This window comes from Ranitomeya imitator, chromosome 2, assembly GCF_032444005.1.
Source record: "Ranitomeya imitator isolate aRanImi1 chromosome 2, aRanImi1.pri, whole genome shotgun sequence".
NCBI classification, from domain to species: domain Eukaryota; kingdom Metazoa; phylum Chordata; class Amphibia; order Anura; family Dendrobatidae; genus Ranitomeya; species Ranitomeya imitator.
Genome location: NC_091283.1, coordinates 662,426,740 through 662,496,378, shown reverse-complemented (window position 1 = coordinate 662,496,378; position 69,639 = coordinate 662,426,740).

Genomic DNA, 69,639 nt, shown 5'->3' with positions numbered 1-69,639 from the left:
GCTGCTTCCTGTCCTGGCCGCACCTTGCACTGAATGAGCGGTCACGTGGGGCCGCTCATTTACAGTAATGAATATGCGGCTCCACCTCCCATAGGGGTGGAGCCGCATATTCATTACTGTAAATGAGCAGCCCCACGTGACCGCTCATACAGTACAAGGTGCGGCCAGGACAGGACGCTGCAAGGGAGCCGCGAGCTGGGTGAATATTTTAATCACAGCGAGGGGGGGCGCACAGGGGTGGGGACCTGGATCTGGATTTTACACACTATTATTCATATCTTCTCCACAGCAAACGCTGCTGCAGGGAAGATATGAATGGGGCTTCAGCACGATGCAGGGGACAGCGCTAAACTTTAGCGCTGTCTCCGGCACGGTGCGTGTGGTACCCAGTGGGCACACGGGCGGCACACATGTGCCGCACGTGTGCCACACTGATTGCTACAGAAACGCACCGGCACACGGACACAGATAATTCCGGTACCGATTTTTCCGGTACCGGAATTATCTGGACGTGTGAGACTGGCCTGAGAAAGCTAAATCCCAGTGCACAGAGGGACCTGGTCCTTTAACCTACTAGATCTAGTATTAAAACACTCACAGGCACCTGGACCTTTAGAAGACTGGGATTTAGCTTTCTCACAGAGAGCAGGCTAAATCCAAGTCGGCAGAAGGATTAGGTCCATTTGGCCAATAGTTATAGTATTGACCCCTTCACAACGCATGATGTAGTTACGTCATATATCATAAAAATAGAAGAAAAAAAATATCACTTTTGCTCCATTTAAAAAAAAAAAAATTGGAAATTTGGAATTGACGTGTTCAGAAAGGTCTGGCCAATCAAAATGTAAAATAATCTGATCAGTATACGGCACAAAGAGAAAAAAACTCGAAACGCCATGACTTTTTTTTGGTTGCCACAACATTGCAATAAAGTGAAATAGGAGGTGATCAAAACATGGTATCCGCGCCAAAATGGTATCAATAAGAACGTCCCGACAAAATAAAAAAAAAATACCAAAAGGCGATGTGGATGAAAAAATAAGTTATGGGAAGGAAAAAAAATGTTAAAAAATGGAAAATCGCCTGAGGGTTAAAACACTCCTAGGTGCATGCATGGAAAAAATCTGTGGTTGTGTGATCTACAAATATGATCACCAGTAAATAAAATGGGACGCGGATCAGATTGGCGCAGAATATTGTACACACTGGGATTAAGGGGAAAATTCTTGTGTATAATTGTCACGTATAAATAAATGTGTAATCAGATGTCATATCTAGGCTGCAGCTCAAAAAATGACATGACAGTATTGATATATATCTATATACAATAAGGGGCCTTCTATCTAGTGGGATTTAGCATTCTTATATAGAGCAGGATAAATCCAAGCCGGCTAAAGGACCTGGTCCCTCTGACAACCAGGAAATAGCCGGCTCTGTGTGAGAAAGCTAAATCCCAGCGCACAGAAGGACCAGGGCGTTTAGCCGACTGGGATTCAGCCACAACCGTATTCTCACCAGTACCAATCAGCTTCTCTTGTCTAGACTGGTGCTGAGCCTTAGAGGGATGACGTCACGGGAGGAGCGGAGTCGCTACAGTGCAGAGCTTCCACTCAGTTCCAAGCACGCATGCGCGGGCGTTTGCCCGCTGTCAATGACAAAGTTGACATTGCTCCTGCTCCTTCTACACGCCTCCTACATAACTGCCCCTACGCATGCGCCAGCATCTACCCACGGCCATGACAACTGGTGATCACCCACGTGATACAGTACTGAAGATGACGCACTTCCGGTGCCACGTGTCCACCCGCGCTCTATAAATACCTGCCACGTGCATCGTCATGCTGGCTAAAAGCGCGCCAATCGTACGTCAGAGCAAGGTAAGAGCTGTTGTACGCCGTGATTGGTTTGGGAAGCGTGACATTTCTCTAGGGCCCGTTGCCAGCTTCCATCATGCATTCAACTGTATCAGCGTGATGCTTGCCCCCACAGATGAAATCCATGATGGAGGAGAGCTTCCGGTGACGTCTATGCACGTCAGTCATTGCGCGCCACACTGTTGAGAAGCGGGGAAATGGGGGATAGGAGAGCAATGTGTTTTTTTATTTTTATTACTTCATTGTGTTCTCTACCTGGAAGGCGGTATGTGTAGGTTCTGCAGTGTGCGCTGTGTGTGGCTCTGCATGTGTACTGTGTGTGGCTCTGCATTGTGTACTCCGTGTAGGCTCTGCCTTGTGTACTCCGTGTAGGCTCTGCAGTGTGTACTGTGTGTAGGCTCTGCAGTGTGTACTGTGTGTATGTTCTGCAGTGTGTACTGTGTGTAGGCTCTGCAGTGTGTACTGTGTGTAGGTTCTGCAGTGTACTGTGTGTGGCTCTGCAGTGTGTACTGTGTGTAGGTTCTGCAGTGTACTGTGTGTGGCTCTGCAGTGTGTACTGTGTGTAGGCTCTGCAGTGTGTACTGTGTGTAGGCTCTGCAGTGTGTACTGTGTGTAGGCTCTGCAGTGTGTACTGTGTGTAGGCTCTGCAGTGTGTACTGAGTGTAGGCTCTGCAGTGTGTACTGTGTGTAGGCTCTGCAGTGTGTACTGTGTGTAGGCTCTGCAGTGTGTACTGTGTGTATGTTCTGCAGTGTGTACTGTGTGTATGTTCTGCAGTGTGTACTGTGTGTATGTTCTGCAGTGTGTACTGTGTGTGGCTCTGCAGTGTGTACTGTGTGTATGTTCTGCAGTGTGTACTCCTTGTGGCTCTGCAGTGTGTACTCCCTGTGGCTCTGCAGTGTGTACTCCGTGTAGGTTCTGCAGTGTGTACTCCGTGTGCGTGGGGTCTCTGCATTGTGTTCTTCCTTAAGCCTTAGTATTTTGCTCTGGGGGAGGGCTGTACATTATCTCTGCAGGGAGCCCCGTATTGCTGGCTCTGCATTGTGTACTGTGTGGGTCGGGGACAGCTCTGTGGGGACCCTCTGCATTCATTATGCCCCACGCTGCTGAGGAGCAGGGGGGGAGGGATAGGTGAGAATTGTACTTAATTTATTTTTTAAACTGTGTTGACAACTGTGCCGAGGCTACCTTGTTCATTATGTCTATATGCAGTGGGGAGCTCTGCTAAATATGTCTATGCGCCGTGGGGGCTTCTGCTAAATATGTCTATGTGCCGTGGGGGCTTCTGCTAAATATGTCTATGTGCCGTGGGGGCCTCTGCTAAATATGTCTATGCGCCGTGGGGACCTCTGCTAAATATGTCTATGCCGTGGGGGCCTCTGTTAAAAATGTCTATGCCGTGGGGGCCTCTGTTAAAAATGTCTGTTAAAAATGTCTATGCTGTGGGGGCTCTGTTAAAAATGTCTATGCTGTGGGGGCTCTGTTAAAAATGTCTATGCTGTGGGGGCTCTGCTAAAAATGTCTATGCTGTGGGGGCTCTGTTAAAAATGTCTATGCTGTGGGGGCTCTGTTAAAAATGTCTATGCTGTGGGGGCTCTGTTAAATGTCTAAATGCTGTGGGGACCCTCTGCATTGCCTGCGCTCTGTGGGGGGGACCCTCTGCATTGCCTGCGCTCTGTGGGGGGGACCCTCTGCATTGCCTGCGCTCTGTGGGGGGGACCCTCTGCATTGCCTGCGCTCTGTGGGGGGGACCCTCTGCATTGCCTGCGCTCTGTGGGGGGGACCCTCTGCATTGCCTGCGCTCTGTCGGGGTGGACTCTGCATTGCCTGCACTCTGTGGGGGGGGACCCTCTGCATTGCCTGCGCTCTGTCGGGGTGGACTCTGCATTGCCTGCGCTCTGTGGGGGGACCCTCTGCATTGCCTGCGCTCTGTGGGGGGGACCCTCTGCATTGCCTGCGCTCTGTGGTGGGGACCCTCTGCATTGCCTGCGCTCTGTGGGGGGGGACCCTCTGCATTGCCTGCGCTCTGTGGGGGGGTCCCTCTGCATTGCCTGCGCTCTGTGGGGGGGGACCCTCTGCATTGCCTGCGCTCTATGGGGGGGACCCTCTGCATTGCCTGCGCTCTGTGGGGGGACCCTCTACATTGCCTGCGCTCTGTGGGGGGGATCCTCTGCATTGCCTGCGCTCTGTGGGGGGGGGCCCTCTGCATTGCCTGCGCTCTGTGGGGGGGACTCTGCATTGCCTGCGCTCTGTGGGGGGGACCCTCTGCATTGCCTGCGCTCTGTGGGGGGGGACCCTCTGCATTGCCTGCGCTCTGTGGGGGGGACCCTCTGCATTGCCTGCGCTCTGTGGGGGGGGGACCCTCTGCATTGCCTGTGCTCTGTGGGGGGGGGGACCCTCTGCATTGCCTGCGCTCTGTGGGGGGGGACCCTCTGCATTGCCTGCGCTCTGTGGGGGGGTACCCTCTGCATTGCCTGCGCTCTGTTGGGGGGGACCCTCTGCATTGCCTGCGCTCTGTCGGGGGGGACTCTGCATTGCCTGCGCTCTGTGGGGGGGGACCCTCTGTATTGCCTGCGCTCTGTGGGGGGGACCCTCTGCATTGCCTGCGCTCTGTGAGGGTGGACCCTCTGCATTGCCTGCGCTCTATGGGGGGGACCCTCTGCATTGCATGCGCTCTGTGGGGGGACCCTCTGCATTGCCTGCGCTCTGTCGGGGGGGGACTCTGCATTGCCTGCGCTCTGTCGGGGGGGACTCTACATTGCCTGCGCTCTGTGGGGGGGGACCCTCTGTATTGCCTGCGCTCTGTGGGGGGGACCCTCTGCATTGCCTGCGCTCTGTGAGGGTGGACCCTCTGCATTGCCTGCGCTCTATGGGGGGGACCCTCTGCATTGCATGCGCTCTGTGGGGGGACCCTCTGCATTGCCTGCGCTCTGTCGGGGGGACCCTCTGCATTGCCTGCGCTCTGGTGGGGACCCTCTGCATTGCCTGCGCTCTGTGGGGGGGGACCCTCTGCATTGCCTGCGCTCTGGGGGGGCCCCCTCTGCATTGCCTGCGCTCTGTGGGGGGGACCCTCTGCATTGCCTGCGCTCTGTGGGGGGGGACCCTCTGCATTGCCTGCGCTCTGTCGGGGTGGACTCTGCATTGCCTGCGCTCTGTGGGGGGGACCCTCTGCATTGCCTGCGCTCTGTGGGGGTGGACCCTCTGCATTGCCTGCGCTCTGTGGTGGGGGACCCTCTGCATTGCCTGCGCTCTGTGGGGGGGTGACCCTCTGCATTGCCTGCGCTCTGTGGGGGGGTGATCCTCTGCATTGCCTGCGCTCTGTGGGGGGGACCTTCTGCATTGCCTGCGCTCTGTGGGGGGGGACCCTCTGCATTGCCTGCGCTCTGTGGGGGGGACCCTCTGCATTGCCTGCGCTCTGTGGGGGGGACCCTCTGCATTGCCTGCGCTCTGTGGGGGGGGACTCTGCACTGCCTGCGCTCTGTGGGGGGGGCCCTCTGCATTGCCTGCGCTCTATGGGGGGGACCCTCTGCATTGCCTGCGCTCTGTGGGGGGGGCCCTCTGCATTGCCTGCGCTCTGTGGGGGGGGACCCTCTGCATTGCCTGCGCTCTGTGGGGGTTGACCCTCTGCATTGCCTGCACTCTGTGGGGGGGGACCCTCTGCATTGCCTGCGCTCTGTGGGGGGGACCCTCTACATTGCCTGCGCTCTGTGGGGGGGACTCTACATTGCCTGCGCTATGTGGGGGTTATAAAGCCTTGTCCATGGTTTGGGATTTTACCATCATTTAAATTACCAAATTAATTTGTTTTTAAAATTGTATTAGAACACATTATTGCCTGAATAAAACATTTTAGCCATGAACAGCTTGTCTGTTTTCTATTGCTTATATTTTAATCTGTATGTGAAATGCTGTGTGGACCCTCTGCATTGCCTGCGCTCTGTGGGGGTGGACCCTCTGCATTGCCTACACTCTATGGGGGGCACCCTCTGCATTGCCTGCGCTCTGGGGGTACCTTCTGCATTGCCTGCGCTCTGTGGGGGGGGACCCTCTGCATTGCCTGCGCTCTATGGGGGGGACCCTCTGCATTGCCTGCCCTCTGTGGGGGGACCTTCTGCATTGCCTGCGCTCTGTGGGGGGACCTTCTGCATTGCCCCTGCCTTATGCCTAGCCAGCACTTGTGCCCCTGCCTTATGCCTAGCCTGCACTCGTGCCCCTGCCTTATGCCTAGCCAGCACTCGTGCCCCTTCCTTATGCCTAGCCAGCACTTGTGCCCCTGCCTTATGCCTAGCCAGCACTTGTGCCCCTGCCTTATGCCTAGCCAGCACTTGTGCCCCTGCCTTATGCCTAGCCAGCACTTGTGCCCCTGCCTTATGCCTAGCCAGCACTTGTGCCCCTGCCTTATGCCTAGCCCGCACTTGTGCCCCTGCCTTATGCCTAGCCCGCACTTGTGCCCCTGCCTTATGCCTAGCCAGCACTTGTGCCCCTGCCTTATGCCTAGCCAGCACTTGTGCCCCTGCCTTATGCCTAGCCAGCACTTGTGCCCCTGCCTTATGCCTAGCCAGCACTTGTGCCCCTGCCTTATGCCTAGCCAGCACTTGTGCCCCTGCCTTATGCCTAGCCAGCACTTGTGCCCCTGCCTAATGCCTAGCCAGCACTTGTGCCCCTGCCTTATGCCTAGCCTGCACTTGTGCCCCTGCCTTATGCCTAGCCAGCACTTGTGCCCCTGCCTTATGCCTAGCCAGCACTTGTGCCCCTGTCTTATGCCTAGCCAGCACTTGTGCCCCTGCCTTATGCCTAGCCAGCACTTGTGCCCCTGCCTTATGCCTAGCCAGCACTTGTGCCCCTGCCTTATGCCTAGCCAGCACTTGTGCCCCTGCCTTATGCCTAGCCAGCACTTTTGAGCCCCTTGCATTATTGTTTTTTTGTCTTTAGCTTCATGTTGGTTATGCACACAGGGCAGGCTTTACGCTCTTCGCTCTTGTCCCGTCTGAATGCACATGCACGACTGTAATTGGGGACGAAGGCATTACCCATTTACGGGGGACAGACAAGATATGCCTGGTCGCTTGGAGCATGGGGGTTATGGAGTGGCTCCGCACTGTACAACAAAGTACAGAGTAGAGGGGTGAAAGCTAGCTCTTCACCCCTAAGGGTGCCTATCCCTTTATGCAAAGAGTGCAAAGAGTTAGCCGTATGCCTTATGTGTAGCCATCACTTGTGCCCCTGCCTTATGCCTAGCCTGCACTTGTGCCCCTGCCTTATGCCTAGCCTGCACTTGTGCCTCTGCCTTATGCCTAGCCTGCACTTGTGCCCCCTGCCTTATGCCTAGCCTGCACTTGTGCCCCTGCCTTATGCCTAGCCAGCACTTGTGCCCATGCCTTATGCCTAGCCAGCACTTGTGCCCCTGCCTTATGCCTAGCCAGCACTTGTGCCCCTGCGTTATGCCTAGCCAGCACTTGTGCCCCTGCCTTATGCCTAGCCAGCACTTGTGCCCCTGCCTTATGCCTAGCCAGCACTTGTGCCCCTGCCTTATGCCTAGCCTGCACTTGTTCCTCTGCCTTATGCTTAGTTTGCACTTGTGCCCCTGCCTAAAGCCTAGCCCGCACTTTCGCCCCTGCCTTATGCCTAGCCCGCACTTTTGCCCCTGCCTTATGCCTAGCCCGCACTTGTGCCCCTGCCTTATGCCTAGCCCGCACTTGTGCCCCTGCCTTATGCCTAGCCCGCACTTGTGCCCATGCCTTATGCCTAGCCCGCACTTGTGCCCATGACTTTTGCCTAGCCCGCACTTGTGCCCTGCCTTATGCCTAGCCTGCACTTGTGCCCCTGCCTTATGCCTAGCCCGCACTTGTGCCCCTGCCTTATGCCTAGCCCGCACTTGTGCCCATGCCTTATGCCTAGCCCGCACTTGTGCCCATGACTTTTGCCTAGCCCGCACTTGTGCCCTGCCTTATGCCTAGCCTGCACTTGTGCCCCTGCCTTATGCCTAGCCTGCACTTGTGCCCCTGCCTTATGCCTAGCCTGCACTTGTGCCCCCTGCCTTATGCCTAGCCTGCACTTGTGCCCCTGCCTTATGCCTAGTCTGCACTTGTGCCCCTGCCTTATGCCTAGTCTGCACTTGTGCCCCTGCCTTATGCCTAGCCCGCACTTGTGCCCCTGCCTTATGCCTAGCCAGCACTTGTGCCCCTGCCTTATGCCTAGCCAGCACTTGTGCCCCTGCCTTATGCCTAGCCCGCACTTGTGCCCCTGCCTTATGCCTAGCCAGCACTTGTGCCCCTGCCTTATGCCTAGCCAGCACTTGTGCCCCTGCCTTATGCCTAGCCAGCACTTGTGCCCCTGCCTTATGCCTAGCCAGCACTTGTGCCCCTGCCTTATGCCTAGCCAGCACTTGTGCCCCTGCCTTATGCCTAGCCAGCACTTGTGCCCCTGCCTTATGCCTAGCCAGCACTTGTGCCCATGCCTTATGCCTAGCCTGCACTTGTTCCTCTGCCTTATGCTTAGTTTGCACTTGTGCCCCTGCCTAAAGCCTAGCCCGCACTTTTGCCCCTGCCTTATGCCTAGCCCGCACTTGTGCCCCTGCCTTATGCCTAGCCTGCACTTGTGCCCCTGCCTTATGCCTAGCCAGCACTTGTGCCCCTGCCTTATGCCTAGCCAGCACTTTTGAGCCCCTTGCATTATTGTTTTTTTGTCTTTAGCTTCATGTTGGTTATGCACACAGGGCAGGCTTTATGCTCTTCGCTCTTGTCCCGTCTGAATGCACATGCACGACTGTAATTGGGGACGAAGGCATTACCCATTTACGGAGGACAGACAAGATGTGCCTGGTCGCTTGGAGCATGGGGGTTATGGAGTGGCTCCGCACTGTACAACAAAGTACAGAGTAGAGGGGTGAATGCTAGCTCTTCACCCCTAAGGGTGCCTATCCCTTTATGCAAAGAGTGCAAAGAGTTAGCCATATGCCTTATGTGTAGCCATCACTTGTGCCCCTGCCTTATGCCTAGCCTGCACTTGTGCCCCTGCCTTATGCCTAGCCTGCACTTGTGCCCCTGCCTTATGCCTAGCCTGCACTTGTGCCTCTGCCTTATGCCTTGCCTGCACTTGTGCCCCTGCCTTATGCCTAGCCTGCACTTGTGCCCCTGCCTTATGCCTAGCCTGCACTTGTGCCCCTGCCTTATGCCTAGCCTGCACTTGTGCCCCTGCCTTATGCCTAGCCAGCACTTGTGCCCCTGCCTTATGCCTAACCAACACTTGTGCCCCTGCCTTATGCCTAGCCAGCACTTGTGCCCCTGCCTTATGCCTAGCCAGCACTTGTGCCCCTGCCTTATGCCTAGCCAGCACTTGTGCCCCTGCCTTATGCCTAGCCAGCACTTGTGCCCCTGCCTTATGCCTAGCCAGCACTTGTGCCCCTGCCTTATGCCTAGCCAGCACTTGTGCCCCTGCCTTATGCCTAGCCAGCACTTGTGCCCCTGCCTTATGCCTAGCCAGCACTTGTGCCCCTGCCTTATGCCTAGCCAGCACTTGTGCCCCTGCCTTATGCCTAGCCTGCACTTGTTCCTCTGCCTTATGCTTAGTTTGCACTTGTGCCCCTGCCTAAAGCCTAGCCCGCACTTTTGCCCCTGCCTTATGCCTAGCCCGCACTTGTGCCCCTGCCTTATGCCTAGCCCGCACTTGTGCCCATGCCTTATGCTTAGCCCGCACGTGTGCCCTGCCTTATGCCTAGCCCGCACTTGTGCCCCTGCCTTATGCCTAGCCCGCACTTGTGCCCCTGCCTTATGCCTAGCCCGCACTTGTGCCCCTGCCTTATGCCTAGCCCGCACTTGTGCCCCTGCCTTATGCCTAGCCCGCACTTGTGCCCCTGCCTTATGCCTAGCCCGCACTTGTGCCCCTGCCTTATGCCTAGCCTGCACTTGTGCCCCTGCCTTATGCCTAGCCCGCACTTGTGCCCCTGCCTTATGCCTAGCCCGCACTTGTGCCCCTGCCTTATGCCTAGCCCGCACTTGTGCCCCTGCCTTATGCCTAGCCCGCACTTGTGCCCCTGCCTTATGCCTAGCCCGCACTTGTGCCCCTGCCTTATGCCTAGCCAGCACTTGTGCCCCTGCCTTATGCCTAGCCAGCACTTGTGCCCCTGCCTTATGCCTAGCCAGCACTTGTGCCCCTGCCTTATGCCTAGCCAGCACTTGTGCCCCTGCCTTATGCCTAGCCCGCACTTGTGCCCCTGCCTTATGCCTAGCCCGCACTTGTGCCCCTGCCTTATGCCTAGCCAGCACTTGTGCCCCTGCCTTATGCCTAGCCAGCACTTGTGCCCCTGCCTTATGCCTAGCCAGCACTTGTGCCCCTGCCTTATGCCTAGCCAGCACTTGTGCCCCTGCCTTATGCCTAGCCAGCACTTGTGCCCCTGCCTTATGCCTAGCCAGCACTTGTGCCCCTGCCTTATGCCTAGCCTGCTCTTGTTCCTCTGCCTTATGCTTAGTTTGCACTTGTGCCCCTGCCTAAAGCCTAGCCCGCACTTTTGCCCCTGCCTTATGCCTAGCCCGCACTTGTGCCCCTGCCTTATGCCTAGCCCGCACTTGTGCCCATGCCTTATGCTTAGCCCGCACGTGTGCCCTGCCTTATGCCTAGCCCGCACTTGTGCCCCTGCCTTATGCCTAGCCCGCACTTGTGCCCCTGCCTTATGCCTAGCCCGCACTTGTGCCCATGCCTTATGCTTAGCCCGCACGTGTGCCCTGCCTTATGCCTAGCCCGCACTTGTGCCCCTGCCTTATGCCTAGCCCGCACTTGTGCCCCTGCCTTATGCCTAGCCTGCACTTGTGCCCCTGCCTTATGCCTAGCCTGCACTTGTGCCCCCTGCCTTATGCCTAGCCTGCACTTGTGCCCCTGCCTTATGCCTAGTCTGCACTTGTGCCCCTGCCTTATGCCTAGTCTGCACTTGTGCCCCTGCCTTATGCCTAGCCCGCACTTGTGCCCCTGCCTTATGCCTAGCCAGCACTTGTGCCCCTGCCTTATGCCTAGCCAGCACTTGTGCCCCTGCCTTATGCCTAGCCCGCACTTGTGCCCCTGCCTTATGCCTAGCCAGCACTTGTGCCCCTGCCTTATGCCTAGCCAGCACTTGTGCCCCTGCCTTATGCCTAGCCAGCACTTGTGCCCCTGCCTTATGCCTAGCCAGCACTTGTGCCCCTGCCTTATGCCTAGCTAGCACTTGTGCCCCTGCCTTATGCCTAGCCAGCACTTGTGCCCCTGCCTTATGCCTAGCCAGCACTTGTGCCCATGCCTTATGCTTAGCCTGCACTTGTTCCTCTGCCTTATGCTTAGTTTGCACTTGTGCCCCTGCCTAAAGCCTAGCCCGCACTTTTGCCCCTGCCTTATGCCTAGCCCGCACTTGTGCCCCTGCCTTATGCCTAGCCTGCACTTGTGCCCCTGCCTTATGCCTAGCCAGCACTTGTGCCCCTGCCTTATGCCTAGCCAGCACTTTTGAGCCCCTTGCATTATTGTTTTTTTGTCTTTAGCTTCATATTGGTTATGCACACAGGGCAGGCTTTATGCTCTTCGCTCTTGTCCCGTCTGAATGCACATGCACGACTGTAATTGGGGATGAAGGCATTACCCATTTACGGAGGACAGACAAGATGTGCCTGGTCGCTTGGAGCATGGGGGTTATGGAGTGGCTCCGCACTGTACAACAAAGTACAGAGTAGAGGGGTGAATGCTAGCTCTTCGCCCCTAAGGGTGCCTATCCCTTTATGCAAAGAGTGCAAAGAGTTAGCCATATGCCTTATGTGTAGCCATCACTTGTGCCCCTGCCTTATGCCTAGCCTGCACTTGTGCCCCTGCCTTATGCCTAGCCTGCACTTGTGCCCCTGCCTTATGCCTAGCCTGCACTTGTGCCTCTGCCTTATGCCTTGCCTGCACTTGTGCCCCTGCCTTATGCCTAGCCTGCACTTGTGCCCCTGCCTTATGCCTAGCCTGCACTTGTGCCCCTGCCTTATGCCTAGCCTGCACTTGTGCCCCTGCCTTATGCCTAGCCAGCACTTGTGCCCCTGCCTTATGCCTAACCAACACTTGTGCCCCTGCCTTATGCCTAGCCAGCACTTGTGCCCCTGCCTTATGCCTAGCCAGCACTTGTGCCCCTGCCTTATGCCTAGCCAGCACTTGTGCCCCTGCCTTATGCCTAGCCAGCACTTGTGCCCCTGCCTTATGCCTAGCCAGCACTTGTGCCCCTGCCTTATGCCTAGCCAGCACTTGTGCCCCTGCCTTATGCCTAGCCAGCACTTGTGCCCCTGCCTTATGCCTAGCCAGCACTTGTGCCCCTGCCTTATGCCTAGCCAGCACTTGTGCCCCTGCCTTATGCCTAGCCTGCACTTGTTCCTCTGCCTTATGCTTAGTTTGCACTTGTGCCCCTGCCTAAAGCCTAGCCCGCACTTTTGCCCCTGCCTTATGCCTAGCCCGCACTTGTGCCCCTGCCTTATGCCTAGCCCGCACTTGTGCCCATGCCTTATGCTTAGCCCGCACGTGTGCCCTGCCTTATGCCTAGCCCGCACTTGTGCCCCTGCCTTATGCCTAGCCCGCACTTGTGCCCCTGCCTTATGCCTAGCCCGCACTTGTGCCCCTGCCTTATGCCTAGCCCGCACTTGTGCCCCTGCCTTATGCCTAGCCCGCACTTGTGCCCCTGCCTTATGCCTAGCCCGCACTTGTGCCCCTGCCTTATGCCTAGCCTGCACTTGTGCCCCTGCCTTATGCCTAGCCCGCACTTGTGCCCCTGCCTTATGCCTAGCCCGCACTTGTGCCCCTGCCTTATGCCTAGCCCGCACTTGTGCCCCTGCCTTATGCCTAGCCCGCACTTGTGCCCCTGCCTTATGCCTAGCCCGCACTTGTGCCCCTGCCTTATGCCTAGCCCGCACTTGTGCCCCTGCCTTATGCCTAGCCCGCACTTGTGCCCCTGCCTTATGCCTAGCCAGCACTTGTGCCCCTGCCTTATGCCTAGCCAGCACTTGTGCCCCTGCCTTATGCCTAGCCCGCACTTGTGCCCCTGCCTTATGCCTAGCCCGCACTTGTGCCCCTGCCTTATGCCTAGCCCGCACTTGTGCCCCTGCCTTATGCCTAGCCCGCACTTGTGCCCCTGCCTTATGCCTAGCCCGCACTTGTGCCCCTGCCTTATGCCTAGCCAGCACTTGTGCCCCTGCCTTATGCCTAGCCAGCACTTGTGCCCCTGCCTTATGCCTAGCCAGCACTTGTGCCCCTGCCTTATGCCTAGCCTGCACTTGTGCCCCTGCCTTATGCCTAGCCCGCACTTGTGCCCCTGCCTTATGCCTAGCCCGCACTTGTGCCCCTGCCTTATGCCTAGCCTGCACTTGTTCCTTTGCCTTATGCGTAGTTTGCACTTGTGACCCTGCCTAAAGCCTAGCGCGCACTTGTGCCCCTGCCTTATGCCTAGCCCGCACTTGTGCCCCTGCCTTATGCCTAGCCCGCACTTGTGCCCCTGCCTTATGCCTAGCCCGCACTTGTGCCCCTGCCTTATGCCTAGCCCGCACTTGTGCCCCTGCCTTATGCCTAGCCCGCACTTGTGCCCCTGCCTTATGCCTAGCCCGCACTTGTGCCCCTGCCTTATGCCTAGCCCGCACTTGTGCCCCTGCCTTATGCCTAGCCCGCACTTGTGCCCCTGCCTTATGCCTAGCCTGCAGTTGTGCCCCTGCCTTATGCCTAGCCTGCACTTGTGCCCCTGCCTTATGCCTAGCCTGCACTTGTGCCCCTGCTTTATGCCTAGCCTGCACTTGTGCCTCTGCCTTATGGTTAGTTTGCACTTGTGCCCCTGCCTAAAGACTAGCCCGCACTTGTGACCCTGCCTTATGCCTAGCCTGCACTCGTGCCCCTGCCTTATGCCTAGCCTGCACTCGTGCCCCTGCCTTATGCCTAGCCTGCACTCGTGCCCCTGCCTTATGCCTAGCCTGCACTCGTGCCCCTGCCTTATGCCTAGCCTGCACTCGTGCCCCTGCCTTATGCCTAGCCTGCACTCGTGCCCCTGCCTTATGCCTAGCCCGCACTCGTGCCCCTGCCTTATGCCTAGCCCGCACTTGTGCCCCTGCCTTATGCTTAGCCCGCACTTGTGCCCCAGCCTTATGCCTAGCCCGCACTTGTGCCCCTGCCTTATGCCTAGCCCTCACTTGTGCCCCTGCCTTATGCCTAGCCCGCACTTGTGCCCCTGCCTTATGCCTAGCCAGCACTTGTGCCCCTGCCTTATGCCTAGCCAGCACTTGTGCCCCTGCCTTATGCCTAGCCTGCACTCGTGCCCCTGCCTTATGCCTAGCCTGCACTCGTGCCCATGCCTAGCCTGCACTCGTGCCCCTGCCTTATGCCTAGCCTGCACTCGTGCCCCTGCCTTATGCCTAGCCAGCACTCGTGCCCCTGCCTTATGCCTAGCCAGCACTCGTGCCCCTGCCTTATGCCTAGCCAGCACTTGTGCCCCTGCCTTATGCCTAGCCAGCACTTGTGCCCCTGCCTTATGCCTAGCCAGCACTTGTGACCCTGCCTTATGCCTAGCCAGCACTTGTGCCCCTGCCTTATGCCTAGCCTGCACTTGTGCCTCTGCCTTATGCCTAGCCAGCACTTGTGCCCCTGCTTTATGCCTAGCCAGCACTTGTGCCCCTGCCTTATGCCTAGCCAGCACTTGTGCCCCTGCCTTATGCCTAGCCCGCACTTGTGCCCCAGCCTTATGCCTAGCCCGCACTTGTGCCCCTGCCTTATGCCTAGCCCTCACTTGTGCCCCTGCCTTATGCCTAGCCCGCACTTGTGCCCCTGCCTTATGCCTAGCCAGCACTTGTGCCCCTGCCTTATGCCTAGCCAGCACTTGTGCCCCTGCCTTATGCCTAGCCAGCACTTGTGCCCCTGCCTTATGCCTAGCCAGCACTCGTGCCCCTGCCTTATGCCTAGCCTGCACTCGTGCCCCTGCCTTATGCCTAGCCTGCACTCGTGCCCCTGCCTTATGCCTAGCCTGCACTCGTGCCCCTGCCTTATGCCTAGCCTGCACTCGTGCCCATGCCTTATGCCTAGCCTGCACTCGTGCCCCTGCCTTATGCCTAGCCTGCACTCGTGCCCCTGCCTTATGCCTAGCCAGCACTCGTGCCCCTGCCTTATGCCTAGCCAGCACTTGTGCCCCTGCCTTATGCCTAGCCAGCACTTGTGACCCTGCCTTATGCCTAGCCAGCACTTGTGCCCCTGCCTTATGCCTAGCCTGCACTTGTGCCCCTGCCTTATGCCTAGCCTGCACTTGTTCCCCTGCCTTATGCCTAGCCTGCACTTGTGCCCCTGCCTTATGCCTAGCCTGCACTTGTGCCCCCTGCCTTATGCCTAGTCTGCACTTGTGCCCCTGCCTTATGCCTAGTCTGCACTTGTGCCCCTGCCTTATGCCTAGCCCGCAATTGTGCCCCTGCCTTATGCCTAGCCAGCACTTGTGCCCCTGCCTTATGCCTAGCCAGCACTTGTGCCCCTGCCTTATGCCTAGCCCGCACTTGTGCCCCTGACTTATGCCTAGCCCGCACTTGTGCCCCTGCCTTATGCCTAGCCATCACTTGTGCCCCTGCCTTATGCCTAGCCAGCACTTGTGCCCCTGCCTTATGCCTAGCCAGCACTTGTGCCCCTGCCTTATGCCTAGCCCGCAATTGTGCCCCTGCCTTATGCCTAGCCAGCACTTGTGCCCCTGCCTTATGCCTAGCCAGCACTTGTGCCCCTGCCTTATGCCTAGCCCGCACTTGTGCCCCTGACTTATGCCTAGCCCGCACTTGTGCCCCTGCCTTATGCCTAGCCATCACTTGTGCCCCTGCCTTATGCCTAGCCAGCACTTGTGCCCCTGCCTTATGCCTAGCCAGCACTTGTGCCCCTGCCTTATGCCTAGCCAGCACTTGTGCCCCTGCCTTATGCCTAGCCAGCACTTGTGCCCCTGCCTTATGCCTAGCCAGCACTTGTGCCCCTGCCTTATGCCTAGCCAGCACTTGTGCCGCTGCCTTATGCCTAGCCTGCACTTGTGCCCCTGCCTTATGCGTAGCCAGCACTTGTGCCCCTGCCTTATGCCTAGCCAGCATTTGTGCCCCTGCCTTATGCCTAGCCAGCACTTGTGCCCCTGCCTTATGCCTAGCCAGCACTTGTGCCCCTGCCTTATGCCTAGCCAGCACTTTTGAGCCCCTTGCATTATTGTTTTTTTGTCTTTAGCTTCATGTTGGTTATGCACACAGGGCAGGCTTTACGCTCTTCGCTCTTGTCCCGTCTGAATGCACATGCACGACTGTAATTGGGGACGAAGGCATTACCCATTTACGGAGGACAGACAAGATATGCCTGGTCGCTTGGAGCATGGGTGTTATGGAGTGGCTCCGCACTGTACAACAAAGTACAGAGTAGAGGGGTGAAAGCTAGCTCTTCACCCCTAAGGGTGCCTATCCCTTTATGCAAAGAGTGCAAAGAGTTAGCCGTATGCCTTATGTGTAGCCATCACTTGTGCCCCTGCCTTATGCCTAGCCTGCACTTGTGCCCCTGCCTTATGCCTAGCCTGCACCTGTGCCTCTGCCTTATGCCTAGCATGCACTTGTGCCCCCTGCCTTATGCCTAGCCTGCACTTGTGCCCCTGCCTTATGCCTAGCCTGCACTTGTGCCCCTGCCTTATGCCTAGCCTGCACTTGTGCCCCTGCCTTATGCCTAGCCAGCACTTGTGCCCCTGCCTTATGCCTAACCAGCACTTGTGCCCCTGCCTTATGCCTAGCCAGCACTTGTGCCCCTGCCTTATGCCTAGCCAGCACTTGTGCCCCTGCCTTATGCCTAGCCAGCACTTGTGCCCCTGCCTTATGCCTAGCCAGCACTTGTGCCCCTGCCTTATGCCTAGCCAGCACTTGTGCCCCTGCCTTATGCCTAGCCAGCACTTGTGCCCCTGCCTTATGCCTAGCCAGCACTTGTGCCCCTGCCTTATGCCTAGCCAGCACTTGTGCCCCTGCCTTATGCCTAGCCAGCACTTGTGCCCCTGCCTTATGCCTAGCCTGCACTTGTTCCTCTGCCTTATGCTTAGTTTGCACTTGTGCCCCTGCCTAAAGCCTAGCCCGCACTTTTGCCCCTGCCTTATGCCTAGCCCGCACTTTTGCCCCTGCCTTATGCCTAGCCCGCACTTGTGCCCCTGCCTTATGCCTAGCCCGCACTTGTGCCCCTGCCTTATGCCTAGCCCGCACTTGTGCCCATGCCTTATGCCTAGCCCGCACTTGTGCCCATGCCTTTTGCCTAGCCCGCACTTGTGCCCTGCCTTATGCCTAGCCTGCACTTGTGCCCATGCCTTATGCCTAGCCTGCACTTGTGCCCCTGCATTATGCCTAGCCCGCACTTGTGCCCCTGCCTTATGCCTAGCCCGCACTTGTGCCCATGCCTTATGCCTAGCCCGCACTTGTGCCCTGCCTTATGCCTAGCCCGCACTTGTGCCCTGCCTTATGCCTAGCCTGCACTTGTGCCCCTGCCTTATGCCTAGCCTGCACTTGTGCCCCTGCCTTATGCCTAGCCTGCACTTGTGCCCCCTGCCTTATGCCTAGCCTGCACTTGTGCCCCTGCCTTATGCCTAGTCTGCACTTGTGCCCGTGCCTTATGCCTAGTCTGCACTTGTGCCCCTGCCTTATGCCTAGCCCGCACTTGTGCCCCTGCCTTATGCCTAGCCAGCACTTGTGCCCCTGCCTTATGCCTAGCCAGCACTTGTGCCCCTGCCTTATGCCTAGCCCGCACTTGTGCCCCTGCCTTATGCCTAGCCAGCACTTGTGCCCCTGCCTTATGCCTAGCCAGCACTTGTGCCCCTGCCTTATGCCTAGCCAGCACTTGTGCCCCTGCCTTATGCCTAGCCAGCATTTGTGCCCCTGCCTTATGCCTAGCCAGCACTTGTGCCCCTGCCTTATGCCTAGCCAGCACTTGTGTCCCTGCCTTATGCCTAGCCAGCACTTGTGCCCCTGCCTTATGCCTAGCCAGCACTTGTGCCCCTGCCTTATGCCTAGCCAGCACTTGTGCCCCTGCCTTATGCCTAGCCAGCACTTGTGCCCCTGCCTTATGCCTAGCCAGCACTTGTGCCCCTGCCTTATGCCTAGCCAGCACTTATGCCCCTGCCTTATGCCTAGCCAGCACTTGTGCCCCTGCCGTATGCCTAGCCAGCACTTGTGCCCCTGCCTTATGCCTAGCCAGCACTTTTGAGCCCCTTGCATTATTGTTTTTTTGTCTTTAGCTTCATGTTGGTTATGCACACAGGGCAGGCTTTATGCTCTTCGCTCTTGTCCCGTCTGAATGCACATGCACGACTGTAATTGGGGACGAAGGCATTACGCATTTACGGAGGACAGACAAGATGTGCCTGGTCGCTTGGAGCATGGGGGTTATGGAGTGGCTCCGCACTGTACAACAAAGTACAGAGTAGAGGGGTGAAAGCTAGCTCTTCACCCCTAAGGGTGCCTATCCCTTTATGCAAAGAGTGCAAAGAGTTAGCCGTATGCCTTATGTGTAGCCATCACTTGTGCCCCTGCCTTATGCCTAGCCTGCACTTGTGCCCCTGCCTTATGCCTAGCCTGCACTTGTGCCCCTGCCTTATGCCTAGCCTGCACTTGTGCCCCTGCCTTATGCCTAGCCTGCACTTGTGCCCCTGCCTTATGCCTAGCCAGCAATTGTGCCCCTGCCTTATGCCTAACCAGCACTTGTGCCCCTGCCTTATGCCTAGCCAGCACTTGTGCCCCTGCCTTATGCCTAGCCAGCACTTGTGCCCCTGCCTTATGCCTAGCCAGCACTTGTGCCCCTGCCTTATGCCTAGCCAGCACTTGTGCCCCTGCCTTATGCCTAGCCAGCACTTGTGCACCTGCCTTATGCCTAGCCAGCACTTGTGCCCCTGCCTTATGCCTAGCCAGCACTTGTGCCCCTGCCTTATGCCTAGCCTGCACTTGTTCCTCTGCCTTATGCTTAGTTTGCACTTGTGCCCCTGCCTAAAGCCTAGCCCGCACTTTTGCCCCTGCCTTATGCCTAGCCCGCACTTGTGCCCCTGCCTTATGCCTAGCCCGCACTTGTGCCCATGCCTTATGCCTAGCCCGCACTTGTGCCCTGCCTTATGCCTAGCCTGCACTTGTGCCCTGCCTTATGCCTAGCCTGCACTTGTGCCCCTGCCTTATGCCTAGCCCGCACTTGTGCCCCTGCCTTATGCCTAGCCCGCACTTGTGCCCCTGCCTTATGCCTAGCCCGCACTTGCGCCCCTGCCTTATGCCTAGCCCGCACTTGCGCCCCTGCCTTATGCCTAGCCCGCACTTGCGCCCCTGCCTTATGCCTAGCCAGCACTTGTGCCCCTGCCTTACGCCTAGCCCGCACTTGTGCCCCTGCCTTATGCCTAGCCCGCACTTGCGCCCCTGCCTTATGCCTAGCCCGCACTTGCGCCCCTGCCTTATGCCTAGCCCGCACTTGCGCCCCTGCCTTATGCCTAGCCCGCACTTGCGCCCCTGCCTTATGCCTAGCCCGCACTTGCGCCCCTGCCTTATGCCTAGCCCGCACTTGCGCCCCTGCCTTATGCCTAGCCAGCACTTGTGCCCCTGCCTTATGCCTAGCCAGCACTTGTGCCCCTGCCTTATGCCTAGCCAGCACTCGTGCCCCTGCCTTATGCCTAGCCTGCACTCGTGCCCCTGCCTTATGCCTAGCCTGCACTCGTGCCCCTGCCTTATGCCTAGCCTGCACTCGTGCCCCTGCCTTATGCCTAGCCTGCACTCGTGCCCATGCCTTATGCCTAGCCTGCACTCGTGCCCCTGCCTTATGCCTAGCCTGCACTCGTGCCCCTGCCTTATGCCTAGCCAGCACTCGTGCCCCTGCCTTATGCCTAGCCAGCACTTGTGCCCCTGCCTTATGCCTAGCCAGCACTTGTGACCCTGCCTTATGCCTAGCCAGCACTTGTGCCCCTGCCTTATGCCTAGCCTGCACTTGTGCCCCTGCCTTATGCCTAGCCTGCACTTGTTCCCCTGCCTTATGCCTAGCCTGCACTTGTGCCCCTGCCTTATGCCTAGCCTGCACTTGTGCCCCCTGCCTTATGCCTAGTCTGCACTTGTGCCCCTGCCTTATGCCTAGTCTGCACTTGTGCCCCTGCCTTATGCCTAGCCCGCAATTGTGCCCCTGCCTTATGCCTAGCCAGCACTTGTGCCCCTGCCTTATGCCTAGCCAGCACTTGTGCCCCTGCCTTATGCCTAGCCCGCACTTGTGCCCCTGACTTATGCCTAGCCCGCACTTGTGCCCCTGCCTTATGCCTAGCCATCACTTGTGCCCCTGCCTTATGCCTAGCCAGCACTTGTGCCCCTGCCTTATGCCTAGCCAGCACTTGTGCCCCTGCCTTATGCCTAGCCCGCAATTGTGCCCCTGCCTTATGCCTAGCCAGCACTTGTGCCCCTGCCTTATGCCTAGCCAGCACTTGTGCCCCTGCCTTATGCCTAGCCCGCACTTGTGCCCCTGACTTATGCCTAGCCCGCACTTGTGCCCCTGCCTTATGCCTAGCCATCACTTGTGCCCCTGCCTTATGCCTAGCCAGCACTTGTGCCCCTGCCTTATGCCTAGCCAGCACTTGTGCCCCTGCCTTATGCCTAGCCAGCACTTGTGCCCCTGCCTTATGCCTAGCCAGCACTTGTGCCCCTGCCTTATGCCTAGCCAGCACTTGTGCCCCTGCCTTATGCCTAGCCAGCACTTGTGCCCCTGCCTTATGCCTAGCCTGCACTTGTGCCCCTGCCTTATGCGTAGCCAGCACTTGTGCCCCTGCCTTATGCCTAGCCAGCATTTGTGCCCCTGCCTTATGCCTAGCCAGCACTTGTGCCCCTGCCTTATGCCTAGCCAGCACTTGTGCCCCTGCCTTATGCCTAGCCAGCACTTTTGAGCCCCTTGCATTATTGTTTTTTTGTCTTTAGCTTCATGTTGGTTATGCACACAGGGCAGGCTTTACGCTCTTCGCTCTTGTCCCGTCTGAATGCACATGCACGACTGTAATTGGGGACGAAGGCATTACCCATTTACGGAGGACAGACAAGATATGCCTGGTCGCTTGGAGCATGGGTGTTATGGAGTGGCTCCGCACTGTACAACAAAGTACAGAGTAGAGGGGTGAAAGCTAGCTCTTCACCCCTAAGGGTGCCTATCCCTTTATGCAAAGAGTGCAAAGAGTTAGCCGTATGCCTTATGTGTAGCCATCACTTGTGCCCCTGCCTTATGCCTAGCCTGCACTTGTGCCCCTGCCTTATGCCTAGCCTGCACCTGTGCCTCTGCCTTATGCCTAGCCTGCACTTGTGCCCCCTGCCTTATGCCTAGCCTGCACTTGTGCCCCTGCCTTATGCCTAGCCTGCACTTGTGCCCCTGCCTTATGCCTAGCCTGCACTTGTGCCCCTGCCTTATGCCTAGCCAGCACTTGTGCCCCTGCCTTATGCCTAACCAGCACTTGTGCCCCTGCCTTATGCCTAGCCAGCACTTGTGCCCCTGCCTTATGCCTAGCCAGCACTTGTGCCCCTGCCTTATGCCTAGCCAGCACTTGTGCCCCTGCCTTATGCCTAGCCAGCACTTGTGCCCCTGCCTTATGCCTAGCCAGCACTTGTGCCCCTGCCTTATGCCTAGCCAGCACTTGTGCCCCTGCCTTATGCCTAGCCAGCACTTGTGCCCCTGCCTTATGCCTAGCCAGCACTTGTGCCCCTGCCTTATGCCTAGCCAGTACTTGTGCCCCTGCCTTATGCCTAGCCTGCACTTGTTCCTCTGCCTTATGCTTAGTTTGCACTTGTTCCCCTGCCTAAAGCCTAGCCCGCACTTTTGCCCCTGCCTTATGCCTAGCCCGCACTTTTGCCCCTGCCTTATGCCTAGCCCGCACTTGTGCCCCTGCCTTATGCCTAGCCCGCACTTGTGCCCCTGCCTTATGCCTAGCCCGCACTTGTGCCCATGCCTTATGCCTAGCCCGCACTTGTGCCCATGCCTTTTGCCTAGCCCGCACTTGTGCCCTGCCTTATGCCTAGCCTGCACTTGTGCCCATGCCTTATGCCTAGCCTGCACTTGTGCCCCTGCATTATGCCTAGCCCGCACTTGTGCCCCTGCCTTATGCCTAGCCCGCACTTGTGCCCATGCCTTATGCCTAGCCCGCACTTGTGCCCTGCCTTATGCCTAGCCCGCACTTGTGCCCTGCCTTATGCCTAGCCTGCACTTGTGCCCCTGCCTTATGCCTAGCCTGCACTTGTGCCCCTGCCTTATGCCTAGCCTGCACTTGTGCCCCCTGCCTTATGCCTAGCCTGCACTTGTGCCCCTGCCTTATGCCTAGTCTGCACTTGTGCCCGTGCCTTATGCCTAGTCTGCACTTGTGCCCCTGCCTTATGCCTAGCCCGCACTTGTGCCCCTGCCTTATGCCTAGCCAGCACTTGTGCCCCTGCCTTATGCCTAGCCAGCACTTGTGCCCCTGCCTTATGCCTAGCCCGCACTTGTGCCCCTGCCTTATGCCTAGCCAGCACTTGTGCCCCTGCCTTATGCCTAGCCAGCACTTGTGCCCCTGCCTTATGCCTAGCCAGCACTTGTGCCCCTGCCTTATGCCTAGCCAGCATTTGTGCCCCTGCCTTATGCCTAGCCAGCACTTGTGCCCCTGCCTTATGCCTAGCCAGCACTTGTGCCCCTGCCTTATGCCTAGCCAGCACTTGTGCCCCTGCCTTATGCCTAGCCAGCACTTGTGCCCCTGCCTTATGCCTAGCCAGCACTTGTGCCCCTGCCTTATGCCTAGCCAGCACTTGTGCCCCTGCCTTATGCCTAGCCAGCACTTGTGCCCCTGCCTTATGCCTAGCCAGCACTTATGCCCCTGCCTTATGCCTAGCCAGCACTTGTGCCCCTGCCGTATGCCTAGCCAGCACTTGTGCCCCTGCCTTATGCCTAGCCAGCACTTTTGAGCCCCTTGCATTATTGTTTTTTTGTCTTTAGCTTCATGTTGGTTATGCACACAGGGCAGGCTTTATGCTCTTCGCTCTTGTCCCGTCTGAATGCACATGCACGACTGTAATTGGGGACGAAGGCATTACCCATTTACGGAGGACAGACAAGATGTGCCTGGTCGCTTGGAGCATGGGGGTTATGGAGTGGCTCCGCACTGTACAACAAAGTACAGAGTAGAGGGGTGAAAGCTAGCTCTTCACCCCTAAGGGTGCCTATCCCTTTATGCAAAGAGTGCAAAGAGTTAGCCGTATGCCTTATGTGTAGCCATCACTTGTGCCCCTGCCTTATGCCTAGCCCGCTCTTGTGCCCCTGCCTTATGCCTAGCCTGCACTTGTGCCCATGCCTTATGCCTAGCCTGCACTTGTGCCCCTGCATTATGCCTAGCCCGCACTTGTGCCCCTGCCTTATGCCTAGCCCGCACTTGTGCCCATGCCTTATGCCTAGCCCGCACTTGTGCCCTGCCTTATGCCTAGCCCGCACTTGTGCCCTGCCTTATGCCTAGCCTGCACTTGTGCCCCTGCCTTATGCCTAGCCTGCACTTGTGCCCCTGCCTTATGCCTAGCCTGCACTTGTGCCCCCTGCCTTATGCCTAGCCTGCACTTGTGCCCCTGCCTTATGCCTAGTCTGCACTTGTGCCCGTGCCTTATGCCTAGTCTGCACTTGTGCCCCTGCCTTATGCCTAGCCCGCACTTGTGCCCCTGCCTTATGCCTAGCCAGCACTTGTGCCCCTGCCTTATGCCTAGCCAGCACTTGTGCCCCTGCCTTATGCCTAGCCCGCACTTGTGCCCCTGCCTTATGCCTAGCCAGCACTTGTGCCCCTGCCTTATGCCTAGCCAGCACTTGTGCCCCTGCCTTATGCCTAGCCAGCACTTGTGCCCCTGCCTTATGCCTAGCCAGCATTTGTGCCCCTGCCTTATGCCTAGCCAGCACTTGTGCCCCTGCCTTATGCCTAGCCAGCACTTGTGCCCCTGCCTTATGCCTAGCCAGCACTTGTGCCCCTGCCTTATGCCTAGCCAGCACTTGTGCCCCTGCCTTATGCCTAGCCAGCACTTGTGCCCCTGCCTTATGCCTAGCCAGCACTTGTGCCCCTGCCTTATGCCTAGCCAGCACTTGTGCCCCTGCCTTATGCCTAGCCAGCACTTATGCCCCTGCCTTATGCCTAGCCAGCACTTGTGCCCCTGCCGTATGCCTAGCCAGCACTTGTGCCCCTGCCTTATGCCTAGCCAGCACTTTTGAGCCCCTTGCATTATTGTTTTTTTGTCTTTAGCTTCATGTTGGTTATGCACACAGGGCAGGCTTTATGCTCTTCGCTCTTGTCCCGTCTGAATGCACATGCACGACTGTAATTGGGGACGAAGGCATTACCCATTTACGGAGGACAGACAAGATGTGCCTGGTCGCTTGGAGCATGGGGGTTATGGAGTGGCTCCGCACTGTACAACAAAGTACAGAGTAGAGGGGTGAAAGCTAGCTCTTCACCCCTAAGGGTGCCTATCCCTTTATGCAAAGAGTGCAAAGAGTTAGCCGTATGCCTTATGTGTAGCCATCACTTGTGCCCCTGCCTTATGCCTAGCCTGCACTTGTGCCCCTGCCTTATGCCTAGCCTGCACTTGTGCCCCTGCCTTATGCCTAGCCTGCACTTGTGCCCCTGCCTTATGCCTAGCCTGCACTTGTGCCCCTGCCTTATGCCTAGCCAGCACTTGTGCCCCTGCCTTATGCCTAACCAGCACTTGTGCCCCTGCCTTATGCCTAGCCAGCACTTGTGCCCCTGCCTTATGCCTAGCCAGCACTTGTGCCCCTGCCTTATGCCTAGCCAGCACTTGTGCCCCTGCCTTATGCCTAGCCAGCACTTGTGCCCCTGCCTTATGCCTAGCCAGCACTTGTGCACCTGCCTTATGCCTAGCCAGCACTTGTGCCCCTGCCTTATGCCTAGCCAGCACTTGTGCCCCTGCCTTATGCCTAGCCTGCACTTGTTCCTCTGCCTTATGCTTAGTTTGCACTTGTGCCCCTGCCTAAAGCCTAGCCCGCACTTTTGCCCCTGCCTTATGCCTAGCCCGCACTTGTGCCCCTGCCTTATGCCTAGCCCGCACTTGTGCCCATGCCTTATGCCTAGCCCGCACTTGTGCCCTGCCTTATGCCTAGCCTGCACTTGTGCCCTGCCTTATGCCTAGCCTGCACTTGTGCCCCTGCCTTATGCCTAGCCCGCACTTGCGCCCCTGCCTTATGCCTAGCCCGCACTTGCGCCCCTGCCTTATGCCTAGCCCGCACTTGCGCCCCTGCCTTATGCCTAGCCCGCACTTGCGCCCCTGCCTTATGCCTAGCCAGCACTTGTGCCCCTGCCTTACGCCTAGCCCGCACTTGTGCCCCTGCCTTATGCCTAGCCCGCACTTGCGCCCCTGCCTTATGCCTAGCCCGCACTTGCGCCCCTGCCTTATGCCTAGCCCGCACTTGCGCCCCTGCCTTATGCCTAGCCCGCACTTGCGCCCCTGCCTTATGCCTAGCCCGCACTTGCGCCCCTGCCTTATGCCTAGCCCGCACTTGCGCCCCTGCCTTATGCCTAGCCCGCACTTGCGCCCCTGCCTTATGCCTAGCCCGCACTTGCGCCCCTGCCTTATGCCTAGCCCGCACTTGCGCCCCTGCCTTATGCCTAGCCCGCACTTGCGCCCCTGCCTTATGCCTAGCCCGCACTTGCGCCCCTGCCTTATGCCTAGCCCGCACTTGCGCCCCTGCCTTATGCCTAGCCCGCACTTGCGCCCCTGCCTTATGCCTAGCCCGCACTTGCGCCCCTGCCTTATGCCTAGCCCGCACTTGCGCCCCTGCCTTATGCCTAGCCCGCACTTGCGCCCCTGCCTTATGCCTAGCCCGCACTTGCGCCCCTGCCTTATGCCTAGCCCGCACTTGCGCCCCTGCCTTATGCCTAGCCCGCACTTGTGCCCCTGCCTTATGCCTAGCCCGCACTTGTGCCCCTGCCTTATGCCTAGCCCGCACTTGTGCCCCTGCCTTATGCCTAGCCCGCACTTGTGCCCCTGCCTTATGCCTAGCCCGCACTTGTGCCCCTGCCTTATGCCTAGCCCGAACTTGTGCCCCTGCCTTATGCCTAGCCCGAACTTGTGCCCCTGCCTTATGCCTAGCCCGCACTTGTGCCCCTGCCTTATGCCTAGCTCGCACTTGTGCCCCTGCCTTATGCCTAGCCCGCACTTGTGCCCCTGCCTTATGCCTAGCCCGCACTTGCGCCCCTGCCTTATGCCTAGCCCGCACTTGCGCCCCTGCCTTATGCTTAGCCCGCACTTGCGCCCCTGCCTTATGCTTAGCCCGCACTTGCGCCCCTGCCTAATGCCTAGCCCGCACTTGCGCCCCTGCCTTATGCCTAGCTTGCACTTGTGCCTCTGCCTTATGCTTAGTTTGCACTTGTGCCCCTGCCTAAAGCCTAGCCCGCACTTATGCCCCTGCATTATGCCTAGCCAGCACTTGTGCCCCTGCATTATGCCTAGCCAGCACTTGTGCCCCTTCCTTATGCCTAGCCCGCACTTGTGCCCCTGCCTTATGCCTAGCCCGCACTTGCGCCCCTGCCTTATGCCTAGCCCGCGCTTGCGCCCCTGCCTTATGCTTAGCCCGCACTTGCGCCCCTGCCTTATGCTTAGCCCGCACTTGCGCCCCTGCCTTATGCCTAGCCCGCACTTGTGCCCCTGCCTTATGCCTAGCCCGCACTTGTGCCCCTGCCTTATGCCTAGCCCGCACTTGTGCCCCTGCCTTATGCCTAGCCCGCACTTGTGCCCCTGCCTTATGCCTAGCCCGCACTTGTGCCCCTGCCTTATGCCTAGCCCGCACTTGTGCCCCTGCCTTATGCCTAGCCCGCACTTGTGCCCCTGCCTTATGCCTAGCCAGCACTTGTGCCCCTGCCTTATGCCTAGCCAGCACTTGTGCCCCTGCCTTATGCCTAGCCAGCACTTGTGCCCCTGCCTTATGCCTAGCCAGCACTTTTGAGCCCCTTGCATTATTGTTTTTTTGTCTTTAGCTTCATGTTGGTTATGCACACAGGGCAGGCTTTACGCTCTTCGCTCTTGTCCCATCTGAATGCACATGCACGACTGTAATTGGGGACGAAGGCATTACCCATTTACGGAGGACAGACAAGATGTGCCTGGTTGCTTGGAGCATGGGGGTTATGGAGTGGCTCTGCACTGTACAACAAAGTACAGAGTAGAAGGGTGAAAGCTAGCTCTTCACACCCCTAAGGGTGCCTATCCCTTTATTCAAAGAGTGCAAAGAGTTAGCCGTATGCCTTATGTGTAGCCATCACTTGTTCCCCTGCCTTAAGCCTAGCCTGCATAGGTGCCCCTGCCTTATGCCTAGCTTGCACTTGTGCCTCTGCCTTATGCTTAGTTTGCACTTGTGCCCCTGCCTAAAGCCTAGCCCGCACTTGTGCCCCTGCCTTATGCCTAGCCCGCACTTGTGCCCCTGCCTTATGCCTAGCCCGCACTTGTGCCCCTGCCTTATGCCTAGCCCGCACTTGTGCCCCTGCCTTATGCCTAGCCCGCACTTGTGCCCCTGCCTTATGCCTAGCTTGCACTTGTGCCTCTGCCTTATGCTTAGTTTGCACTTGTGCCCCTGCCTAAAGCCTAGCCCGCACTTATGCCCCTGCATTATGCCTAGCCAGCACTTGTGCCCCTGCCTTATGCCTAGCCCGCACTTGTGCCCCTGCCTTATGCCTAGCCCGCACTTGTGCCCCTGCCTTATGCCTAGCCCGCACTTGTGCCCCTGCCTTATGCCTAGCCCGCACTTGTGCCCCTGTCTTATGCCTAGCCCGCACTTGTGCCCCTGCCTTATGCCTAGCCCGCACTTGTGCCCCTGCCTTATGCCTAGCTCGCACTTGTGCTCCTGCCTTATGCCTAGCCCGCACTTGTGCCCCTGCCTTATGCCTAGCCCACACTTGTGCCCCTGCCTTATGCATAGCCCGCACTTGTGCCCCTGCCTTATGCCTAGCCTGCACTTGTGCTCCTGCCTTATGCCTAGCCCGCACTTGTGCCCCTGCCTTATGCCTAGCCCGCACTTGTGCCCCTGCCTTATGCCTAGCCCGCACTTGTGCCCCTGCCTTATGCCTAGCCCGCACTTGTGCCCCTGCCTTGTGCCCCTGCCTTATGCCTAGCCAGCACTTGTGCCCCGGCCTTAAGCCTAGCCCGCACTTGTGCCCAGGCCTTAACCCTAGCCCGCCCTTGTGCCCAGGCCTTAAGCTTAGCCCGCCCTTGTGCCCAGGCCGTAAGCCTAGCCCGCACTTGTGCCCAGGCCTTAAGCCTAGCCTGCACTTGTGCCCAGGCCTTAAGCCTAGCCCGCACTTGTGCCCCGGCCTTAAGCCTAGCCCGCACTTGTGCCCCGGCCTTAAGCCTAGCCCGCACCTGTGCCCCGGCCTTAAGCCTAGTACGCACTTGTGCCCCGGCCTTAATCCTAGCCCGCACTTGTGCCCCGGCCTTAAACCTAGCCCGCACTTGTGCCTCGGCCTTATGCCTAGCCCGCACTTGTGCCCCGGCCTTAAGCCTAGCCCGCACTTGTGCCCCGGCCTTAAGCCTAGCCCGCACTTGTGCCCCGGCCTTAAGCCTAGCCCGCATTTTTGCCCCGGCCTTAAGCCTAGCCCGCACTTGTGCCCCGGCCTTAAGCCTAGCCCGCACTTGTGCCCCGGCCTTAAGCCTAGCCCGCACTTGTGCCCCGGCCATAAGCCTAGCCCGCACTTGTGCCCCGGCCTTAAGCCTAGCCCGCACTTGTGCCCCGGCCTTAAGCCTAGCCCGCACTTGTGCCCCGGCCTTAAGCCTAGCCCGCACTTGTGCCCCGGCCTTAAGCCTAGCCCGCACTTGTGCCCCGGCCTTAAGCCTAGCCCGCACTTGTGCCCAGGCCTTAAGCCTAGCCCGCACTTGTGCCCAGGCCTTAAGCCTAGCCCGCACTTGTGCCCAGGCCTTAGGCCTAGCCCGCACTTGTGCCCAGGCCTTAAGCCTAGCCCGCACTTGTGCCCTGGCCTTAAGCCAAGCCCGCCCTTGTGCCCCTGACTTAAGCCAAGCCCGACCTTGTGCCCCTGCCTTAAGCCAAGCCCGACCTTGTGCCCCTGCTTTAAGCCAAGCCCTCCCCTGTGCCCCTGCCTTAAGCCTAGCCCGCCCTTGTGCCCAGGCCTTAAACCTAGCCCGCACCTGTGCCCAGGCCTTAAACCTAGCCCGCACTTGTGCCCCGGCCTTAAGCCTAGCCCGCACTTGTGCCCAGGCCTTAAGCCTAGCCCGCACTTGTGCCCAGGCCTTAAGCCTAGCCCGCACTTGTGCCCCGGCCTTAAGCCTAGCCGCACTTGTGCCCCTGCCTTAAGCGAAGCCCGCACTTGTGACCCTGCCTTAGGCCAAGCCTGCCCTTGTGCCCCTGCCTTAAGCCTAGCCCACCCTTGTGCCCAGGCCTTAAGCCTAGCCCGCCCTTGTGCCCAGGCCTTAAGCCTAGCCCGCCCTTGTGCCCAGGCCATAAGCCTAGCCCGCACTTGTGCCCCGGCCTAAAAGCCTAGCCCGCACTTGTGTTCAGGCCTTAAGCCTAGCCCGCACTTGTGCCCAGGCCTTAAGCCTATCCCGCACTTGTGCCCAGGCCTTAAGCCTGGCCCGCACTTGTGCCCAGGCCTTAAGCCTAGCCCGCACTTGTGCCCAGGCCTTAAGCCTAGCCCGCACTTTTGAGCCCCTTGAATGCTTGTTTGTTTGTTTTTGTCTTCAGCTTCATGTTGGTTATGCACATATGGCCAGCTTTACGCTCTTCGCTCTTGTCCCGTCTGAATGCGCATGCACGACTGTAATTGGGGAAGAAGGCATTACCCATTTACGGAGGACAGACAAGAATTGCCTGGTCGCTTGGAGCATGGGGTTATGGAGAGGCTCCGCACTGTACAACAAAGGATCTAGTCCTAAATGTCCAAGTACAGAGTAGAGGGGTGAAAGCTAGCTCTTCACCCCTATGGGTGCCTAACCCTTTATGCAAAGAGTGCAAAGAGTTAGCTGTGTGCCTTAAGCCTAGCCAGCACTTGTGCCCGTGCCTTAAGCCTAGCCAGCACTTGTGCCCCCTGCCTTGATCCTAGCCAGCACTGCACTTGTGCCCATGCCTTAAGCCTAGCCCGCACTTGTGCCCAGGCTTTAAGCCTAGCCTGCACTTTTGCTCAGGCCTTAAGCCTAGCCTGCACTTGTGCCCATGCCTTAAGCCTAGCTGGCACTTGTGCCCATGCCTTAAGCCTAGCCAGCATTTGTGCCCCCTGCCTTGATCCTAGCCAGCACTGCACTTGTGCCCCGGCCTTAAGCCTAGCCCGCACTTGTGCCCCGGCCTTAAGCCTAGCCCGCACTTGTGCCCCGGCCTTAAGCCTAGCCCGCACTTGTGCCCCGGCCTTAAGCCTAGCCCGCACTTGTGCCTCGGCCTTATGCCTAGCCCGCAGTTGTGCCCAGGCCTTAAGCCTAGCCTGCACTTTTGCTCAGGCCTTAAGCCTAGCCTGCACTTGTGCCCAGGCCTTAAGCCTAGCTGGCACTTGTTCCCATGCCTTAAGCCTAGCCGGCATTTGTGCCCCGGCCGTAAGCCTAGCCCGCACCTGTGCCCCGGCCTTAAGCCTAGCCCGCACCTGTGCCCCGGCCTTAAGCCTAGCCCGCACCTGTGCCCCGGCCTTAAGCCTAGTCCGCACCTGTGCCCCGGCCTTAAGCCTAACCCGCACCTGTGCCCCGGCCTTAAGCCTAGCCCGCACCTGTGTCCCGGCCTTAAGCCTAGCCCGCACCTGTGCCCCGGCCTTAAGCCTAGCCCGCACCTGTGCCCTGGCCTTAAACCTAGCCCGCACCTGTGCCCCGGCCTTAAGACTAGCCCGCACCTGTGCCCTGGCCTTAAGCCTAGCCCGCACCTGTGCCCGGGCCTTAAGCCTAGCCCGCACTTGTGCCCCGGCCTTAAGCCTAGCCCGCACTTGTGTCCCGGCCTTAAGCCTAGCCCGCACTTGTGCCCCGGCCTTAAGCCTAGCCCGCACTTGTGCCCCGGCCTTAAGCCTAGCCCGCACTTGTGCCCCGGCCTTAAGCCTAGCCCGCACTTGTGCCCCGGCCTTAAGCCTAGCCCGCACTTGTGCCCCGGCCTTAAGCCTAGCCCGCACTTGTGCCCCGGCCTTAAGCCTAGCCCGCACTTGTGCCCCGGCCTTAAGCCTAGCCCGCACTTGTGCCCCGGCCTTAAGCCTAGCCCGCACTTGTGCCCCGGCCTTAAGCCTAGCCCGCACTTGTGCCCCGGCCTTAAGCCTAGCCCGCACTTGTGCCCCGGCCTTAAGCCTAGCCCGCACTTGTGCCCCGGCCTTAAGCCTAGCCCGCACTTGTGCCCCGGCCTTAAGCCTAGCCCGCACTTGTGCCCCGGCCTTAAGCCTAGCCCGCACTTGTGCCCCGGCCTTAAGCCTAGCCTGCACTTGTGCCCCGGCCTTAAGCCTATCCCGCACTTGTGCCCCGGCCTTAAGCCTAGCCCGCACTTGTGCCCAGGCCTTAAGCCTAGCCCGCACTTGTGCCCCTGCCTTATGCCTAGCCAGCACTTGTGCCCCTGCCTAATGCCTAGCCAGCACTTGTGCCCCTGCCTTATGCCTAGCCTGCACTTGTGCCCCTGCCTTATGCCTAGCCAGCACTTGTGCCCCTGCCTTATGCCTAGCCAGCACTTGTGCCCCTGCCTTATGCCTAGCCAGCACTTGTGCCCCTGCCTTATGCCTAGCCAGCACTTGTGCCCCTGCCTTATGCCTAGCCAGCACTTGTGCCCCTGCCTTATGCCTAGCCAGCACTTGTGCCCCTGCCTTATGCCTAGCCAGCACTTTTGAGCCCCTTGCATTATTGTTTTTTTGTCTTTAGCTTCATGTTGGTTATGCACACAGGGCAGGCTTTACGCTCTTCGCTCTTGTCCCGTCTGAATGCACATGCACGACTGTAATTGGGGACGAAGGCATTACCCATTTACGGGGGACAGACAAGATATGCCTGGTCGCTTGGAGCATGGGGGTTATGGAGTGGCTCCGCACTGTACAACAAAGTACAGAGTAGAGGGGTGAAAGCTAGCTCTTCACCCCTAAGGGTGCCTATCCCTTTATGCAAAGAGTGCAAAGAGTTAGCCGTATGCCTTATGTGTAGCCATCACTTGTGCCCCTGCCTTATGCCTAGCCTGCACTTGTGCCCCTGCCTTATGCCTAGCCTGCACTTGTGCCTCTGCCTTATGCCTAGCCTGCACTTGTGCCCCCTGCCTTATGCCTAGCCTGCACTTGTGCCCCTGCCTTATGCCTAGCCAGCACTTGTGCCCATGCCTTATGCCTAGCCAGCACTTGTGCCCCTGCCTTATGCCTAGCCAGCACTTGTGCCCCTGCCTTATGCCTAGCCAGCACTTGTGCCCCTGCCTTATGCCTAGCCAGCACTTGTGCCCCTGCCTTATGCCTAGCCAGCACTTGTGCCCCTGCCTTATGCCTAGCCTGCACTTGTTCCTCTGCCTTATGCTTAGTTTGCACTTGTGCCCCTGCCTAAAGCCTAGCCCGCACTTTCGCCCCTGCCTTATGCCTAGCCCGCACTTTTGCCCCTGCCTTATGCCTAGCCCGCACTTGTGCCCCTGCCTTATGCCTAGCCCGCACTTGTGCCCCTGCCTTATGCCTAGCCCGCACTTGTGCCCATGCCTTATGCCTAGCCCGCACTTGTGCCCATGACTTTTGCCTAGCCCGCACTTGTGCCCTGCCTTATGCCTAGCCTGCACTTGTGCCCCTGCCTTATGCCTAGCCCGCACTTGTGCCCCTGCCTTATGCCTAGCCCGCACTTGTGCCCATGCCTTATGCCTAGCCCGCACTTGTGCCCATGACTTTTGCCTAGCCCGCACTTGTGCCCTGCCTTATGCCTAGCCTGCACTTGTGCCCCTGCCTTATGCCTAGCCTGCACTTGTGCCCCTGCCTTATGCCTAGCCTGCACTTGTGCCCCCTGCCTTATGCCTAGCCTGCACTTGTGCCCCTGCCTTATGCCTAGTCTGCACTTGTGCCCCTGCCTTATGCCTAGTCTGCACTTGTGCCCCTGCCTTATGCCTAGCCCGCACTTGTGCCCCTTCCTTATGCCTAGCCAGCACTTGTGCCCCTGCCTTATGCCTAGCCAGCATTTGTGCCCCTGCCTTATGCCTAGCCCGCACTTGTGCCCCTGCCTTATGCCTAGCCAGCACTTGTGCCCCTGCCTTATGCCTAGCCAGCACTTGTGCCCCTGCCTTATGCCTAGCCAGCACTTGTGCCCCTGCCTTATGCCTAGCCAGCACTTGTGCCCCTGCCTTATGCCTAGCTAGCACTTGTGCCCCTGCCTTATGCCTAGCCAGCACTTGTGCCCCTGCCTTATGCCTAGCCAGCACTTGTGCCCATGCCTTATGCCTAGCCTGCACTTGTTCCTCTGCCTTATGCTTAGTTTGCACTTGTGCCCCTGCCTAAAGCCTAGCCCGCACTTTTGCCCCTGCCTTATGCCTAGCCCGCACTTGTGCCCCTGCCTTATGCCTAGCCTGCACTTGTGCCCCTGCCTTATGCCTAGCCAGCACTTGTGCCCCTGCCTTATGCCTAGCCAGCACTTTTGAGCCCCTTGCATTATTGTTTTTTTGTCTTTAGCTTCATGTTGGTTATGCACACAGGGCAGGCTTTATGCTCTTCGCTCTTGTCCCGTCTGAATGCACATGCACGACTGTAATTGGGGACGAAGGCATTACCCATTTACGGAGGACAGACAAGATGTGCCTGGTCGCTTGGAGCATGGGGGTTATGGAGTGGCTCCGCACTGTACAACAAAGTACAGAGTAGAGGGGTGAATGCTAGCTCTTCACCCCTAAGGGTGCCTATCCCTTTATGCAAAGAGTGCAAAGAGTTAGCCATATGCCTTATGTGTAGCCATCACTTGTGCCCCTGCCTTATGCCTAGCCTGCACTTGTGCCCCTGCCTTATGCCTAGCCTGCACTTGTGCCCCTGCCTTATGCCTAGCCTGCACTTGTGCCTCTGCCTTATGCCTTGCCTACACTTGTGCCCCTGCCTTATGCCTAGCCTGCACTTGTGCCCCTGCCTTATGCCTAGCCTGCACTTGTGCCCCTGCCTTATGCCTAGCCTGCACTTGTGCCCCTGCCTTATGCCTAGCCAGCACTTGTGCCCCTGCCTTATGCCTAACCAACACTTGTGCCCCTGCCTTATGCCTAGCCAGCACTTGTGCCCCTGCCTTATGCCTAGCCAGCACTTGTGCCCCTGCCTTATGCCTAGCCAGCACTTGTGCCCCTGCCTTATGCCTAGCCAGCACTTGTGCCCCTGCCTTATGCCTAGCCAGCACTTGTGCCCCTGCCTTATGCCTAGCCAGCACTTGTGCCCCTGCCTTATGCCTAGCCAGCACTTGTGCCCCTGCCTTATGCCTAGCCAGCACTTGTGCCCCTGCCTTATGCCTAGCCAGCACTTGTGCCCCTGCCTTATGCCTAGCCTGCACTTGTTCCTCTGCCTTATGCTTAGTTTGCACTTGTGCCCCTGCCTAAAGCCTAGCCCGCACTTTTGCCCCTGCCTTATGCCTAGCCCGCACTTGTGCCCCTGCCTTATGCCTAGCCCGCACTTGTGCCCATGCCTTATGCTTAGCCCGCACGTGTGCCCTGCCTTATGCCTAGCCCGCACTTGTGCCCCTGCCTTATGCCTAGCCCGCACTTGTGCCCCTGCCTTATGCCTAGCCCGCACTTGTGCCCCTGCCTTATGCCTAGCCCGCACTTGTGCCCCTGCCTTATGCCTAGCCCGCACTTGTGCCCCTGCCTTATGCCTAGCCCGCACTTGTGCCCCTGCCTTATGCCTAGCCAGCACTTGTGCCCCTGCCTTATGCCTAGCCCGCACTTGTGCCCCTGCCTTATGCCTAGCCCGCACTTGTGCCCCTGCCTTATGCCTAGCCCGCACTTGTGCCCCTGCCTTATGCCTAGCCCGCACTTGTGCCCCTGCCTTATGCCTAGCCCGCACTTGTGCCCCTGCCTTATGCCTAGCCAGCACTTGTGCCCCTGCCTTATGCCTAGCCAGCACTTGTGCCCCTGCCTTATGCCTAGCCAGCACTTGTGCCCCTGCCTTATGCCTAGCCAGCACTTGTGCCCCTGCCTTATGCCTAGCCCGCACTTGTGCCCCTGCCTTATGCCTAGCCCGCACTTGTGCCCCTGCCTTATGCCTAGCCAGCACTTGTGCCCCTGCCTTATGCCTAGCCAGCACTTGTGCCCCTGCCTTATGCCTAGCCAGCACTTGTGCCCCTGCCTTATGCCTAGCCAGCACTTGTGCCCCTGCCTTATGCCTAGCCAGCACTTGTGCCCCTGCCTTATGCCTAGCCAGCACTTGTGCCCCTGCCTTATGCCTAGCCTGCTCTTGTTCCTCTGCCTTATGCTTAGTTTGCACTTGTGCCCCTGCCTAAAGCCTAGCCCGCACTTTTGCCCCTGCCTTATGCCTAGCCCGCACTTGTGCCCCTGCCTTATGCCTAGCCCGCACTTGTGCCCATGCCTTATGCTTAGCCCGCACGTGTGCCCTGCCTTATGCCTAGCCCGCACTTGTGCCCCTGCCTTATGCCTAGTCTGCACTTGTGCCCCTGCCTTATGCCTAGCCCGCACTTGTGCCCATGCCTTATGCTTAGCCCGCACGTGTGCCCTGCCTTATGCCTAGCCCGCACTTGTGCCCCTGCCTTATGCCTAGCCCGCACTTGTGCCCCTGCCTTATGCCTAGCCTGCACTTGTGTCCCTGCCTTATGCCTAGCCTGCACTTGTGCCCCCTGCCTTATGCCTAGCCTGCACTTGTGCCCCTGCCTTATGCCTAGTCTGCACTTGTGCCCCTGCTTTATGCCTAGTCTGCACTTGTGCCCCTGCCTTATGCCTAGCCCGCACTTGTGCCCCTGCCTTATGCCTAGCCAGCACTTGTGCCCCTGCCTTATGCCTAGCCAGTACTTGTGCCCCTGCCTTATGCCTAGCCCGCACTTGTGCCCCTGCCTTATGCCTAGCCAGCACTTGTGCCCCTGCCTTATGCCTAGCCAGCACTTGTGCCCCTGCCTTATGCCTAGCCAGCACTTGTGCCCCTGCCTTATGCCTAGCCAGCACTTGTGCCCCTGCCTTATGCCTAGCTAGCACTTGTGCCCCTGCCTTATGCCTAGCCAGCACTTGTGCCCCTGCCTTATGCCTAGCCAGCACTTGTGCCCATGCCTTATGCCTAGCCTGCACTTGTTCCTCTGCCTTATGCTTAGTTTGCACTTGTGCCCCTGCCTAAAGCCTAGCCCGCACTTTTGCCCCTGCCTTATGCCTAGCCCGCACTTGTGCCCCTGCCTTATGCCTAGCCTGCACTTGTGCCCCTGCCTTATGCCTAGCCAGCACTTGTGCCCCTGCCTTATGCCTAGCCAGCACTTTTGAGCCCCTTGCATTATTGTTTTTTTGTCTTTAGCTTCATGTTGGTTATGCACACAGGGCAGGCTTTATGCTCTTCGCTCTTGTCCCGTCTGAATGCACATGCACGACTGTAATTGGGGACGAAGGCATTACCCATTTACGGAGGACAGACAAGATGTGCCTGGTCGCTTGGAGCATGGGGGTTATGGAGTGGCTCCGCACTGTACAACAAAGTACAGAGTAGAGGGGTGAATGCTAGCTCTTCACCCCTAAGGGTGCCTATCCCTTTATGCAAAGAGTGCAAAGAGTTAGCCATATGCCTTATGTGTAGCCATCACTTGTGCCCCTGCCTTATGCCTAGCCTGCACTTGTGCCCCTGCCTTATGCCTAGCCTGCACTTGTGCCCCTGCCTTATGCCTAGCCTGCACTTGTGCCTCTGCCTTATGCCTTGCCTGCACTTGTGCCCCTGCCTTATGCCTAGCCTGCACTTGTGCCCCTGCCTTATGCCTAGCCTGCACTTGTGCCCCTGCCTTATGCCTAGCCTGCACTTGTGCCCCTGCCTTATGCCTAGCCAGCACTTGTGCCCCTGCCTTATGCCTAACCAACACTTGTGCCCCTGCCTTATGCCTAGCCAGCACTTGTGCCCCTGCCTTATGCCTAGCCAGCACTTGTGCCCCTGCCTTATGCCTAGCCAGCACTTGTGCCCCTGCCTTATGCCTAGCCAGCACTTGTGCCCCTGCCTTATGCCTAGCCAGCACTTGTGCCCCTGCCTTATGCCTAGCCAGCACTTGTGCCCCTGCCTTATGCCTAGCCAGCACTTGTGCCCCTGCCTTATGCCTAGCCAGCACTTGTGCCCCTGCCTTATGCCTAGCCAGCACTTGTGCCCCTGCCTTATGCCTAGCCTGCACTTGTTCCTCTGCCTTATGCTTAGTTTGCACTTGTGCCCCTGCCTAAAGCCTAGCCCGCACTTTTGCCCCTGCCTTATGCCTAGCCCGCACTTGTGCCCCTGCCTTATGCCTAGCCCGCACTTGTGCCCATGCCTTATGCTTAGCCCGCACGTGTGCCCTGCCTTATGCCTAGCCCGCACTTGTGCCCCTGCCTTATGCCTAGCCCGCACTTGTGCCCCTGCCTTATGCCTAGCCCGCACTTGTGCCCCTGCCTTATGCCTAGCCCGCACTTGTGCCCCTGCCTTATGCCTAGCCCGCACTTGTGCCCCTGCCTTATGCCTAGCCCGCACTTGTGCCCCTGCCTTATGCCTAGCCCGCACTTGTGCCCCTGCCTTATGCCTAGCCCGCACTTGTGCCCCTGCCTTATGCCTAGCCCGCACTTGTGCCCCTGCCTTATGCCTAGCCCGCACTTGTGCCCCTGCCTTATGCCTAGCCCGCACTTGTGCCCCTGCCTTATGCCTAGCCCGCACTTGTGCCCCTGCCTTATGCCTAGCCCGCACTTGTGCCCCTGCCTTATGCCTAGCCCGCACTTGTGCCCCTGCCTTATGCCTAGCCAGCACTTGTGCCCCTGCCTTATGCCTAGCCAGCACTTGTGCCCCTGCCTTATGCCTAGCCCGCACTTGTGCCCCTGCCTTATGCCTAGCCCGCACTTGTGCCCCTGCCTTATGCCTAGCCCGCACTTGTGCCCCTGCCTTATGCCTAGCCCGCACTTGTGCCCCTGCCTTATGCCTAGCCCGCACTTGTGCCCCTGCCTTATGCCTAGCCAGCACTTGTGCCCCTGCCTTATGCCTAGCCAGCACTTGTGCCCCTGCCTTATGCCTAGCCAGCACTTGTGCCCCTGCCTTATGCCTAGCCTGCACTTGTGCCCCTGCCTTATGCCTAGCCCGCACTTGTGCCCCTGCCTTATGCCTAGCCCGCACTTGTGCCCCTGCCTTATGCCTAGCCTGCACTTGTTCCTCTGCCTTATGCGTAGTTTGCACTTGTGACCCTGCCTAAAGCCTAGCCCGCACTTGTGCCCCTGCCTTATGCCTAGCCCGCACTTGTGCCCCTGCCTTATGCCTAGCCCGCACTTGTGCCCCTGCCTTATGCCTAGCCCGCACTTGTGCCCCTGCCTTATGCCTAGCCCGCACTTGTGCCCCTGCCTTATGCCTAGCCCGCACTTGTGCCCCTGCCTTATGCCTAGCCCGCACTTGTGCCCCTGCCTTATGCCTAGCCCGCACTTGTGCCCCTGCCTTATGCCTAGCCCGCACTTGTGCCCCTGCCTTATGCCTAGCCTGCAGTTGTGCCCCTGCCTTATGCCTAGCCTGCACTTGTGCCCCTGCCTTATGCCTAGCCTGCACTTGTGCCCCTGCTTTATGCCTAGCCTGCACTTGTGCCTCTGCCTTATGGTTAGTTTGCACTTGTGCCCCTGCCTAAAGAATAGCCCGCACTTGTGACCCTGCCTTATGCCTAGCCTGCACTCGTGCCCCTGCCTTATGCCTAGCCTGCACTCGTGCCCCTGCCTTATGCCTAGCCTGCACTCGTGCCCCTGCCTTATGCCTAGCCTGCACTCGTGCCCCTGCCTTATGCCTAGCCCGCACTCGTGCCCCTGCCTTATGCCTAGCCCGCACTTGTGCCCCTGCCTTATGCTTAGCCCGCACTTGTGCCCCAGCCTTATGCCTAGCCCGCACTTGTGCCCCTGCCTTATGCCTAGCCCTCACTTGTGCCCCTGCCTTATGCCTAGCCCGCACTTGTGCCCCTGCCTTATGCCTAGCCAGCACTTGTGCCCCTGCCTTATGCCTAGCCAGCACTTGTGCCCCTGCCTTATGCCTAGCCTGCACTCGTGCCCCTGCCTTATGCCTAGCCTGCACTCGTGCCCATGCCTAGCCTGCACTCGTGCCCCTGCCTTATGCCTAGCCTGCACTCGTGCCCCTGCCTTATGCCTAGCCAGCACTCGTGCCCCTGCCTTATGCCTAGCCAGCACTCGTGCCCCTGCCTTATGCCTAGCCAGCACTTGTGCCCCTGCCTTATGCCTAGCCAGCACTTGTGCCCCTGCCTTATGCCTAGCCAGCACTTGTGACCCTGCCTTATGCCTAGCCAGCACTTGTGCCCCTGCCTTATGCCTAGCCTGCACTTGTGCCTCTGCCTTATGCCTAGCCAGCACTTGTGCCCCTGCTTTATGCCTAGCCAGCACTTGTGCCCCTGCCTTATGCCTAGCCAGCACTTGTGCCCCTGCCTTATGCCTAGCCCGCACTTGTGCCCCAGCCTTATGCCTAGCCCGCACTTGTGCCCCTGCCTTATGCCTAGCCCTCACTTGTGCCCCTGCCTTATGCCTAGCCCGCACTTGTGCCCCTGCCTTATGCCTAGCCAGCACTTGTGCCCCTGCCTTATGCCTAGCCAGCACTTGTGCCCCTGCCTTATGCCTAGCCAGCACTTGTGCCCCTGCCTTATGCCTAGCCAGCACTCGTGCCCCTGCCTTATGCCTAGCCGGCACTCGTGCCCCTGCCTTATGCCTAGCCTGCACTCGTGCCCCTGCCTTATGCCTAGCCTGCACTCGTGCCCCTGCCTTATGCCTAGCCTGCACTCGTGCCCATGCCTTATGCCTAGCCTGCACTCGTGCCCCTGCCTTATGCCTAGCCTGCACTCGTGCCCCTGCCTTATGCCTAGCCAGCACTCGTGCCCCTGCCTTATGCCTAGCCAGCACTTGTGCCCCTGCCTTATGCCTAGCCAGCACTTGTGACCCTGCCTTATGCCTAGCCTGCACTTGTTCCCCTGCCTTATGCCTAGCCTGCACTTGTGCCCCTGCCTTATGCCTAGCCTGCACTTGTTCCCCTGCCTTATGCCTAGCCTGCACTTGTGCCCCTGCCTTATGCCTAGCCTGCACTTGTGCCCCCTGCCTTATGCCTAGTCTGCACTTGTGCCCCTGCCTTATGCCTAGTCTGCACTTGTGCCCCTGCCTTATGCCTAGCCCGCAATTGTGCCCCTGCCTTATGCCTAGCCCGCACTTGTGCCCCTGACTTATGCCTAGCCCGCACTTGTGCCCCTGCCTTATGCCTAGCCATCACTTGTGCCCCTGCCTTATGCCTAGCCAGCACTTGTGCCCCTGCCTTATGCCTAGCCAGCACTTGTGCCCCTGCCTTATGCCTAGCCCGCAATTGTGCCCCTGCCTTATGCCTAGCCAGCACTTGTGCCCCTGCCTTATGCCTAGCCAGCACTTGTGCCCCTGCCTTATGCCTAGCCCGCACTTGTGCCCCTGACTTATGCCTAGCCCGCACTTGTGCCCCTGCCTTATGCCTAGCCATCACTTGTGCCCCTGCCTTATGCCTAGCCAGCACTTGTGCCCCTGCCTTATGCCTAGCCAGCACTTGTGCCCCTGCCTTATGCCTAGCCAGCACTTGTGCCCCTGCCTTATGCCTAGCCAGCACTTGTGCCCCTGCCTTATGCCTAGCCAGCACTTGTGCCCCTGCCTTATGCCTAGCCAGCACTTGTGCCCCTGCCTTGTGCCTAGCCTGCACTTGTGCCCCTGCCTTATGCGTAGCCAGCACTTGTGCCCCTGCCTTATGCCTAGCCAGCATTTGTGCCCCTGCCTTATGCCTAGCCAGCACTTGTGCCCCTGCCTTATGCCTAGCCAGCACTTGTGCCCCTGCCTTATGCCTAGCCAGCACTTTTGAGCCCCTTGCATTATTGTTTTTTTGTCTTTAGCTTCATGTTGGTTATGCACACAGGGCAGGCTTTACGCTCTTCGCTCTTGTCCCGTCTGAATGCACATGCACGACTGTAATTGGGGACGAAGGCATTACCCATTTACGGAGGACAGACAAGATATGCCTGGTCGCTTGGAGCATGGGTGTTATGGAGTGGCTCCGCACTGTACAACAAAGTACAGAGTAGAGGGGTGAAAGCTAGCTCTTCACCCCTAAGGGTGCCTATCCCTTTATGCAAAGAGTGCAAAGAGTTAGCCGTATGCCTTATGTGTAGCCATCACTTGTGCCCCTGCCTTATGCCTAGCCTGCACTTGTGCCCCTGCCTTATGCCTAGCCTGCACCTGTGCCTCTGCCTTATGCCTAGCCTGCACTTGTGCCCCCTGCCTTATGCCTAGCCTGCACTTGTGCCCCTGCCTTATGCCTAGCCTGCACTTGTGCCCCTGCCTTATGCCTAGCCTGCACTTGTGCCCCTGCCTTATGCCTAGCCAGCACTTGTGCCCCTGCCTTATGCCTAACCAGCACTTGTGCCCCTGCCTTATGCCTAGCCAGCACTTGTGCCCCTGCCTTATGCCTAGCCAGCACTTGTGCCCCTGCCTTATGCCTAGCCAGCACTTGTGCCCCTGCCTTATGCCTAGCCAGCACTTGTGCCCCTGCCTTATGCCTAGCCAGCACTTGTGCCTCTGCCTTATGCCTAGCCAGCACTTGTGCCCCTGCCTTATGCCTAGCCAGCACTTGTGCCCCTGCCTTATGCCTAGCCAGCACTTGTGCCCCTGCCTTATGCCTAGCCAGCACTTGTGCCCCTGCCTTATGCCTAGCCTGCACTTGTTCCTCTGCCTTATGCTTAGTTTGCACTTGTGCCCCTGCCTAAAGCCTAGCCCGCACTTTTGCCCCTGCCTTATGCCTAGCCCGCACTTTTGCCCCTGCCTTATGCCTAGCCCGCACTTGTGCCCCTGCCTTATGCCTAGCCCGCACTTGTGCCCCTGCCTTATGCCTAGCCCGCACTTGTGCCCATGCCTTATGCCTAGCCCGCACTTGTGCCCATGCCTTTTGCCTAGCCCGCACTTGTGCCCTGCCTTATGCCTAGCCTGCACTTGTGCCCATGCCTTATGCCTAGCCTGCACTTGTGCCCCTGCATTATGCCTAGCCCGCACTTGTGCCCCTGCCTTATGCCTAGCCCGCACTTGTGCCCATGCCTTATGCCTAGCCCGCACTTGTGCCCTGCCTTATGCCTAGCCCGCACTTGTGCCCTGCCTTATGCCTAGCCTGCACTTGTGCCCCTGCCTTATGCCTAGCCTGCACTTGTGCCCCTGCCTTATGCCTAGCCTGCACTTGTGCCCCCTGCCTTATGCCTAGCCTGCACTTGTGCCCCTGCCTTATGCCTAGTCTGCACTTGTGCCCGTGCCTTATGCCTAGTCTGCACTTGTGCCCCTGCCTTATGCCTAGCCCGCACTTGTGCCCCTGCCTTATGCCTAGCCAGCACTTGTGCCCCTGCCTTATGCCTAGCCAGCACTTGTGCCCCTGCCTTATGCCTAGCCCGCACTTGTGCCCCTGCCTTATGCCTAGCCAGCACTTGTGCCCCTGCCTTATGCCTAGCCAGCACTTGTGCCCCTGCCTTATGCCTAGCCAGCACTTGTGCCCCTGCCTTATGCCTAGCCAGCATTTGTGCCCCTGCCTTATGCCTAGCCAGCACTTGTGCCCCTGCCTTATGCCTAGCCAGCACTTGTGCCCCTGCCTTATGCCTAGCCAGCACTTGTGCCCCTGCCTTATGCCTAGCCAGCACTTGTGCCCCTGCCTTATGCCTAGCCAGCACTTGTGCCCCTGCCTTATGCCTAGCCAGCACTTGTGCCCCTGCCTTATGCCTAGCCAGCACTTGTGCCCCTGCCTTATGCCTAGCCAGCACTTATGCCCCTGCCTTATGCCTAGCCAGCACTTGTGCCCCTGCCGTATGCCTAGCCAGCACTTGTGCCCCTGCCTTATGCCTAGCCAGCACTTTTGAGCCCCTTGCATTATTGTTTTTTTGTCTTTAGCTTCATGTTGGTTATGCACACAGGGCAGGCTTTATGCTCTTCGCTCTTGTCCCGTCTGAATGCACATGCACGACTGTAATTGGGGACGAAGGCATTACCCATTTACGGAGGACAGACAAGATGTGCCTGGTCGCTTGGAGCATGGGGGTTATGGAGTGGCTCCGCACTGTACAACAAAGTACAGAGTAGAGGGGTGAAAGCTAGCTCTTCACCCCTAAGGGTGCCTATCCCTTTATGCAAAGAGTGCAAAGAGTTAGCCGTATGCCTTATGTGTAGCCATCACTTGTGCCCCTGCCTTATGCCTAGCCTGCACTTGTGCCCCTGCCTTATGCCAAGCCTGCACTTGTGCCCCTGCCTTATGCCTAGCCTGCACTTGTGCCCCTGCCTTATGCCTAGCCTGCACTTGTGCCCCTGCCTTATGCCTAGCCAGCACTTGTGCCCCTGCCTTATGCCTAACCAGCACTTGTGCCCCTGCCTTATGCCTAGCCAGCACTTGTGCCCCTGCCTTATGCCTAGCCAGCACTTGTGCCCCTGCCTTATGCCTAGCCAGCACTTGTGCCCCTGCCTTATGCCTAGCCAGCACTTGTGCCCCTGCCTTATGCCTAGCCAGCACTTGTGCACCTGCCTTATGCCTAGCCAGCACTTGTGCCCCTGCCTTATGCCTAGCCAGCACTTGTGCCCCTGCCTTATGCCTAGCCTGCACTTGTTCCTCTGCCTTATGCTTAGTTTGCACTTGTGCCCCTGCCTAAAGCCTAGCCCGCACTTTTGCCCCTGCCTTATGCCTAGCCCGCACTTGTGCCCCTGCCTTATGCCTAGCCCGCACTTGTGCCCATGCCTTATGCCTAGCCCGCACTTGTGCCCTGCCTTATGCCTAGCCTGCACTTGTGCCCTGCCTTATGCCTAGCCTGCACTTGTGCCCCTGCCTTATGCCTAGCCCGCACTTGTGCCCCTGCCTTATGCCTAGCCCGCACTTGTGCCCCTGCCTTATGCCTAGCCCGCACTTGTGCCCCTGCCTTATGCCTAGCCCGCACTTGTGCCCCTGCCTTATGCCTAGCCCGCACTTGTGCCCCTGCCTTATGCCTAGCCCGCACTTGTGCCCCTGCCTTATGCCTAGCCCGCACTTGTGCCCCTGCCTTATGCCTAGCCCGCACTTGTGCCCTGCCTTATGCCTAGCCCGCACTTGTGCCCCTGCCTTATGCCTAGCCCGCACTTGTGCCCCTGCCTTATGCCTAGCCCGCACTTGTGCCCCTGCCTTATGCCTAGCCAGCACTTGTGCCCCTGCCTTATGCCTAGCCAGCACTTGTGCCCCTGCCTTATGCCTAGCCCGCACTTGTGCCCCTGCCTTATGCCTAGCCCGCACTTGTGCCCCTGCCTTATGCCTAGCCCGCACTTGTGCCCCTGCCTTATGCCTAGCCCGCACTTGTGCCCCTGCCTTATGCCTAGCCCGCACTTGTGCCCCTGCCTTATGCCTAGCCCGCACTTGGGCCCCTGCCTTATGCCTAGCCCGCACTTGGGCCCCTGCCTTATGCCTAGCCCGCACTTGCGCCCCTGCCTTATGCCTAGCCCGCACTTGCGCCCCTGCCTTATGCCTAGCCAGCACTTGCGCCCCTGCCTTATGCCTAGCCAGCACTTGCGCCCCTGCCTTATGCCTATCCCGCACTTGCGCCCCTGCCTTATGCCTAGCCCGCACTTGCGCCCCTGCCTTATGCCTAGCCCACACTTGCGCCCCTGCCTTATGCCTAGCCCGCAGTTGCGCCCCTGCCTTATGCCTAGCCCGCACTTGCGCCCCTGCCTTATGCCTAGCCCGCACTTGCGCCCCTGCCTTATGCCTAGCCCGCACTTGCGCCCCTGCCTTATGCTTAGCCCGCACTTGCGCCCCTGCCTTATGCCTAGCCCGCACTTGCGCCCCTGCCTTATGCCTAGCCCGCACTTGCGCCCCTGCCTTATGCCTAGCTTGCACTTGTGCCTCTGCCTTATGCTTAGTTTGCACTTGTGCCCCTGCCTAAAGCCTAGCCCGCACTTATGCCCCTGCATTATGCCTAGCCAGCACTTGTTCCCCTGCATTATGCCTAGCCAGCACTTGTGCCCCTTCCTTATGCCTAGCCCGCACTTGTGCCCCTGCCTTATGCCTAGCCGGCACTTGTGCCCCTGCCTTATGCCTAGCCCGCACTTGTGCCCCTGCCTTACGCCTAGCCCGCACTTGTGCCCCTGCCTTATGCCTAGCCGGCACTTGTGCCCCTGCCTTATGCCTAGCCCGCACTTGTGCCCCTGCCTTACGCCTAGCCCGCACTTGTGCCCCTGCCTTATGCCTAGCCCGCACTTGTGCCCCTGCCTTACGCCTAGCCCGCACTTGTGCCCCTGCCTTACGCCTAGCCCGCACTTGTGCCCCTGCCTTATGCCTAGCCCGCACTTGTGCCCCTGCCTTATGCCTAGCCCGCACTTGTGCCCCTGCCTTATGCCTAGCCCGCACTTGTGCCCCTGCCTTATGCCTAGCCCGCACTTGTGCCCCTGCCTTATGCCTAGCCCGCACTTGTGCCCCTGCCTTATGCCTAGCCCGCACTTGTGCCCCTGCCTTATGCCTAGCCCGCACTTGTGCCCCTGCCTTATGCCTAGCCCGCACTTGCGCCCCTGCCTTATGCCTAGCCTGCACTTGCGCCCCTGCCTTATGCCTAGCCCGCACTTGCGCCCCTGCCTTATGCCTAGCCCGCACTTGCGCCCCTGCCTTATGCCTAGCCCGCACTTGCGCCCCTGCCTTATGCCTAGCCCGCACTTGCGCCCCTGCCTTATGCCTAGCCTGCACTTGCGCCCCTGCCTTATGCCTAGCCCGCACTTGCGCCCCTGCCTTATGCCTAGCCCGCACTTGCGCCCCTGCCTTATGCCTAGCCCGCACTTGCGCCCCTGCCTTATGCCTAGCCCGCACTTGCGCCCCTGCCTTATGCCTAGCCCGCACTTGCGCCCCTGCCTTATGCCTAGCCCGCACTTGCGCCCCTGCCTTATGCCTAGCCCGCACTTGCGCCCCTGCCTTATGCCTAGCCCGCACTTGCGCCCCTGCCTTATGCCTAGCCCGCACTTGCGCCCCTGCCTTATGCCTAGCCCGCACTTGCGCCCCTGCCTTATGCCTAGCCCGCACTTGCGCCCCTGCCTTATGCCTAGCCCGCACTTGCGCCCCTGCCTTATGCCTAGCCCGCACTTGCGCCCCTGCCTTATGCCTAGCCCGCACTTGTGCCCCTGCCTTATGCCTAGCCCGCACTTGTGCCCCTGCCTTATGCCTAGCCCGCACTTGTGCCCCTGCCTTATGCCTAGCCCGCACTTGTGCCCCTGCCTTATGCCTAGCCCGCACTTGTGCCCCTGCCTTATGCCTAGCCCGAACTTGTGCCCCTGCCTTATGCCTAGCCCGCACTTGTGCCCCTGCCTTATGCCTAGCTCGCACTTGTGCCCCTGCCTTATGCCTAGCCCGCACTTGTGCCCCTGCCTTATGCCTAGCCCGCACTTGTGCCCCTGCCTTATGCCTAGCCCACACTTGCGCCCCTGCCTTATGCCTAGCCCGCACTTGCGCCCCTGCCTTATGCCTAGCCCGCACTTGCGCCCCTGCCTTATGCCTAGCCCGCACTTGCGCCCCTGCCTTATGCCTAGCCCGCACTTGCGCCCCTGCCTTATGCCTAGCCCGCACTTGCGCCCCTGCCTTATGCCTAGCCCGCACTTGCGCCCCTGCCTTATGCCTAGCCCGCACTTGCGCCCCTGCCTTATGCCTAGCCCGCACTTGTGCCCCTGCCTTATGCCTAGCCCGCACTTGTGCCCCTGCCTTATGCCTAACTCGCACTTGTGCCCCTGCCTTATGCCTAGCTCGCACTTGTGCCCCTGCCTTATGCCTAGCTCGCACTTGTGCCCCTGCCTTATGCCTAGCCCGCACTTGTGCCCCTGCCTTATGCCTAGCCCGCACTTGTGCCCCTGCCTTATGCCTAGCCCGCACTTGTGCCCCTGCCTTATGCCTAGCCAGCACTTGTGCCCCTGCCTTATGCCTAGCCAGCACTTGTGCCCCTGCCTTATGCCTAGCCAGCACTTGTGCCCCTGCCTTATGCCTAGCCCGCACTTGCGCCCATGCCTTATGCCTAGCCCGCACTTGCGCCCCTGCCTTATGCCTAGCCAGCACTTGCGCCCCAGCATTATGCCTAGCCAGCACTTGCGCCCCTGCCTTATGCCTAGCCAGCACTTGCGCCCCTGCCTTATGCCTAGCCAGCACTTGCGCCCCTGCCTTATGCCTATCCCGCACTTGCGCCCCTGCCTTATGCCTAGCCCGCACTTGCGCCCCTGCCTTATGCCTAGCCCGCACTTGCGCCCCTGCCTTATGCTTAGCCCGCACTTGTGCCCCTGCCTTATGCTTAGCCCGCACTTGCGCCCCTGCCTTATGCCTAGCCCGCACTTGCGCCCCTGCCTTATGCCTAGCTTGCACTTGTGCCTCTGCCTTATGCTTAGTTTGCACTTGTGCCCCTGCCTAAAGCCTAGCCCGCACTTATGCCCCTGCATTATGCCTAGCCAGCACTTGTGCCCCTGCATTATGCCTAGCCAGCACTTGTGCCCCTTCCTTATGCCTAGCCCGCACTTGTGCCCCTGCCTTATGCCTAGCCCGCACTTGCGCCCCTGCCTTATGCCTAGCCCGCACTTGCGCCCCTGCCTTATGCTTAGCCCGCACTTGCGCCCCTGCCTTATGCTTAGCCCGCACTTGCGCCCCTGCCATATGCCTAGCCCGCACTTGTGCCCCTGCCTTATGCCTATCCCGCACTTGTGCACCTGCCTTATGCCTAGCCCGCACTTGTGCCCCTGCCTTATGCCTAGCCCGCACTTGTGCCCCTGCCTTATGCCTAGCCCGCACTTGTGCCCCTGCCTTATGCCTAGCCCGCACTTGTGCCCCTGCCTTATGCCTAGCCAGCACTTGTGCCCCTGCCTTATGCCTAGCCAGCACTTGTGCCCCTGCCTTATGCCTAGCCAGCACTTGTGCCCCTGCCTTATGCCTAGCCAGCACTTTTGAGCCCCTTGCATTATTGTTTTTTTGTCTTTAGCTTCATGTTGGTTATGCACACAGGGCAGGCTTTACGCTCTTCGCTCTTGTCCCATCTGAATGCACATGCACGACTGTAATTGGGGACGAAGGCATTACCCATTTACGGAGGACAGACAAGATGTGCCTGGTTGCTTGGAGCATGGGGGTTATGGAGTGGCTCCGCACTGTACAACAAAGTACAGAGTAGAAGGGTGAAAGCTAGCTCTTCACACCCCTAAGGGTGCCTATCCCTTTATTCAAAGAGTGCAAAGAGTTAGCCGTATGCCTTATGCGTAGCCATCACTTGTTCCCCTGCCTTAAGCCTAGCCTGCATAGGTGCCCCTGCCTTATGCCTAGCTTGCACTTGTGCCTCTGCCTTATGCTTAGTTTGCACTTGTGCCCCTGCCTAAAGCCTAGCCCGCACTTGTGCCCCTGCCTTATGCCTAGCCCGCACTTGTGCCCCTGCCTTATGCCTAGCCCGCACTTGTGCCCCTGCCTTATGCCTAGCCCGCACTTGTGCCCCTGCCTTATGCCTAGCCCGCACTTGTGCCCCTGCCTTATGCCTAGCCCGCACTTGTGCCCCTGCCTTATGCCTAGCCCGCACTTGTGCCCCTGCCTTATGCCTAGCCCGCACTTGTGCCCCTGCCTTATGCCTAGCTTGCACTTGTGCCTCTGCCTTATGCTTAGTTTGCACTTGTGCCCCTGCCTTATGCCTAGCCCGCACTTGTGCCCCTGCCTTATGCCTAGCCCGCACTTGTGCCCCTGCCTTATGCCTAGCCCGCACTTGTGCCCCTGTCTTATGCCTAGCCCGCACTTGTGCCCCTGCCTTATGCCTAGCCCGCACTTGTGCCCCTGCCTTATGCCTAGCTCGCACTTGTGCTCCTGCCTTATGCCTAGCCCGCACTTGTGCCCCTGCCTTATGCCTAGCCCACACTTGTGCCCCTGCCTTATGCATAGCCCGCACTTGTGCCCCTGCCTTATGCCTAGCCCGCACTTGTGCTCCTGCCTTATGCCTAGCCCGCACTTGTGCCCCTGCCTTATGCCTAGCCCGCACTTGTGCCCCTGTCTTATGCCTAGCCCGCACTTGTGCCCCTGCCTTATGCCTAGCCCGCACTTGTGCCCCTGCCTTATGCCTAGCTCACACTTGTGCTCCTGCCTTATGCCTAGCCCGCACTTGTGCCCCTGCCTTATGCCTAGCCCACACTTGTGCCCCTGCCTTATGCATAGCCCGCACTTGTGCCCCTGCCTTATGCCTAGCCCGCACTTGTGCTCCTGCCTTATGCCTAGCCCGCACTTGTGCCCCTGCCTTATGCCTAGCCCGCACTTGTGCCCCTGCCTTATGCCTAGCCCGCACTTGTGCCCCTGCCTTATGCCTAGCCCGCACTTGTGCCCCTGCCTTGTGCCCCTGCCTTATGCCTAGCCAGCACTTGTGCCCCGGCCTTAAGCCTAGCCCGCACTTGTGCCCAGGCCTTAACCCTAGCCCGCCCTTGTGCCCAGGCCTTAAGCTTAGCCCGCCCTTGTGCCCAGGCCTTAAGCCTAGCCCGCACTTGTGCCCAGGCCTTAAGCCTAGCCCGCACTTGTGCCCAGGCCTTAAGCCTAGCCCGCACTTGTGCCCCGGCCTTAAGCCTAGCCCGCACTTGTGCCCCGGCCTTAAGCCTAGCCCGCACCTGTGCCCCGGCCTTAAGCCTAGTACGCACTTGTGCCCCGGCCTTAATCCTAGCCCGCACTTGTGCCCCGGCCTTAAACCTAGCCCGCACTTGTGCCTCGGCCTTATGCCTAGCCCGCACTTGTGCCCCGGCCTTAAGCCTAGCCCGCACTTGTGCCCCGGCCTTAAGCCTAGCCCCTCACTTGTGCCCCGGCCTTAAGCCTAGCCCGCATTTTTGCCCCGGCCTTAAGCCTAGCCCGCACTTGTGCCCCGGCCTTAAGCCTAGCCCGCACTTGTGCCCCGGCCTTAAGCCTAGCCCGCACTTGTGCCCCGGCCATAAGCCTAGCCCGCACTTGTGCCCCGGCCTTAAGCCTAGCCCGCACTTGTGCCCCGGCCTTAAGCCTAGCCCGCACTTGTGCCCCGGCCTTAAGCCTAGCCCGCACTTGTGCCCCGGCCTTAAGCCTAGCCCGCACTTGTGCCCAGGCCTTAAGCCTAGCCCGCACTTGTGCCCAGGCCTTAAGCCTAGCCCGCACTTGTGCCCAGGCCTTAGGCCTAGCCCGCACTTGTGCCCAGGCCTTAAGCCTAGCCCGCACTTGTGCCCTGGCCTTAAGCCAAGCCCGCCCTTGTGCCCCTGACTTAAGCCAAGCCCGACCTTGTGCCCCTGCCTTAAGCCAAGCCCGACCTTGTGCCCCTGCTTTAAGCCAAGCCCTCCCCTGTGCCCCTGCCTTAAGCCTAGCCCGCCCTTGTGCCCAGGCCTTAAACCTAGCCCGCACCTGTGCCCAGGCCTTAAACCTAGCCCGCACTTGTGCCCCGGCCTTAAGCCTAGCCCGCACTTGTGCCCAGGCCTTAAGCCTAGCCCGCACTTGTGCCCAGGCCTTAAGCCTAGCCCGCACTTGTGCCCCGGCCTTAAGCCTAGCCGCACTTGTGCCCCTGCCTTAAGCGAAGCCCGCACTTGTGACCCTGCCTTAGGCCAAGCCCGCCCTTGTGCCCCTGCCTTAAGCCTAGCCCACCCTTGTGCCCAGGCCTTAAGCCTAGCCCGCCCTTGTGCCCAGGCCTTAAGCCTAGCCCGCCCTTGTGCCCAGGCCATAAGCCTAGCCCGCACTTGTGCCCCGGCCTAAAAGCCTAGCCCGCACTTGTGTTCAGGCCTTAAGCCTAGCCCGCACTTGTGCCCAGGCCTTAAGCCTATCCCGCACTTGTGCCCAGGCCTTAAGCCTGGCCCGCACTTGTGCCCAGGCCTTAAGCCTAGCCCGCACTTGTGCCCAGGCCTTAAGCCTAGCCCGCACTTTTGAGCCCCTTGAATGCTTGTTTGTTTGTTTTTGTCTTCAGCTTCATGTTGGTTATGCACATATGGCCAGCTTTACGCTCTTCGCTCTTGTCCCGTCTGAATGCGCATGCACGACTGTAATTGGGGAAGAAGGCATTACCCATTTACGGAGGACAGACAAGAATTGCCTGGTCGCTTGGAGCATGGGGTTATGGAGAGGCTCCGCACTGTACAACAAAGGATCTAGTCCTAAATGTCCAAGTACAGAGTAGAGGGGTGAAAGCTAGCTCTTCACCCCTATGGGTGCCTAACCCTTTATGCAAAGAGTGCAAAGAGTTAGCTGTGTGCCTTAAGCCTAGCCAGCACTTGTGCCCGTGCCTTAAGCCTAGCCAGCACTTGTGCCCCCTGCCTTGATCCTAGCCAGCACTGCACTTGTGCCCATGCCTTAAGCCTAGCCCGCACTTGTGCCCAGGCTTTAAGCCTAGCCTGCACTTTTGCTCAGGCCTTAAGCCTAGCCTGCACTTGTGCCCATGCCTTAAGCCTAGCTGGCACTTGTGCCCATGCCTTAAGCCTAGCCAGCATTTGTGCCCCCTGCCTTGATCCTAGCCAGCACTGCACTTGTGCCCCGGCCTTAAGCCTAGCCCGCACTTGTGCCCCGGCCTTAAGCCTAGCCCGCACTTGTGCCCCGGCCTTAAGCCTAGCCCGCACTTGTGCCCCGGCCTTAAGCCTAGCCCGCACTTGTGCCTCGGCCTTATGCCTAGCCCACACTTGTGCCCCTGCCTTAAGCCTAGCCCGCCCTTGTGCCCAGGCCTTAAACCTAGCCCGCACCTGTGCCCAGGCCTTAAACCTAGCCCGCACTTGTGCCCCGGCCTTAAGCCTAGCCCGCACTTGTGCCCAGGCCTTAAGCCTAGCCCGCACTTGTGCCCAGGCCTTAAGCCTAGCCCGCACTTGTGCCCCGGCCTTAAGCCTAGCCGCACTTGTGCCCCTGCCTTAAGCGAAGCCCGCACTTGTGACCCTGCCTTAGGCCAAGCCCGCCCTTGTGCCCCTGCCTTAAGCCTAGCCCACCCTTGTGCCCAGGCCTTAAGCCTAGCCCGCCCTTGTGCCCAGGCCTTAAGCCTAGCCCGCCCTTGTGCCCAGGCCATAAGCCTAGCCCGCACTTGTGCCCCGGCCTAAAAGCCTAGCCCGCACTTGTGTTCAGGCCTTAAGCCTGGCCCGCACTTGTGCCCAGGCCTTAAGCCTATCCCGCACTTGTGCCCAGGCCTTAAGCCTGGCCCGCACTTGTGCCCAGGCCTTAAGCCTAGCCCGCACTTGTGCCCAGGCCTTAAGCCTAGCCCGCACTTTTGAGCCCCTTGAATGCTTGTTTGTTTGTTTTTGTCTTCAGCTTCATGTTGGTTATGCACATATGGCCAGCTTTACGCTCTTCGCTCTTGTCCCGTCTGAATGCGCATGCACGACTGTAATTGGGGAAGAAGGCATTACCCATTTACGGAGGACAGACAAGAATTGCCTGGTCGCTTGGAGCATGGGGTTATGGAGAGGCTCCGCACTGTACAACAAAGGATCTAGTCCTAAATGTCCAAGTACAGAGTAGAGGGGTGAAAGCTAGCTCTTCACCCCTATGGGTGCCTAACCCTTTATGCAAAGAGTGCAAAGAGTTAGCTGTGTGCCTTAAGCCTAGCCAGCACTTGTGCCCGTGCCTTAAGCCTAGCCAGCACTTGTGCCCCCTGCCTTGATCCTAGCCAGCACTGCACTTGTGCCCATGCCTTAAGCCTAGCCCGCACTTGTGCCCAGGCTTTAAGCCTAGCCTGCACTTTTGCTCAGGCCTTAAGCCTAGCCTGCACTTGTGCCCATGCCTTAAGCCTAGCTGGCACTTGTGCCCATGCCTTAAGCCTAGCCAGCATTTGTGCCCCCTGCCTTGATCCTAGCCAGCACTGCACTTGTGCCCCGGCCTTAAGCCTAGCCCGCACTTGTGCCCCGGCCTTAAGCCTAGCCCGCACTTGTGCCCCGGCCTTAAGCCTAGCCCGCACTTGTGCCCCGGCCTTAAGCCTAGCCCGCACTTGTGCCCCGGCCTTAAGCCTAGCCCGCACTTGTGCCCCGGCCTTAAGCCTAGCCCGCACTTGTGCCTCGGCCTTATGCCTAGCCCGCACTTGTGCCCAGGCCTTAAGCCTAGCCTGCACTTTTGCTCAGGCCTTAAGCCTAGCCTGCACTTGTGCCCAGGCCTTAAGCCTAGCTGGCACTTGTTCCCATGCCTTAAGCCTAGCCGGCATTTGTGCCCCGGCCGTAAGCCTAGCCCGCACCTGTGCCCCGGCCTTAAGCCTAGCCCGCACCTGTGCCCCGGCCTTAAGCCTAGCCCGCACCTGTGCCCCGGCCTTAAGCCTAGTCCGCACCTGTGCCCCGGCCTTAAGCCTAACCCGCACCTGTGCCCCGGCCTTAAGCCTAGCCCGCACCTGTGTCCCGGCCTTAAGCCTAGCCCGCGCCTGTGCCCCGGCCTTAAGCCTAGCCCGCACCTGTGCCCCGGCCTTAAACCTAGCCCGCACCTGTGCCCTGGCCTTAAACCTAGCCCGCACCTGTGCCCCGGCCTTAAACCTAGCCCGCACCTGTGCCCCGGCCTTAAGACTAGCCCGCACCTGTGCCCTGGCCTTAAGCCTAGCCCGCACCTGTGCCCGGGCCTTAAGCCTAGCCCGCACTTGTGCCCCGGCCTTAAGCCTAGCCCGCACTTGTGTCCCGGCCTTAAGCCTAGCCCGCACTTGTGCCCCGGCCTTAAGCCTAGCCCGCACTTGTGCCCCGGCCTTAAGCCTAGCCCGCACTTGTGCCCCGGCCTTAAGCCTAGCCCGCACTTGTGCCCCGGCCTTAAGCCTAGCCCGCACTTGTGCCCCGGCCTTAAGCCTAGCCCGCACTTGTGCCCCGGCCTTAAGCCTAGCCCGCACTTGTGCCCCGGCCTTAAGCCTAGCCCGCACTAGTGCCCCGGCCTTAAGCCTAGCCCGCACTTGTGCCCCGGCCTTAAGCCTAGCCCGCACTTGTGCCCCGGCCTTAAGCCTAGCCCGCACTTGTGCCCCGGCCTTAAGCCTAGCCTGCACTTGTGCCCCGGCCTTAAGCCTATCCCGCACTTGTGCCCCGGCCTTAAGCCTAGCCCGCACTTGTGCCCAGGCCTTAAGCCTAGCCCGCACTTGTGCCCAGGCCTTAAGCCTAGCCCGCACTTTTGAGCCCCTTGAATGCTTGTTTGTTTGTTTTTGTCTTCAGCTTCATGTTGGTTATGCACATAGGGCCAGCTTTACGCTCTTTGCTCTTGTCCCGTCTGAATGCACATGCACGACTGTAATTGGGGAAGAAGGCATTACCCATTTACGGAGGACAGACAAGAATTGCCTGGTCGCTTGGAGCATGGGGTTATGGAGAGCCTCCGCACTGTACAACAAAGGATCTAGACCTAAATGTCCAAGTACAGAGGAGAGGGGTGAAAGCTAGCTTTTCACCCCTATGGGTGCCTAACCCATTATGCAAAGAGTGCAAAGAGTTAGCTGTATGCCTTAAGCCTAGCCAGCACTTGTGCCCATGCCTTAAGCCTAGCCAGCACTTGTGCCCCCTGCCTTGATCCTAGCCAGCACCTGTGCCCCCTGCCTTGATCCTAGCCAGCACTGCACTTGTGCCCCGGCCTTAAGCCTAGCCCACACTTGTGCCCAGGCTAGGCTTAAGGCCGGGGCACAAGTGCGGGCTAGGCTTAAGGCCGGGGTGCCGGCTGATTCTCTCTATGAGCTTCCGTTGGTGGAGGAAAGTGGTACTGCGGCTTCTGAGTTTCCTTCCTCAGGTGATGTGGTGAAGTCGTTAGGTGCTGCTCTATTTAACTCCACCTAGTGCTTTGATCCTGGCCTCCAGTCAATGTTCTAGTATTGGACTTGCTTCCTCCTGGATCGTTCCTGTGGCCTGCTGCTCTGCATAGCTAAGTTGCTCTTGTGTTTTTTTGTTTGCTGTTTTTTCTGTCCAGCTTGTTTGGTTTTTCTTGCTTGCTGGAAGCTCTGGGACGCAGAGGGTGTACCTCCGTGCCGTTAGTCGGTACGGAGGGTCTTTTTGCCCCCTTTGCGTGGTTGTTTGTAGGGTTTTGTGTTGACCACAAAGTTACCTTTCCTATCCTCGCTCTGTTCAGAAAGTCGGGCCTCACTTTGCTAAATCTATTTCATCTCTACGTTTGTCTTTTCATCTTAACTCACAGTCATTATATGTGGGGGCTGCCTTTTCCTTTGGGGTATTTCTCTGAGGCAAGGTAGGCTTATTTTCTATCTTCAGGCTAGCTAGTTTCTCAGGCTGTGCCGAGTTGCATAGGGAGCGTTAGGCGCAATCCACGGCTGCCTCTAGTGTGGTTGGAGAGGATTAGGGATTGCGGTCAGCAGAGTTCCCACGACTCAGAGCTCGTTCTTTGTTTTTGGGTTATTGTCAGGTCACTGTATATGCTCTGACTTCTATGTCCATTGTGGTACTGAATTACCTTATCATAACAGTACTGGAGGCCGGAAATACTAATGATTCTCAATAGAGGGAAAAATGAAGTTCTGATACCATTTTTTTTTCTCTGCACTGTTTTGCCTTTTTTTTCCCATAGACATTTGGGTGGTTCAGGACACAGGTGTAGCGATGGATATTAAAGGTCTGTCTTCATGTGTGGATCAGCTCACGGCAAGAGTACAAAATATTCAAGACTTTGTGGTTCAGAATTCTATGTTAGAACCAAGAATTCCTATTCCTGATTTGTTTTTTGGAGATAGAACTAAATTTCTGAGTTTCAAAAATAATTGTAAACTATTTCTGGCTTTGAAACCTCGCTCCTCTGGTGACCCAGTTCAACAAGTTAGGATCATTATTTCTTTTTTACGTGGCGACCCTCAGGACTGGGCATTTTCTCTTGCGCCAGGAGATCCTGCATTAAGTAATATTGATGCATTTTTCCTGGCGCTCGGATTGCTGTACGATGAACCTAATTCAGTGGATCAGGCAGAGAAAAATTTGCTGGCTCTGTGTCAGGGTCAGGATGAGATAGAGGTATATTGTCAGAAATTTAGAAAGTGGTCCGTACTCACTCAATGGAATGAAGGTGCGCTCGCAGCTATTTTCAGAAAGGGCATCTCTGAAGCCCTTAAGGATGTCATGGTGGGATTTCCTATGCCTGCTGGTCTGAATGAGTCTATGTCTTTGGCCATTCAGATCGGTCGACGCTTGCGTGAGCGTAAATCTGTGCACCATTTGGTGGTATTATCTGAGCATAAACCTGAGCCTATGCAGTGCGATAGGACTTTGACCAGAGTTGAACGGCAAGAACACAGACGTCAGAATGGGCTGTGTTTCTACTGTGGTGATTCCACTCATGCTATCTCTGATTGTCCTAAGCGCATTAAGCGGTTCGCTAGGTCTGCCACCATTGGTACGGTACAGTCAAAATTTCTTTTGTCCGTTACCTTGATCTGCTCTTTGTCATCTTATTCTGTCATGGCATTTGTGGATTCAGGCGCTGCCCTGAATTTGATGGACTTGGAGTATGCTAGGCGTTGTGGGTTTTTCTTGGAGCCCTTGCAGTGTCCTATTCCATTGAGAGGAATTGATGCTACGCCTTTGGCCAAGAATAAGCCTCAGTACTGGACCCAGCTGACCATGTGCATGGCTCCTGCACATCAGGAGGTTATTCGCTTTCTGGTGTTGCATAATCTGCATGATGTGGTCGTGTTGGGGTTGCCATGGCTACAAGTCCATAATCCAGTGTTAGATTGGAAATCCATGTCTGTGTCCAGCTGGGGTTGTCAGGGGGTACATGGTGATGTCCCATTTCTGTCTATTTCGTCATCCACCCCTTCTGAGGTTCCAGAGTTCTTGTCTGATTACCGGGATGTATTTGATGAGCCCAAGTCCGATACCCTACCTCCGCATAGGGATTGTGATTGTGCTATCGATTTGATTCCTGGTAGTAAATTCCCAAAAGGTCGACTGTTTAATTTATCTGTGCCTGAGCACGCCGCTATGCGGAGTTACGTGAAGGAGTCCTTGGAGAAGGGGCATATTCGCCCGTCATCGTCGCCATTAGGAGCGGGGTTCTTTTTTGTGGCCAAGAAGGATGGTTCGCTGAGACCTTGTATAGATTACCGCCTTCTAAATAAGATCATGGTTAAATTTCAGTACCCCTTGCCGCTGTTATCTGATTTGTTTGCTCGGATTAAGGGGGCTAGTTGGTTCACCAAGATAGATCTTCGTGGTGCGTATAATCTTGTGCGTATTAAGCGAGGCGATGAATGGAAAACTGCATTAAATACGCCCGAGGGCCATTTTGAGTACCTAGTGATGCCATTCGGACTTGCCAATGCTCCATCAGTGTTTCAGTCCTTTATGCATGACATCTTCCGAGAGTACCTGGATAAATTCCTGATTGTATACTTGGATGATATTTTGATCTTCTCGGATGATTGGGAGTCACATGTGAAGCAGGTCAGAACGGTGTTTCAGGTCCTGCGTGCTAATTCTTTGTTTGTGAAGGGATCAAAGTGTCTCTTTGGTGTTCAGAAGGTTTCATTTTTGGGGTTCATTTTTTCCCCTTCTACTATCGAGATGGATCCTGTTAAGGTCCAAGCCATCCATGATTGGACTCAGCCGACATCTCTGAAAAGTCTGCAAAAGTTCCTGGGCTTTGCTAATTTTTATTGTCGCTTCATCTGCAATTTTTCTAGTATTGCTAAACCATTGACCGATTCGACCAAGAAAGGTGCTGATGTGGTCAATTGGTCTTCTGCTGCTGTGGAAGCTTTTCAAGAGTTGAAGCGTTGTTTTTCTTCTGCCCCTGTGTTGTGTCAACCAGATGTTTCGCTTCCATTCCAGGTCGAGGTTGATGCTTCTGAGATTGGAGCAGGGGCTGTTTTGTCGCAGAGAAGTTCTGATTGCTCGGTGATGAAACCATGCGCCTTCTTTTCCAGGAAGTTTTCACCTGCTGAGTGAAATTATGATGTTGGCAATCGAGAGTTGCTGGCCATGAAGTGGGCATTCGAGGAGTGGCGTCATTGGCTTGAAGGAGCTAAGCATCGCGTGGTGGTCTTGACTGATCATAAGAACTTGACTTATCTCAAGTCTGCCAAGCGGTTGAATCCTAGACAGGCTCGTTAGTCGCTGTTTTTTGCCCGTTTAAATTTTGTGGTTTCGTACCTTCCGGGCTCTAAAAATGTGAAGGCGGATGCCCTGTCTAGGAGTTTTGTGCCCGACTCTCCGGGTTTATCTGAGCCGGCGGGTATTCTCAAAGAGGGAGTAATTGTGTCTGCCATCTCCCCTGATTTGCGGCGGGTGCTGCAAAAATTTCAGGCTAATAAACCTGATCGTTGCCCAGCGGAGAAACTGTTTGTCCCTGATAGATGGTCAAATAAAGTTATCTCTGAGGTTCATTGTTCGGTGTTGGCTGGTCATCCTGGAATCTTTGGTACCAGAGAGTTGGTGGCTAGATCCTTTTGGTGGCCATCTCTGTCGTGGGATGTGCGTTCTTTTGTGCAGTCCTATGGGATTTGTGCTCGGGCTAAGCCCTGCTGTTCTCGTGCCAGTGGGTTGCTTTTGCCCTTGCCGGTCCCGAAGAGGCCTTGGACACATATCTCTATGGATTTTATTTCAGATCTTCCCGTCTCTCAAAAAATGTCAGTCATTTGGGTGGTTTGTGATCGCATCTCTAAGATGGTCCATTTGGTGCCCTTGTCTAAATTACCTTCCTCCTCTGGTTTGGTGCCATTGTTCTTCCAGCATGTGGTTCGTTTACATGGCATTCCAGAGAATATCGTTTCTGACAGAGGTTCCCAGTTTGTTTCGAGGTTTTGGCGAGCCTTTTGTGCTAGGATGGGCATTGACTTGTCTTTTTCCTCGGCTTTCCATCCTCAGACTAATGGCCAGACTGAACGAACCAATCAGACCTTGGAAACATATCTGAGGTGCTTTGTTTCTGCTGATCAGGATGGCTGGGCGTCCTTTTTGCCTTTGGCTGAGTTCGCCCTTAACAATCAGGCCAGCTCGGCTACCTTGGTTTCGCCGTTTTTCTGCAACTCTGGGTTCCATCCTCGTTTCTCTTCAGGGCAGGTTGAGTCTTCGGACTGTCCTGGTGTGGATACTGTGGTGGACAGGTTGCAGCAGATTTGGACTCATGTGGTGGACAATTTGACCTTGTCCCAGGAGAAGGCTCAACGTTTCGCTAATCGCAGACGCTGTGTGGGTCCCCGACTTCGTGTTGGGGATTTGGTTTGGTTGTCTTCTCGTGATATTCCTATGAAGGTTTCCTCTCCTAAGTTTAAACCTCATTTCATTGGTCCGTATAGGATTTCTGAGGTTCTTAATCCTGTGTCTTTTTGTTTGACTCTTCCAGATTCTGTTTCCATCCATAACGTATTCCATAGGCCATTGTTGCGGAGATACATGGCACCTATGGTTCCATCTGTTGATCCTCCTGCCCTGGTTTTGGTGGAGGGGGAGTTGGAGTATATTGTGGGGAAGATTTTGGATTCTCGTGTTTCAAGACGGAAACTCCAGTATCTGGTTAAGTGGAAGGGTTATGCTAAGGAAGAGCCCGCACCTGTGCCCCGGCCTTAAGCCTAGCCCGCACTTGTGCCCCGGCCTTAAGCCTAGCCCGCACTTGTGCCCCGGCCTTAAGCCTAGCCCGCACCTGTGCCCCGGCCTTAAGCCTAGCCCGCACCTGTGCCCCGGCCTTAAGCCTAGTCCGCACCTGTGCCCCGGCCTTAAGCCTAGCCCGCACCTGTGCCCCGGCCTTAAGCCTAGCCCGCACCTGTGCCCCGGCCTTAAGCCTAGCCCGCACTTGTGCCCCGGCCTTAAGCCTAGCCCGCACTTGTGCCCCAGCCTTAAGCCTAGCCCGCACTTGTGCCCCGGCCTTAAGCCTAGCCCGCACTTGTGCCCCGGCCTTAAGCCTAGCCTGCACTTGTGCCCCGGCCTTAAGCCTAGCCCGCACTTATGCCCCGGCCTTAAGCCTAGCCCGCACTTGTGCCCCGGCCTTAAGCCTAGCCCGCACTTGTGCCCCGGACTTAATCCTAGCCCGCACTTGTGCCCCGGCCATAAACCTAGCCCGCACTTGTGCCTCGGCCTTATGCCTAGCCCGCACTTGTGCCCCGGCCTTAAGCCTAGCCCGCACTTGTGCCCCGGCCTTAAGCCTAGCCCGCACTTGTGCCCCGGCCTTAAGCCTAGCCCGCATTTTTGCCCCGGCCTTAAGCCTAGCCCGCACTTGTGCCCCGGCCTTAAGCCTAGCCCGCACTTGTGCCCCTGCCTTAAGCCTAGCCCGCACTTGTGCCCCGGCCTTAAGCCTAGCCCGCACTTGTGCCCCGGCCTTCCCGTCTGAATGCGCATGCACGACTGTAATTGGGGAAGAAGGCATTACCCATTTACGGAGGACAGACAAGAAGTGCATGGTCGCTTGGAGCATGGGGTTATGGAGAGGCTCCGCACTGTACAACAAAGGATCTAGTCCTAAATGTCCAAGTACAGAGTAGAGGGGTGAAAGCTAGCTCTTCACCCCTATGGGTGCCTAACCCTTTATGCAAAGAGTGCAAAGAGTTAGCTGTGTGCCTTAAGCCTAGCCAGCACTTGTGCCCGTGCCTTAAGCCTAGCCAGCACTTGTGCCCCCTGCCTTGATCCTAGCCAGCACTTGTGCCCCTGCCTTATGCCTAGCCAGCACTTGTGCCCCTGCCTTATGCCTAGCCAGCATTTGTGCCCCTGCCTTATGCCTAGCCAGCACTTGTGCCCCTGCCTTATGCCTAGCCAGCACTTGTGCCCCTGCCTTATGCCTAGCCAGCACTTGTGCCCCTGCCTTATGCCTAGCCAGCACTTGTGCCCCTGCCTTATGCCTAGCCAGCACTTGTGCCCCTGCCTTATGCCTAGCCAGCACTTGTGCCCCTGCCTTATGCCTAGCCAGCACTTGTGCCCCTGCCTTATGCCTAGCCAGCACTTATGCCCCTGCCTTATGCCTAGCCAGCACTTGTGCCCCTGCCGTATGCCTAGCCAGCACTTGTGCCCCTGCCTTATGCCTAGCCAGCACTTTTGAGCCCCTTGCATTATTGTTTTTTTGTCTTTAGCTTCATGTTGGTTATGCACACAGGGCAGGCTTTATGCTCTTCGCTCTTGTCCCGTCTGAATGCACATGCACGACTGTAATTGGGGACGAAGGCATTACCCATTTACGGAGGACAGACAAGATGTGCCTGGTCGCTTGGAGCATGGGGGTTATGGAGTGGCTCCGCACTGTACAACAAAGTACAGAGTAGAGGGGTGAAAGCTAGCTCTTCACCCCTAAGGGTGCCTATCCCTTTATGCAAAGAGTGCAAAGAGTTAGCCGTATGCCTTATGTGTAGCCATCACTTGTGCCCCTGCCTTATGCCTAGCCTGCACTTGTGCCCCTGCCTTATGCCTAGCCTGCACTTGTGCCCCTGCCTTATGCCTAGCCTGCACTTGTGCCCCTGCCTTATGCCTAGCCTGCACTTGTGCCCCTGCCTTATGCCTAGCCAGCACTTGTGCCCCTGCCTTATGCCTAACCAGCACTTGTGCCCCTGCCTTATGCCTAGCCAGCACTTGTGCCCCTGCCTTATGCCTAGCCAGCACTTGTGCCCCTGCCTTATGCCTAGCCAGCACTTGTGCCCCTGCCTTATGCCTAGCCAGCACTTGTGCCCCTGCCTTATGCCTAGCCAGCACTTGTGCACCTGCCTTATGCCTAGCCAGCACTTGTGCCCCTGCCTTATGCCTAGCCAGCACTTGTGCCCCTGCCTTATGCCTAGCCTGCACTTGTTCCTCTGCCTTATGCTTAGTTTGCACTTGTGCCCCTGCCTAAAGCCTAGCCCGCACTTTTGCCCCTGCCTTATGCCTAGCCCGCACTTGTGCCCCTGCCTTATGCCTAGCCCGCACTTGTGCCCATGCCTTATGCCTAGCCCGCACTTGTGCCCTGCCTTATGCCTAGCCTGCACTTGTGCCCTGCCTTATGCCTAGCCTGCACTTGTGCCCCTGCCTTATGCCTAGCCCGCACTTGTGCCCCTGCCTTATGCCTAGCCCGCACTTGTGCCCCTGCCTTATGCCTAGCCCGCACTTGTGCCCCTGCCTTATGCCTAGCCCGCACTTGTGCCCCTGCCTTATGCCTAGCCCGCACTTGTGCCCCTGCCTTATGCCTAGCCCGCACTTGTGCCCCTGCCTTATGCCTAGCCCGCACTTGTGCCCCTGCCTTATGCCTAGCCCGCACTTGTGCCCTGCCTTATGCCTAGCCCGCACTTGTGCCCCTGCCTTATGCCTAGCCCGCACTTGTGCCCCTGCCTTATGCCTAGCCCGCACTTGTGCCCCTGCCTTATGCCTAGCCAGCACTTGTGCCCCTGCCTTATGCCTAGCCAGCACTTGTGCCCCTGCCTTATGCCTAGCCCGCACTTGTGCCCCTGCCTTATGCCTAGCCCGCACTTGTGCCCCTGCCTTATGCCTAGCCCGCACTTGTGCCCCTGCCTTATGCCTAGCCCGCACTTGTGCCCCTGCCTTATGCCTAGCCCGCACTTGTGCCCCTGCCTTATGCCTAGCCCGCACTTGGGCCCCTGCCTTATGCCTAGCCCGCACTTGGGCCCCTGCCTTATGCCTAGCCCGCACTTGCGCCCCTGCCTTATGCCTAGCCCGCACTTGCGCCCCTGCCTTATGCCTAGCCAGCACTTGCGCCCCTGCCTTATGCCTAGCCAGCACTTGCGCCCCTGCCTTATGCCTATCCCGCACTTGCGCCCCTGCCTTATGCCTAGCCCGCACTTGCGCCCCTGCCTTATGCCTAGCCCACACTTGCGCCCCTGCCTTATGCCTAGCCCGCAGTTGCGCCCCTGCCTTATGCCTAGCCCGCACTTGCGCCCCTGCCTTATGCCTAGCCCGCACTTGCGCCCCTGCCTTATGCCTAGCCCGCACTTGCGCCCCTGCCTTATGCTTAGCCCGCACTTGCGCCCCTGCCTTATGCCTAGCCCGCACTTGCGCCCCTGCCTTATGCCTAGCCCGCACTTGCGCCCCTGCCTTATGCCTAGCTTGCACTTGTGCCTCTGCCTTATGCTTAGTTTGCACTTGTGCCCCTGCCTAAAGCCTAGCCCGCACTTATGCCCCTGCATTATGCCTAGCCAGCACTTGTTCCCCTGCATTATGCCTAGCCAGCACTTGTGCCCCTTCCTTATGCCTAGCCCGCACTTGTGCCCCTGCCTTATGCCTAGCCGGCACTTGTGCCCCTGCCTTATGCCTAGCCCGCACTTGTGCCCCTGCCTTACGCCTAGCCCGCACTTGTGCCCCTGCCTTATGCCTAGCCGGCACTTGTGCCCCTGCCTTATGCCTAGCCCGCACTTGTGCCCCTGCCTTACGCCTAGCCCGCACTTGTGCCCCTGCCTTATGCCTAGCCCGCACTTGTGCCCCTGCCTTACGCCTAGCCCGCACTTGTGCCCCTGCCTTACGCCTAGCCCGCACTTGTGCCCCTGCCTTATGCCTAGCCCGCACTTGTGCCCCTGCCTTATGCCTAGCCCGCACTTGTGCCCCTGCCTTATGCCTAGCCCGCACTTGTGCCCCTGCCTTATGCCTAGCCCGCACTTGTGCCCCTGCCTTATGCCTAGCCCGCACTTGTGCCCCTGCCTTATGCCTAGCCCGCACTTGTGCCCCTGCCTTATGCCTAGCCCGCACTTGTGCCCCTGCCTTATGCCTAGCCCGCACTTGCGCCCCTGCCTTATGCCTAGCCTGCACTTGCGCCCCTGCCTTATGCCTAGCCCGCACTTGCGCCCCTGCCTTATGCCTAGCCCGCACTTGCGCCCCTGCCTTATGCCTAGCCCGCACTTGCGCCCCTGCCTTATGCCTAGCCCGCACTTGCGCCCCTGCCTTATGCCTAGCCCGCACTTGCGCCCCTGCCTTATGCCTAGCCCGCACTTGCGCCCCTGCCTTATGCCTAGCCCGCACTTGCGCCCCTGCCTTATGCCTAGCCCGCACTTGCGCCCCTGCCTTATGCCTAGCCCGCACTTGCGCCCCTGCCTTATGCCTAGCCCGCACTTGCGCCCCTGCCTTATGCCTAGCCCGCACTTGCGCCCCTGCCTTATGCCTAGCCCGCACTTGCGCCCCTGCCTTATGCCTAGCCCGCACTTGCGCCCCTGCCTTATGCCTAGCCCGCACTTGCGCCCCTGCCTTATGCCTAGCCCGCACTTGCGCCCCTGCCTTATGCCTAGCCCGCACTTGCGCCCCTGCCTTATGCCTAGCCCGCACTTGCGCCCCTGCCTTATGCCTAGCCCGCACTTGCGCCCCTGCCTTATGCCTAGCCCGCACTTGAGCCCCTGCCTTATGCCTAGCCCGCACTTGTGCCCCTGCCTTATGCCTAGCCCGCACTTGTGCCCCTGCCTTATGCCTAGCCCGCACTTGTGCCCCTGCCTTATGCCTAGCCCGCACTTGTGCCCCTGCCTTATGCCTAGCCCGAACTTGTGCCCCTGCCTTATGCCTAGCCCGAACTTGTGCCCCTGCCTTATGCCTAGCCCGCACTTGTGCCCCTGCCTTATGCCTAGCTCGCACTTGTGCCCCTGCCTTATGCCTAGCCCGCACTTGTGCCCCTGCCTTATGCCTAGCCCGCACTTGCGCCCCTGCCTTATGCCTAGCCCACACTTGCGCCCCTGCCTTATGCCTAGCCCGCACTTGCGCCCCTGCCTTATGCCTAGCCCGCACTTGCGCCCCTGCCTTATGCCTAGCCCGCACTTGCGCCCCTGCCTTATGCCTAGCCCGCACTTGCGCCCCTGCCTTATGCCTAGCCCGCACTTGCGCCCCTGCCTTATGCCTAGCCCGCACTTGCGCCCTTGCCTTATGCCTAGCCCGCACTTGCGCCCCTGCCTTATGCCTAGCCCGCACTTGTGCCCCTGCCTTATGCCTAGCCCGCACTTGTGCCCCTGCCTTATGCCTAACTCGCACTTGTGCCCCTGCCTTATGCCTAGCTCGCACTTGTGCCCCTGCCTTATGCCTAGCTCGCACTTGTGCCCCTGCCTTATGCCTAGCCCGCACTTGTGCCCCTGCCTTATGCCTAGCCCGCACTTGTGCCCCTGCCTTATGCCTAGCCCGCACTTGTGCCCCTGCCTTATGCCTAGCCAGCACTTGTGCCCCTGCCTTATGCCTAGCCAGCACTTGTGCCCCTGCCTTATGCCTAGCCAGCACTTGTGCCCCTGCCTTATGCCTAGCCCGCACTTGCGCCCCTGCCTTATGCCTAGCCCGCACTTGCGCCCCTGCCTTATGCCTAGCCAGCACTTGCGCCCCAGCATTATGCCTAGCCAGCACTTGCGCCCCTGCCTTATGCCTAGCCAGCACTTGCGCCCCTGCCTTATGCCTAGCCAGCACTTGCGCCCCTGCCTTATGCCTATCCCGCACTTGCGCCCCTGCCTTATGCCTAGCCCGCACTTGCGCCCCTGCCTTATGCCTAGCCCGCACTTGCGCCCCTGCCTTATGCTTAGCCCGCACTTGTGCCCCTGCCTTATGCTTAGCCCGCACTTGCGCCCCTGCCTTATGCCTAGCCCGCACTTGCGCCCCTGCCTTATGCCTAGCTTGCACTTGTGCCTCTGCCTTATGCTTAGTTTGCACTTGTGCCCCTGCCTAAAGCCTAGCCCGCACTTATGCCCCTGCATTATGCCTAGCCAGCACTTGTGCCCCTGCATTATGCCTAGCCAGCACTTGTGCCCCTTCCTTATGCCTAGCCCGCACTTGTGCCCCTGCCTTATGCCTAGCCCGCACTTGCGCCCCTGCCTTATGCCTAGCCCGCACTTGCGCCCCTGCCTTATGCTTAGCCCGCACTTGCGCCCCTGCCTTATGCTTAGCCCGCACTTGCGCCCCTGCCTTATGCCTAGCCCGCACTTGTGCCCCTGCCTTATGCCTATCCCGCACTTGTGCACCTGCCTTATGCCTAGCCCGCACTTGTGCCCCTGCCTTATGCCTAGCCCGCACTTGTGCCCCTGCCTTATGCCTAGCCCGCACTTGTGCCCCTGCCTTATGCCTAGCCCGCACTTGTGCCCCTGCCTTATGCCTAGCCAGCACTTGTGCCCCTGCCTTATGCCTAGCCAGCACTTGTGCCCCTGCCTTATGCCTAGCCAGCACTTGTGCCCCTGCCTTATGCCTAGCCAGCACTTTTGAGCCCCTTGCATTATTGTTTTTTTGTCTTTAGCTTCATGTTGGTTATGCACACAGGGCAGGCTTTACGCTCTTCGCTCTTGTCCCATCTGAATGCACATGCACGACTGTAATTGGGGACGAAGGCATTACCCATTTACGGAGGACAGACAAGATGTGCCTGGTTGCTTGGAGCATGGGGGTTATGGAGTGGCTCCGCACTGTACAACAAAGTACAGAGTAGAAGGGTGAAAGCTAGCTCTTCACACCCCTAAGGGTGCCTATCCCTTTATTCAAAGAGTGCAAAGAGTTAGCCGTATGCCTTATGCGTAGCCATCACTTGTTCCCCTGCCTTAAGCCTAGCCTGCATAGGTGCCCCTGCCTTATGCCTAGCTTGCACTTGTGCCTCTGCCTTATGCTTAGTTTGCACTTGTGCCCCTGCCTAAAGCCTAGCCCGCACTTGTGCCCCTGCCTTATGCCTAGCCCGCACTTGTGCCCCTGCCTTATGCCTAGCCCGCACTTGTGCCCCTGCCTTATGCCTAGCCCGCACTTGTGCCCCTGCCTTATGCCTAGCCCGCACTTGTGCCCCTGCCTTATGCCTAGCTTGCACTTGTGCCTCTGCCTTATGCTTAGTTTGCACTTGTGCCCCTGCCTAAAGCCTAGCCCGCACTTATGCCCCTGCATTATGCCTAGCCAGCACTTGTGCCCCTGCCTTATGCCTAGCCCGCACTTGTGCCCCTGCCTTATGCCTAGCCCGCACTTGTGCCCCTGCCTTATGCCTAGCCCGCACTTGTGCCCCTGCCTTATGCCTAGCCCGCACTTGTGCCCCTGTCTTATGCCTAGCCCGCACTTGTGCCCCTGCCTTATGCCTAGCCCGCACTTGTGCCCCTGCCTTATGCCTAGCTCGCACTTGTGCTCCTGCCTTATGCCTAGCCCGCACTTGTGCCCCTGCCTTATGCCTAGCCCACACTTGTGCCCCTGCCTTATGCATAGCCCGCACTTGTGCCCCTGCCTTATGCCTAGCCCGCACTTGTGCTCCTGCCTTATGCCTAGCCCGCACTTGTGCCCCTGCCTTATGCCTAGCCCGCACTTGTGCCCCTGTCTTATGCCTAGCCCGCACTTGTGCCCCTGCCTTATGCCTAGCCCGCACTTGTGCCCCTGCCTTATGCCTAGCTCACACTTGTGCTCCTGCCTTATGCCTAGCCCGCACTTGTGCCCCTGCCTTATGCCTAGCCCACACTTGTGCCCCTGCCTTATGCATAGCCCGCACTTGTGCCCCTGCCTTATGCCTAGCCCGCACTTGTGCTCCTGCCTTATGCCTAGCCCGCACTTGTGCCCCTGCCTTATGCCTAGCCCGCACTTGTGCCCCTGCCTTATGCCTAGCCCGCACTTGTGCCCCTGCCTTATGCCTAGCCCGCACTTGTGCCCCTGCCTTGTGCCCCTGCCTTATGCCTAGCCAGCACTTGTGCCCCGGCCTTAAGCCTAGCCCGCACTTGTGCCCAGGCCTTAACCCTAGCCCGCCCTTGTGCCCAGGCCTTAAGCTTAGCCCGCCCTTGTGCCCAGGCCTTAAGCCTAGCCCGCACTTGTGCCCAGGCCTTAAGCCTAGCCCGCACTTGTGCCCAGGCCTTAAGCCTAGCCCGCACTTGTGCCCCGGCCTTAAGCCTAGCCCGCACTTGTGCCCCGGCCTTAAGCCTAGCCCGCACCTGTGCCCCGGCCTTAAGCCTAGTACGCACTTGTGCCCCGGCCTTAATCCTAGCCCGCACTTGTGCCCCGGCCTTAAACCTAGCCCGCACTTGTGCCTCGGCCTTATGCCTAGCCCGCACTTGTGCCCCGGCCTTAAGCCTAGCCCGCACTTGTGCCCCGGCCTTAAGCCTAGCCCCTCACTTGTGCCCCGGCCTTAAGCCTAGCCCGCATTTTTGCCCCGGCCTTAAGCCTAGCCCGCACTTGTGCCCCGGCCTTAAGCCTAGCCCGCACTTGTGCCCCGGCCTTAAGCCTAGCCCGCACTTGTGCCCCGGCCATAAGCCTAGCCCGCACTTGTGCCCCGGCCTTAAGCCTAGCCCGCACTTGTGCCCCGGCCTTAAGCCTAGCCCGCACTTGTGCCCCGGCCTTAAGCCTAGCCCGCACTTGTGCCCCGGCCTTAAGCCTAGCCCGCACTTGTGCCCAGGCCTTAAGCCTAGCCCGCACTTGTGCCCAGGCCTTAAGCCTAGCCCGCACTTGTGCCCAGGCCTTAGGCCTAGCCCGCACTTGTGCCCAGGCCTTAAGCCTAGCCCGCACTTGTGCCCTGGCCTTAAGCCAAGCCCGCCCTTGTGCCCCTGACTTAAGCCAAGCCCGACCTTGTGCCCCTGCCTTAAGCCAAGCCCGACCTTGTGCCCCTGCTTTAAGCCAAGCCCTCCCCTGTGCCCCTGCCTTAAGCCTAGCCCGCCCTTGTGCCCAGGCCTTAAACCTAGCCCGCACCTGTGCCCAGGCCTTAAACCTAGCCCGCACTTGTGCCCCGGCCTTAAGCCTAGCCCGCACTTGTGCCCAGGCCTTAAGCCTAGCCCGCACTTGTGCCCAGGCCTTAAGCCTAGCCCGCACTTGTGCCCCGGCCTTAAGCCTAGCCGCACTTGTGCCCCTGCCTTAAGCGAAGCCCGCACTTGTGACCCTGCCTTAGGCCAAGCCCGCCCTTGTGCCCCTGCCTTAAGCCTAGCCCACCCTTGTGCCCAGGCCTTAAGCCTAGCCCGCCCTTGTGCCCAGGCCTTAAGCCTAGCCCGCCCTTGTGCCCAGGCCATAAGCCTAGCCCGCACTTGTGCCCCGGCCTAAAAGCCTAGCCCGCACTTGTGTTCAGGCCTTAAGCCTAGCCCGCACTTGTGCCCAGGCCTTAAGCCTATCCCGCACTTGTGCCCAGGCCTTAAGCCTGGCCCGCACTTGTGCCCAGGCCTTAAGCCTAGCCCGCACTTGTGCCCAGGCCTTAAGCCTAGCCCGCACTTTTGAGCCCCTTGAATGCTTGTTTGTTTGTTTTTGTCTTCAGCTTCATGTTGGTTATGCACATATGGCCAGCTTTACGCTCTTCGCTCTTGTCCCGTCTGAATGCGCATGCACGACTGTAATTGGGGAAGAAGGCATTACCCATTTACGGAGGACAGACAAGAATTGCCTGGTCGCTTGGAGCATGGGGTTATGGAGAGGCTCCGCACTGTACAACAAAGGATCTAGTCCTAAATGTCCAAGTACAGAGTAGAGGGGTGAAAGCTAGCTCTTCACCCCTATGGGTGCCTAACCCTTTATGCAAAGAGTGCAAAGAGTTAGCTGTGTGCCTTAAGCCTAGCCAGCACTTGTGCCCGTGCCTTAAGCCTAGCCAGCACTTGTGCCCCCTGCCTTGATCCTAGCCAGCACTGCACTTGTGCCCATGCCTTAAGCCTAGCCCGCACTTGTGCCCAGGCTTTAAGCCTAGCCTGCACTTTTGCTCAGGCCTTATGCCTAGCCAGCACTTGTGCCCCTGCCTTATGCCTAGCCAGCACTTGTGCCCCTGCCTTATGCCTAGCCAGCACTTGTGCCCCTGCCTTATGCCTAGCCAGCACTTGTGCCCCTGCCTTATGCCTAGCCAGCACTTGTGCACCTGCCTTATGCCTAGCCAGCACTTGTGCCCCTGCCTTATGCCTAGCCAGCACTTGTGCCCCTGCCTTATGCCTAGCCTGCACTTGTTCCTCTGCCTTATGCTTAGTTTGCACTTGTGCCCCTGCCTAAAGCCTAGCCCGCACTTTT